Source organism: Schistocerca piceifrons, chromosome X, assembly GCF_021461385.2.
Source record: "Schistocerca piceifrons isolate TAMUIC-IGC-003096 chromosome X, iqSchPice1.1, whole genome shotgun sequence".
Lineage (NCBI taxonomy): Eukaryota > Metazoa > Arthropoda > Insecta > Orthoptera > Acrididae > Schistocerca > Schistocerca piceifrons.
Window position 1 is genome coordinate 819103702 of NC_060149.1, and position 72089 is coordinate 819175790.

Here is a 72089-nt window from a genome sequence, read left to right on the forward strand (position 1 = left end):
CAAACTGTAGCGCCTAGAACCGCTCGGCCGGCCGGCAAACCCAGTGGTAATTTTACAATTAATATAACGCCCTTGTAACTCACAGCGTCATAGGAAATATTCGTGTTGTAACTTTCTATGGACATGTGTTGATAAATGAAACATAAAATAAAATAAAAACATTATTCGGGTTTCGAACACGGGGCACAAGACCGATAGGCTGCGGCGCTAGCCACTCTGCTACTATCGTCGCCAGCTAAAAGGCATCCAAATAACATCGAAAACTTTGACCGCCGTTTTCTCAGAAACGATCGAATATCTAAAGTTAAGCCGAGACACATGTTCGCTTGTTTTGACTCCTCTTCCCCTGAGCAAAGTTTCTGGGAGATCGGGTTATGGCAGCTGCTGTATACTCCTCGTAAGTTGGCCGACCTTACTTCCACATTAAACATCTGCGACTTTGTGAAATGGCGGGTAAAAGATAGCAGTCAATACCTCCGCAATCTAGTAGCTTAACGGCATCTAATCTTCAAAGAGTGGGTTCAACTGGGTATGGCATACCGGAAGAAACTCGTGAAATCTCTTCCTTGCCGAAATGAGGCCGTTATTAAGGTTATACTCTATTAGCGTCATGTATTCTTAGAGTGCTTGTGTACTCAATCACGTAACATCATAAAATAGGTTGCACTACTCTGTTACCGATTTCTATGTAGCTGATACTCATGTTCAGACAATATTGTTCGTATTATAGAAGTACGGTCTGTAGTTGGCGTTAAGATACTCTATTATTGACGACGTTATACAGGGAGTCTTTCCTAAAAGTCGTCAGGCGCATTTCCCCTGGTGTTCCGAAAGATATTTGCAATTTCGGTTTTGCAGCGTATAGCTACATTCAGTCCAAACAAATACTGCTCGTCACCTCTTTCATGTATGTTAATGCGGACGAGTGGCAGGTAAAACAAAACCGTAATGTTCGGGTACAGTATTAGCAGTTTCCTGTTTGACACAGCCGCATCATTTAAGTATCTAGGCGTAAGGCTGCAAAGCGATATAAAATGGAACGAGCATTTGAAGATTGTGGTAGGGAAGGCGAACAGTCGACTTCGGTTTATTGGGAGAATTTTAGGACGTTAGTGCGATCTATTTTTGAGTAATACTCGTGTGTTTGAGATCCGCACCAAATCGTATTAAACGAAGATATCGAAGCAATTTAGAGGTGGGTTGCTAGATTTGTTACCGGTAGGTTGGAACGACACGCAAATACAACGGAGATGCTTCGCGAATTCAAATCGGAATCCCTGGAGAGAAGGCGACGTTCTTTTCTAGGAAAACTACTCAAAAAATTTAGAGAACCGGCATTTGATGCTGACTGCACAACGATCCTACTGCCGCCTATTATGTCTCCACCCTTGTCGTCAAGGAAACCTGCTTACTCGGATCTCTAGACAACATTCAAACAAACAAGTCGTATTAATGAGTTTTATTACAAAATGAAAAGAGAGAATACCTTGCAATTACACAGAAGTGTCGCAAGCAAAGGGCGATATACAAAATAAGTAATCGTCTTCAGTATAAACAATTACAGGTCGGTGCTACATACACAGTACAAGCGAAGTAACTATCGTTGACGCTTCCATCCAAATCGCTCATCTTGAAGCTATAACTGAACTGTCCTCTTCACATTGGGGCCACTGCTGTCGCGTTGTCGTCCTGGAGAGGGGTCGGTTAGCGTGATATTGGCTGACTTCTCACCTCTGCTCTATCGTTCCCGACTGTCATGCCGGCGCTTGAATTTACGCCGTAACACCGCCAACATACATTTCGCGTAAGGACCACGAAGAAAAGATACGAGAAATTAGGGGTAACACGGAGTAGAGTGTCTTTGCTCCCTCGCTATATCTGGGAGTGGAACAGGTAAAGAAACGACTAGTTGTGGAGCAGGGTACCCTCCGCCACGCACCGTACGGTGGCTTGCGGAGTATGTATGTGGATGCACATGTACATGTAGTGCGACGCCCAGTGTCGGTGGAAAGCATCGGTTTGTTTCTCACAACAAGCAAAATTACGAGGGTCACTCCAAAAGAAATGCACACTATTTTTGTAAAAATACAGTTTTCATTCTGCATGTGTGAAAGTTTTACGGTGTGTAGATACATCCTTCCCGCTTGTTTTCAAACTTAGTTCAACCGGTTCCCGTGAGTGGCGCCGTCACAGCATGTCTTCAAGATGGCTGCTACAATTGACATTCGTCAGAATCAACGTGCCGTCATAGAATTCCTGTGCTGTGAAAACATCCACAAGAGGTTGAAGAAGGTGTATGGAGATGCTGCTGTCGATCGCAGTACAGTTAGTCGGTGGGCAAGCAGGTTACGTGATGAAAGTGGGCACGGCAATATTGTCCTCGCAACGGCAGGCCTCGTACTGCACACACTCCAGACAGTGTGCAGAGAGTTAACGAATTGGTGACTGCTGACAGACGCATCATTTTTCACCAGAGACGAAGAGGCAATCAACGGAGTGGCATCATGCAAATTCACCCAAGAAAAAAATTCAAAACCACACCTTCTGCCGGAAAAGTTATGGCTACGGTGTTTTTCGATTCCGAAACACTCTTGCTTGTGGACATCATGCCAAGTGGAACCACCATAAATTCTGATGCATATGTGACGACACTGAAGACACTTCAAGCTCGACTGAGTAGTGTTCGACCACATAGGCAAAAGCAGAATGTTTTGCTGTTGCACGACAATGCACTGCCACATGTCAGTCAAAAAATCATGGAAGCGATCACAAAACTCGGATGGACAACACTGAAACACCCGCCTTACAGTCCTGACCTGACTCCATGTGAATATCATCTCTTTGGGAAACAGAAAAACTCTCTTCGTGGAACAAGGTTTGAAGATGATGACTCCTTTGTGTACGCTGCCAAACAGTGGCTCCTACAGGTTGGTCCAGAATTTTACCGTGCGGGTATACAGGCGCTGGTTCCAAAATGGCGTAAGGCAGTTGAGAGGGATGGAAATTATGTGGAGAAATGAAAATGTTCTTTCTACAGAATGCATCTACACACTGTTAAACTTTCAAACATGTAGAATAAAAGATGGATTAAAAAAAATAGTGTGCATTTCTTTTGGAGTGAGCCTCGTACTTTTAAAGTGGAATCTTACGAGCCCAATCGACGGAAACGTCCCGAACAAGTCTTGTGCGGTATTCATTTTATCGATGACTATTAACAGAGGCAGTAAAACATGAATAACCAGTACTCCCTCAGCGCCGCCCTGGCTCACGCTGACTGCTACAGCCGTGCAGAAGCGCTGCTAATTCGCTGCTGGTGTACTGATTATTCTTCGTGTTTTACTGTTCCTGACATATCGGCGAACTACGCTAATCTAGTACCCCTCAATCGAATGGACACACAAAATTCCGATTTAAAACAAACCGGCGCTCTCCATTGACGCCGCGCCTCACACGAATGAGATGTTGTTGTTGTTGTGGTCTTCAGTCCTGAGACTGGTTTGATGCAGCCCTCCATGCTACCCTATCCTGTGCAAGCTTCTTCATCTCCCAGTACTTACTGCAACCTACATCCTTCTGAATCTGCTTAGTGTATTCATCTCTCGGTCTCCCTCTACGGTTTTTACACTCCACGCTGCCCTCCAATGCTAAATTTGTGATCCCCTGATGCCTCAAAACATGTCCTACCAACCGATCCCTTCTTCTAGTCAAGTTGTGCCACAAACTTCTCTTCTCCTCAATCCTATTCAATACCTCCTCATTAGTTACGTGATCTACCCACCTTATCTTCAGCATTCTTCTGTAGCACCACATTTCGAAAGCTTCTATTCTCTTCTTGTCCAAACTAGTTATCGTCCACGTTTCACTTCCATACATGGCCACACTCCATACAAAGACTTTCAGAAAGGACTTCCTGACACTTAAATCTATACTCGATGTTAACAAATTTCTCTTCTCCATGAATTTTAATACCTACTCCGAATTTTTCTTTTGTTTCCTTTACTGCTTGCTCAATATACAGATTGAATAACATCGGGGAGAGGCTACAACCCTGTCTCACTCCTTTCCCAACCACTGCTTCCCTTTCATGCCCCTCGACTCCTATAACTGCCATCTGGTTTTTGTACAAATTGTAAATAGCCTTTCGCTCCCTGTATTTTACCCCTGCCACCTTCAGAATTTGAAAGAGAGTATTCCAGTTAACATTGTCAAAAGCTTTCTCTAAGTCTACAAATCTTTCTCTAAGATAAGTCGTAAGGTTAGTATTGCCTCACGTGTTCCAACATTTCTACGGAATCCAAACTGATCTTCCCCGAGGTCCGCTTCTACCAGTTTTTCCATTCGTCTGTAAAGAATTCGCGTTAGTATTTTGCAGCTGTGACTTATTAAACTGATAGTTCGGTAATTTTCACATCTGTCAACACCTGCTTTCTTTGGGATTGGAATTATTATATTCTTCTTGAAGTCTGAGGGTATTTCGCCTGTCTCAAAATCTTGCTCACCAGATGGTAGAGTTTTGTCATGACTGGCTCTCCCAAGGCCATCAGTAGTTCTAATGGAATGTTTTCTACTCCCGGGGCCTTGTTTCGACTCAGGTCTTTCAGTGCTCTGTCAAACTCTTCACGCAGTATCTTATCTCCCATTTCGTCTTCATCTACATCCTCTTCCATTTCCATAATATTGTCCTCAAGTACATCGCCCTTGTATAAACCCTCTATATACTCCTTCCACCTTTCTGCCTTCCCTTCTTTGCTTAGAACTGGGTTGCCATCTGAGCTCTTGATATTCATACAAGTGGTTCTCTTTTCTCCAAAGGTCTCTTTAATTTTCCTGAAGGCAGTATCTATCTTACCCCTAGTGAGACAAGCCTCTACATCCTTACATTTGTCCTCTAGCCATCCCTGCTTAGCCATTTTGCACTTCCTGTCGATCTCATTTTTGAGACGTTTGTATTCCTTTTTGCGTGCTTCATTTACTGCATTTTTATATTTTCTCCTTTCATCAATTAAATTCAATATTTCTTCTGTTACCCAAGGATTTCTATTAGCCCTCGTCTTTTTACCTACTTGATCCTCTGCTGCCTTCACTACTTCATCCCTCAGAGCTACCCACTCTTCTTCTACTGTATTTCCTTCCCCCATTCCTGTCAATTGTTCCCTTATGCTCTCCCTGAAACTCTCTACAACCTCTGGTTCTTTCAGCTTATCCAGGTCCCATCTCCTTAAATTCCCACCTTTTTGCAGTTTCTTCAGTTTCAATCTGCAGTTCATAACCAATATATTGTGGTCAGAATCCACATCTGCCCCTGGAAATGTCTTACAATTTAAAACCTGGTTCCTAAATCTCTGTCTTACCATTATATAATCTATCTGATATCTTTTAGTATCTCCAGGATTCTTCCAGGTATACAACCTTATGAGATAACGAGCAGTATTTGTTTGGACGGACTCCAGCTACATCTAGCAAAAACTAAATTGAAAATATCTCTCGGAACACCAGAGAAAATGTGCTGACGACCCGTAGGAGAGACACCCAGTATATGGGTCGCCACGACGAAGCACATTCAATGTTGCAGAATGAACAGGTCGAAATCATTGAGATCTGGAATTATTACAATACCTAAAAATCGATGAAATTTATTTTGGCTGAACGACGAGGAATTATAAACAATGTAATACGGAAAGGTATGTACGCAGGGAAGACAGCGACTTCTGGCGTTGAACTATGGGCCGTAGGACGGCGCGAGGGTAACGAACAGTTTGCGAAATATAATGCAGGCTGGCGATTTGATTAATAAGGACAGTCCACGGCAGTGGTTCCAACTGCAGCGGGGCCACGTAGTTCTGTGGCGTTCATTTGCAATGTAACGAAGCATTCAGCAGGTGAAGGCATAATTTCGGGGTAATACGATCTCCGTGCGCTAGCTGGCGTCTCGGCTTTCAGAGTCGTACACATGGCTACTACCGCCGCCAGCACCAGTAATGCGGGAGGTTATCCTTCCTGCACTAACTATTCGCTAAATGACGCGCGTAATCCAAGTAAGCCGGTATGGAATTTCATAGGACTGAAGTGTTAATTTCATTCTGGCGTCCCAGTACTCTGTAATTTTAATTGTCGTTAATGAGTGTTACCAAGCTTGTTTTCTTAGGTTACATCCCTTATCACTCGACATTAAGTTAGACGTATTTTTATTTAGCACGGTTGACTTAAAAGCATATTGCAACAAGTTGTTTATATTGTGGTTTGTGGGATTAAAGGCACCAGACTGCGACGGTCATAGGTCCCTTTTTCAAAAAAAAAAAAATAAAAAAAATAAAACCACCCAAAGAGAATAAAAACGAATAACAGGAAAGACGTCAGACGACACAGGACAAGAAATACTCCGACAGAGATCAGACAAAACAAATTAAAATCACACAGAATGTGTCGGTGGTTGGCCGACCATACAAACAAAAACGGAAAAGCCAACCACCGGGAAACACATTAAAAACGCAGACTAAAATCGTAGGCCAAAGGCCAGAATCAAGACAAAAGGACATAACAAACACTCAGATGAGACGATAAAAACCCCCTGCCCGAATAAAACGTAAAACTAAGCCAGCCATAGCAGGGTCATCAGATAAAAGGGCAGGGAGCGTATCAGGCAGCGCAAAAGTCTGCCTGAGCACAGCTAAAAGCGGACACTCCAATAAAATATGGACCACAGATAAAATGGAGCCGCAGCGACACAGAGGTGGGTCCTCACGGCTCAATAAGTGGCCGTGCGTCCGCCGAGTGTGCCCAATGCGCAGTCGGCAGAGGACGACAGACTCCTTGCGAGAGATGCGCAAGGAAGAGTGCCACACAGTCGTCGTCTCCTTGACGGCACGAAGTTTGTTATGGGTGGCAAGACCGCGCCATTCAGCGTCCCAAAGCGAGGAAATGTGTCGGCGGAGGACTGCCCTCAAATCAGTCTCCGGGAGGCCAATGTCAAGAGATGGTGTACTGGTGGCCTCTTTCGCCAGGCGGTCAACATTCTCATTGCCGGGTATCCCAACATGGCCTGGGGTCCACACAAAGACCACAGAGCGGCCGCAACAGGCAAGAGTACGCAGGGACTCCTGGATAGCCATCACCAGACGGGAACGAGGGAAACACTGGTCGAGAGCTCGTAAACCGCTCAGGGAATCGCTACAGATAACGAAGGACTCACCTGAGCAGGAGCGGATAAACTCTAGGGCACGAAAGATTGCGACCAGCTGAGCAGTGTAAACACTGCAGCCAGCCGGCAAGGAACGTTGTTCGGAATGGTCCCCTAGAGTTAGCGCATAACCGACACGACCAGCAACCATCGAACCGCCAGTGTAAACAATACCAGAGCCCTGATACGTTGCGAGGATGGAAAGAAAGCGGCGGCGGAAAGCCTCCGGAAGGACTAAGTCCTTCGGGACCTGTGCCAATTCCAGCTGAAGGCAAGGGCGAGGCACACACCACGGGGGTGTATGCAGAGGTGCCCTGAAAGAAGGCGGAAGAGGATAAGCCCCAAGCCCGGAGAGAAGCTCTCGGACGCGGACCGCGATCGTATAGCCAGCCCTGGGCCTGCGTTCTGGAAGATGGACGTGCGACTGTGAGAATAGTAGCCGATAGTTAGGATGCCGGGCAAGGTGAAAACCTGGGCAGCATAAGAAGCCAGCAAACGTTGGCGGCGTAATCGCAGTGGAGGGACACCCGCCTCCACAAGTATGCTGTCCACTGGGCTGGTCCGGAAAGCACCAGTGGCAAGGCGTATTCCGCTGTGGAGGATTGGGTCCAGCACCCGCAACGCAGATGGGGATGCTGAGCCATAAGCCAGGCTCCCATAATCCAGACGAGACTGGATTAACGCCTGGTAGAGCCGTAACAGGGTAGATCGGTCGGCGCCCCAGCGGGTGTGGCTCAAGCATCTCATAGCGTTGAGATGCCGCCAACACGCCTGTTTAAGCTGCCGAATATGAGGCAGCCAAGTCAACCGGGCATCAAAAACTACACCCAAAAACCTGTGGGTCTCCACCACGGCAAGATAAAGCCGCGGCTCAGGATGGACTGTTCGGCGCCGGCAGAAATGCATAACGCGGGTCTTGGCAGCCGAAAACTGAAAACCATGCGCTACAGCCCAAGACTGCGCCTTGCGGATAGCGCCCTGTAGCTGACGTTCAACAGCTGCAATGCCAGTAGAGCTGTAGTAAAGGCAGAAATAGTCAACATACAGGGAAGCGGAGACAGAATTTCCCACCGCTGCAGCGAGACCGTTTATGGCTATTAAAAACAGGCAGACACTGAGGACTGATCCCTGTGGTACCCCGTTCTCCTGGACTCGGGAGGAACTATGAGAGGCCGCGACTTGCACGCGGAAGGTACGATACGACAGAAAATTGCGGATAAAGATCGGCAGAGGGCCCCGAAGACCCCATCCATGAAGCGTAGAAAGGATGTGATGACGCCATGTCGTATCGTACGCCTTCCGCATGTCGAAAAAGACAGCGACCAGGTGCTGACGGCGGGCAAAGGCAGTACGGATGGCCGACTCCAGACTCACAAGATTGTCGGTGGCGGAGCGGCCTTTACGGAACCCACCCTGAGATGGAGCCAGAAGGCCCCGAGACTCCAGTACCCAATTCAAGCGCCGGCTCGCCATCCGTTCGAGAAGCTTGCAAAGAACGTTGGTGAGGCTAATGGGGCGGTAGCTGTCCACCTCCAAAGGGCTCTTGTCCGGTTTCAAAACGGGGATGACAATGCTTTCCCGCCATTGCGACGGAAACTCACCCTCGACCCAGAGACGGTTGTAAAGGTCGAGGAGGCGTCGCTTGCAGTCCACTGAAAGGTGTTTCAGCATCTGACAGTGAATGCGATCTGGCCCAGGAGCGGTATCAGGGCAAGCGACAAGGGCACTGTGAAATTCCCACTCAATGAATGGAGCGTTGTAGGATTCAGAATGGTGGGTGCGAAAAGAAAGGCTCCGACGTTCCATCCGCTCTTTAATGGAGCGGAAGGCCAGTGGGTAATTGGAAGAAGCGGAACTAAGAGCAAAATGCTCTGCCAAGCTGTTGGCTATTTCGTCGGAGTCTGTACAAACTGCTCCATTCAGTAAGAGCGCAGGGACGCTGACAGGGGTCCGATAGCCATAGAGGCGTCGGATCTTGGCCCAGACCTGCGATAGAGAGACATGGAGGCCAATGGTGGACACATACCGCTCCCAGCACTCCTGCTTGCTTTGGCGGATAAGGCGGCGGGCCCGCGCACGCAGCCGTTTGAAGGTGATGAGGTGTTCAATGCAGGGATGACGCTTGTGACGCTGGAGCGCCCGCCGGCGATCTTTTATCGCCTCAGCGATCTCGGGCGACCACGAAGGCACAGTTCGCCGCCGAGGGGACCCAGAAGAACGGGGAATGGCAGATTCGGCGGCAGTAACGATGCCCGTGGTGACCGATTGAACCACCGCATCAATGCCATCATTAGAGAGAGGCTCAATAGCGGCAGTGGAGGAAAACAAGTCCCAGTCAGCCTGATTCATTGCCCACCTGCAAGGGCGCCCAGAAGACTGACGCTGTGGCAGTGACAGAAAGATCAGAAAGTGGTCACTACCACACAGGTCGTCATGCACTCTCCATTGGACAGATGGTAAGAGGCTAGGGCTGTAGATCGAAAGGTCAATGGCGGAGTACGTGCCATGCGCCACACTGAAGTGTGTGAAGGAACCATCATTTAACAGCGAAAGATCGAGCTGTGCCAATAAATGCTCAATGGTGGCGCCTCGACCTGTCGCCACTGACCCACCCCACAGAGGGTTATGGGCGTTGAAGTCGCCCAGTAATAAGAAAGGTGGCGGTAATTGGGCTATCAGCGCAGCCAGGACATGCTGCGCGACATCACCCTCCGGTGGAAGGTAAAGACTGCAGACGGTAACAGCCTGTGGCGTCCACACCCGAACAGCGACAGCGTCTAAAGCTGTTTGTAGAGCGATAGACTCGCTGTGAAGAGAGTTAAGGACATATATGCAGACGCCACCAGACAGCCTTTCATAAGCTGCCCGGTTCTTATAATAACCCCGATAGCCACGGAGGGCGGGGGTTCGCATTGCTGGAAACCAAGTTTCCTGAATAGCAATGCAGAAGAAAGGGTGAAGGCTGATAAGCTGTCGGAGCTCAGCTAGATGGTGGAAGAAACCGCTGCAGTTCCACTGGAGGATGATATTGTCCATAGCTGAAAAAGGCGTGAAGGGACTGGGAAGGCAAATTACGCCGCTGGGTCACCTGCTGCCTCCGATGGGGCACCTCGGCAAGTGCTAACTATTGCGTCTGAGGGACTGGCGAGATCAAGGTCCTCAGCGGACGCAAGGATCTCCACCACATCCTCAGAAGCAGAGCTTGTAGGTAGCGGTGGAGTAGGTGCCACCGCAGGTGCCTTGGTCTTACGGGTCTTCAGTGTCGTTTTGTCTCGCTGTTCCTTTGGTTGCAGTTGCTGAGAGGGCTTATTGGAGTCAGTCTCCAGGACCGGAAACGATCGCGAAGCTCGACGACCAGCGACCTGTGGCTTCTTCAGCCACTGGTTGGTGTCTGCTGTGCCGCTGGTAGGAACCTGGGTAGGGAGTGACCCAAGGGATCCCTTCCGAGCGAGAGAAGCCGAAGAAGACTTACGCTTCTCCGGCTTCGAAGTGGGGACCTGTGTTCAAATGGCTCTGAGCACTATGGGACTTAACATCTATGGTCATCAGTCCCCTAGAACTTAGAACTACTTAAACCTAACTAACCTAAGGACATCACACAACACCCAGCCATCACGAGGCAGAGAAAATCCCTGACCCCGCCGGGAATCGAACCCGGGAACCCGGGCGTGGGAAGCGAGAACGCTACCGCACGACCACGAGATGCGGGCAGGGGGGGACCTGTGTCCCCGGTGGTTTAGTGGGTGCTGTTCCCGAGGTAGATGGTTTGGGAGCAACAGCGAGAGAAGGGACCCCCATCGTCAAGGGGGCAGGTGAGGTCCTCTGACTCTGAGAGCTGACTGTTTGTGGTGCAGCTAAAGGAGCTGGAGCAGGAGTGACAATTGAGGCATAAGATGCCATCATGCGCACGGGATGTAGCCGTTCAAATTTCCGCTTAGCCTCAGGGTAAGTCAGTCGGTCCAGGGTCTTAAATTCCATGATTTTGCGTTCTTTCTGTAAGATCCTGCAGTCTGGCGAGCAAGGTGAATGAGGCTCTCCACAGTTGACACAGATGGGAGGCGGAGCACATGGAGTATCGGGATGAGATGGGCGTCCGCAATCTCGACATGTGAGGCTGGAAGTGCAGCGGGAAGACATATGGCCGAACTTCCAGCACTTAAAGCACCGCATTGGGGAAGGGATATGGGGCTTGACGTCACAACGGTAGACCATCACCTTGACCTTCTCCGGTAATGTATCACCCTCGAAGGCCAAGATGAAGACACCGGTAGCAACCTGACTGTCCCTCGGACCCCGATGAACGCGCTGGACAAAATGAACACCTCTACGCTCTAAGTTGGCGCGCAGCTCGTCATCAGACTGCAAAAGTAGGTCCCTGTGGAAAATAACACCCTGGACCATATTTAAACTCTTATGTGGTGTGATGGTAACGTTAACATCCCCCAACTTGTCACAAGCAAGTAACCTGCGTGACTGGGCGGAGGATGCCGTTTTTATCAAAACTGACCCAGAGCGCATTTTGTACAAGCCCTCCACCTCCCCAAACTTGTCCTCTAAATGCTCTACAAAGAACAAAGGATTCCCCATCAGCTCTGGTACAGACGAGATACCTGGGCGAATACGTGTCACTGCCATTCATTGCCTTTCGTTCCTCCCACGGTGTGGCCAGGGAGGGGAATGATTTGGGGTCATAAACGTTACCTTTAAAATGAGCCCTCGAACGCTTAGAGACTGCTGGCGGCTGGCCACCAGCGAGAGACGATGTACCACGCTTCATTGCGGGTCATCCGCCCTGATGCCACCTACTCCGACCAAGGGCCCTCCCCACGGGCGCCACCCAGCCACATCAAAGGCCATCTGGCAGGATGGCCATTGCCGGGAATCCCGATGCCCCAGGGAGATGGGCATCTACTCCTTGGCTTCAAATGGTTCAAACGGCTCGGAGCACTATGGGACTTAACATCTGTGGTCATCAGTCCCCTAGAACTTAGAACTACTTAAACCTAACTAACCTAAGGACATCACACACATCCATGCCCGAGGCAGGATTCGAACCTGCGACCGTAGCAGATCTACTCCTTGGCATACGTGGGGAGTTAACGGCGCAGGCATCAGTAGAGCGATCCCTGTGTTGTCAGGGGGCTACAACCAACAGGGTACATGGCGGCCCCACCACAACGGACTGGCTACCGTGCTGGATGTTAGGTAACATGTGGTCCATGGTCGCCATCAGTGCAGAAAGAGGCACTGCACAGTGCAAGGTGTAATCTGCACGCAGGAACGTAGTCATGCCCAAGAGATGGAGAGCGGGCAGGACTGCAATTCAACAGCGAATAAGCTGGCGAAAGGTCTGATCGCAAGATGGACACAATGCACCAAGTAAGGTGCCCGTCTCCAATCGCCTTGCTCTTCGGAAAATTTTGAGAGATGGAGGTCAAGCCCAACAGGGGGCCATCACATAAGGCCGAAAAATTTGAGACTCCTTTTAGTCGCCTCTTACGACAGGCAGGAATACCGCGGGCCTATTCTAGCCCCCGAACCTGCAGGGGGTGTTTATATTAAAACTCTCTCTTTGCTCTTCTTTCATATCGATTATTTATATTTTCAAAGGCAACGAACACTAACTATGTAAAACTTGAGCCTATGCGACGCATAACAATAAGTAGTCGTTATTACACTTTCACCTCATTTACAGAAATTTCTCTCTTTAGTTGACTAGTTTTTGTAGGTTATTTATTTATAATGTAAACTAGTGCAACAACTAGACAGTGTTTTGATTGAGAAAGAAATGAATTTATCTCTAAGTGTAACTACCAGTTTAAGCAACCTCGATTGTCGCAGAAAACAGTATAGGGAAAAAATTACGTTCTAACAAAAGAATAATCACAAACATCGTTCTCAACTGATTCCAACAAATTGCTGGGATTAACCTCATGGCCACAATCACTGTCTCTATCTCTGCACTTTTTGGTAAGATATTTTTTCTCTTCTTCGCTATCCAATGTTCAATTATAAAAGGTTCAGTATCAGTGCTTCGATTCCTTGCAACGCTTTAAAAAATTTACCTCCTCAGACAGGCTTGACAGATTATGCAATGAAAACAATTACAGGCCACAGGAAAGAAGTCATTTATAGGGTGACAATTATTGAAGTATATGAAAAAATAACGTAAACCAGTTACAAGCTACGGCGTGCGCACACTTAATTCAACATGTAAACGTCACTACAGATATTCAGATTTAGGTTATGACATGTTTGATACGCCTGATATCATTGGCGATGATGTGGCGCAGACGAATAGCGAAATTCTGCATGACCCGCTGAAGTGTCTGATGATCGATGCTGTCGATGACTTCCTGAATGGTTGTTTTCAGCTCAGCAACGCTTTTGAGGTTATTGCTGTACACCTTGTCTTTAACATAGCCCCACAAAAAGGAGTCGCATGTGTTCTGATCCGGAAAATATTTCAACCAGTCGAGGGGGTAGAGCTCCGCCTTGCATGAACCACATCTTGTCGAAATCATCTTCCAAAACTTTCACGTGCCGCTCGGTAGTCAACGTGCCATCAAGGAATATCGCACCGATTGTTCCGTGACTAGACACTGCACACCACACAGTCACCCGTCGAGGGTGAAGAGGCTTCTCGATCGCGAAATGCGAATTCTCAGTCCCCCAAATGCGCCAATTTTGCTTACTGACGAACCCATCGAAATGAAAGTGGGCTTCGTCGCTAAACCAACATACTAATTCCCATCATGCCGCACGGCCAACCGTGCACTTTGAATGTCTTAACGCAAACCGATGACGATTTTATTTCATACAGTCCAAGAATTATCACCCTGTATGTTGTCCTATAGGGGCTGCCGAGAAGGTGTGGTACCAACTAATTGCTACAGACAAATGGACATAAAAGTTCTGTCGAAAATGCTATCGCAAAAAGGTACCAATACAATTGAACCTTTGATTTATAATTCAGCTCCAACCGTCACGAAGATTCTCACTCTTCTTTTCTTTAGAGAACATTCTACTCACGCAAGTAGAAATGTAACGCGCTTGCACGATTTGTTTCCAGTTGTCAGTCGTAGGTCTTGAAAGCTGTAGGAACAGATAATATATGAAAATAAAGGAAGACAAGTCTGGAAAGAATGTGAAGAGAAATATATAGAAGTAGTTGTGCATCTACAGATCCTTTAACTAGCCACTACGTTTATAGTGAACAGTAGTTCCTAAATATTTGTAAGACTGTCAGAGGATGCGCATTTACGGATAATTGGTTCAAGTGAAATCCACCCTTTCAGGGTTCAATGATATCTCCAGCGTTCGTTAGAGTACTTCTTTGGCGATTTTTGACACTGTACGGTAACAAATTTCTTGAGATACCTTTCACATCGGATTATAACGTGAATTACAAACCGGGAAACTGAATATTTTTGTTTTTCATAACTAAGCGTCATGCATTTGTCCTACGTAAAGTCCGATCTTCCAAAGAACGTGTCGCAATGAGAATTAAACGGAGGTTTATAATTTATTAAAATATGTTACGAGATAAATTTACGAGCAAAGATAGTCCTTTTTTGCGCAGGGTCCGGTTATTACGCCATTTATGCCAAATTAAACCACATTCCAAGAAGGACATTTCCATCTCGGGCAATATAAGTAGGAATATCGTTGAGACAAAAAGTCCATTTACTATTTCTGGAACCGATTGCTACATTCACGTTGGTACTACTTTTGTGACCTATCGTTGGATTATGGGCAAGAGAATAAGCTCATCAAGTGAAGATGAAAAACTAATCGTGTTTAAAAAATCGATCTACATTTGATTTCCGTACGTTTTGTAACTAGGCGAATATTAATCCACTCGGATACGCATCGGAATTCTGCTTTTACATTTCGACCTGAAATCAATCAGCGTTATGAAGGAATAGTCCTGCCGCCCACTGCAAGCGTCGAACAGATCGTCTTAGACGCTAAGTTTAACTTCAAACAAGCAAACAAACCACCTGGACCACGGTGACCACTCGAAAACCCTGTTTGCTAGTGGAACGTGCCGACGGAGCCCTCGCGTTCTTCGGCGGTCAGTAGCTCGGAGAATTTCGGAACGTTACTTTAAAGACCTTCTTTGTTGCGGTCGCTTTCGTTCTGGTACCTCGAACGAAGTAAGAATTGGCTCGGCCGGCGGGAGGCTTTGACGAAGCCAGCGACGTCTTGTGGCAGCTAGGAAGAGGCAGGGTGCGAGCCTGGACGTCCAACGCTTTAATTTGAGTCCGCGGATAATAATCAGGCGAGGCAAGCGTGCCGTGTATTGAGCAAGGGCCCGTGCCGCACCGGGGGAATTCCTGATGAACTGGACACGCCGACGTAATACCGCCAAGCTTTCATCACTATTTGTGGAATGTCTCAAGCAGACCACGTATAATTCGTCAATCTGCTGACACACAGATATTCTCAGAGTGGCAGTGCGCACGAACATGTGCTTCACAAGAAGTAGTACTCGAACAGAGCTATAGATTTAGAAATAGATATAATATAATTACTAAATAAACTATTAGCAAATGTTAGTTTTAGTATACAAGTGTTACAAGAGGAAGAAAGACATATCGTAACATGCCGTAATAGTAATCATTTTGATGGTAAACATTACTGTCACGCGCTCCATTCTCTACGGTTTCTGGCAGGCTTCTAATTTAAATACCGGACGCGTGCGAGCTCATGATTCGGGTAAGGAAGATGTGTGGAACAAATGTTAACCCACCTTTCGGAGTCCGTACTATTATCGACTACAAGACAGACTGTTTGAGAGCAAATCGCGTTGCCACAATACTAACATAGCTCCGTACAGTATTACGTTTACTGTTACACGTAGAAGTTCTGATACTTCAGTTTAAATATCCCTAGCATGAAAAAAAAATTGTTACATTTTGCTACGCTCTGGTATAGAAAAACAACCAATTCCTTCCGGCACTTGTTGCATCGGTAAACATTTGTTCATCATGTCTTCCTAGCACTACTTGCCCCGCTTCGAGTACCGACATTGTTGAAAATCTGCTATCACGTTAACGTATATATATATATACATACAGGGTGTTTCAAAAATGACCGGTATATTTGAAACGGCAATAAAAACTAAACGAGCAGCGATAGAAATACACCGTTTGTTGCAATATGCTTGGGACAACAGTACATTTTCAGGCGGACAAACTTTCGAAATTACAGTAGTTACAATTTTCAACAACAGATGGCGCTGCAAGTGATGTGAAAGATATAGAAGACAACGCAGTCTGTGGGTGCGCCATTCTGTACGTCGTCTTTCTGCTGTAAGTGTGCTGTTCACAACGTGCAAGTATGCTGTAGACAACATGGTTTATTCCTTAGAACAGAGGATTTTTCTGGTGTTGGAATTCCACCGCCTAGAACACAGTGTTGTTGCAACAAGACGAAGTTTTCAACGGAGGTTTAATGTAACCAAAGGACCGAAAAGCGATACAATAAAGGATCTGTTTGAAAAATTTCAACGGACTGGGAACGTGACGGATGAACGTGCTACCGCGTACGGCAACCACAGAGGGCAACGCGCAGCTAGTGCAGCAGGTGATCCAACAGCGGCCTCGGGTTTCCGTTCGCCGTGTTGCAGCTGCGGTCCAAATGACGCCAACGTCCACGTATCGTCTCATGCGCCAGAGTTTACACCTCTATCCATACAAAATTCAAACGCGGCAACCCCTCAGCGCCGCTACCATTGCTGCACGAGAGACATTCGCTAACGATATAGTGCACAGGATTGATGACGGCGATATGCATGTGGGCAGCATTAAGTTTACTGACGAAGCTTATTTTTACCTGGACGGCTTCGTCAATAAACAGAACTGGCGCATATGGGGAACCGAAAAGCCCCATGTTGCAGTCCCATCGTCCCTGCATCCTCAAAAAGTACTGGTCTGGGGCCCGCATCTCGTGGTCGTGCGGTAGCGTTCTTGCTTCCCACGCCCGGGTTCCCGGGTTCGATTCCCGGCGGGGTCAGGGATTTTCTCTGCCTCGTGATGGCTGGGTGTTGTGTGCTGTCCTTAGGTTAGTTAGGTTTAAGTAGTTCTAAGTTCTAGGGGACTTATGACCACGGCAGTTGAGTCCCATAGTGCTCAGAGCCATTTGAACCATTTTGAACTGGTCTGGGCCGCCATTTCTTCCAAAGGAATCATTGGCCCATTTTTCAGATCCGAAACGATTACTGCATCACGCTATCTGGACAAAACTTAGACGATACTGCGAACACCTCGTGGTTTATGCAAGACGGTGCCCGACCACATCGCACGGCCGACGTCTTTAATTTCCTGAATGAATATTTCGATGATCGTGTGATTGCTTTGGGCTATCCGAAACATACAGGAGGCGGCGTGGATTGGCCTCCCTATTCGCCAGACATGAACCCCTGTGACTTCTTTCTGTGGGGACACTTGAAAGACCAGGTGTACCGCCAGAATCCAGAAACAATTGAACAGCTGAAGCAGTACATCTCATCTGCATGTGAAGCCATTCCGCCAGACACGTTGTCAAAGGTTTCGGGTAATTTCATTCAGAGACTACGCCATATTATTGCTACGCATGGTGGATATGTGGAAAATATCGTACTATAGAGTTTCCCAGACCGCAGCGCCATCTGTTGTTGAAAATTGTAACTACTGTAATTTCGAAAGTTTGTCTGCCTGAAAATGTACTGTTGTCCCAAGCATATTGCAACAAACGGTGTATTTCTATCGCTGCTCGTTTAGTTTGTATTGCCGTTTCAAATATACCGGTCATTTTTGAAACACCCTGTATATATATATATATATATATATATATATATATATATATATATATATATATATATATATATGTGTGTGTGTGTGTGTGTGTGTGTGTGTGTGTGTGTGTGAGAGAGAGAGAGAGAGAGAGAGAGAGAGAGAGAGAGAGAGAGAGAGAGGGGGGGGGGGGGAGGCACAATGCCCAAGCAAGAGAGATAAATTGCAAACTGCGTACCTGAAAGCAAAATAAATAAATACACGTTTCCTTTCTGTATATCCCTGTTGTATCGAAACCATGCAATGAAAACACAGCTCAGTCAACGACTGAAGGAGAGTTTCTACGAAACAGGAGTGTGATGCGCTATTCACTTCCGGTGCTTTTACCTGAGGGATCCTGCCCACTCGTGTAATATAGGATGCCTAGGGAGCTGTTTTGTCGGATAGCTAAACAACATACAAGCAAATCATATTAAAGGAGTTTATTACAATAAAGTTAACTGACAATACTTAACTTTGAAGCTATTGGCGACATGCAAATAATCAATGTCCTTCGCTATATACAATTTCCATGCAAGCAATTAATATATGCACAAGTCTCAGGTAAACAGTTAGGATGACGGATCGTCTTCTAGTGCTGTTCTTCTAGTGCCGGTCTTCCAGTGTGGCCGAGGCTGGCTGAAGCGGCACTTATATTCTCTTTGGACAGAGGCCGCTCCTGTCGTAGTGCGGTCCTACTCAGGGTACTATTGGCTGACGTCGTCTCACAGCCTTCTCTGCGGTTACGTTCCATGCCAACGTGACGGCGCTTGATGTTACGCGGGCCAGTATCCATATACCGCCACCATACACAGCACTTCCAGATGCGAGCTGGAAGGCATTTTATGATTGACAAACTGCCACTGACGTATTGCTTTTACAGAATACGTTTGTTGATAAATCAGTGACGTAGCAAATATCTGTTGCAACTTTCAAACATGAGCAGATGAAAATCATAGCACTTTCGTGTAGACTGAATTTCAGTGTTGTTTTCCAGTTAAGTAACTTGTCTACATCTTGCAGACAAAAGTCTTAACGTGGCAGTTTCAAGAGAACACGCTGCTGGCTGATTACTTATAGGATGTTCTTTTGATAGCAATTGGGCTGTAATGAACTTCCCCACAACCAGTGACACAGTCGCTCAGTGTAACCTATCCACGTCGTTGGATCGGTAGTGTTGTTGCAGGACCAACAGTGGCAGTCTTGTCGTACATGTCACCACTGCAGACTCAAAATCTTCAATCGTCGTTGGATGACCCAAACTAGGGTCGAAACCGGCCGTATCAAACACATTGCAACTAGAACTTTGTGTATTATCTTTGTTATCATCCCCCACGGAGGATACTACACAGTATATACCCACATGACCCACAAAATCCAGTGAAGCTTCACAACATGACCTACAAACGTAAATTTATAATAAAATCGACAACGAACCATCTAATAAATTACTCACATCAGCAGCATCCCCATTATGACAATTATCAAACAGCTGTACCTCAAACACTGTTGAGAATAGATCAGTTTTGTCTGTGCGTAAACAATTACTTACGACCGAAGATGAAAAGCAGATACTCTAATTTCTTTCGTAAGTTCTTCGTTTATTTCTAGTATCAGCGCCTATGATTCAGAGACCATACGCCAATCTGCCCTTGCCTATTAGGGCGTGATTGGCATCTAAGCAAAGTACGCACCTTACAGAAATGTTGTCCACTCGAAGGTGTTTTCACTACAATCCATGAAAAAAAAAATCATTGTGCAGATAACATTAATTAAATTAAGGTATGAGTTAGTATGCGGCATTCACATTCACTGTCAACTTGAATGAAATCGTTTTGAGCGTACATAAAACTTTTTCATTTGATTCATTTATGAAAACAATTACATCATATATTAATCAAAGTGGCGATAACGAAATTTTATCTAAGACATAATCCATTTCATTACGATAGTCCTATGAACGTGGTTGTAAGACACTTACTTGAAGAATGCTGCAGGGAGCGCAGAAGAAATTCGCTGTCCTTTAATAAAATTTGAAATATCTCGTTTTATGCTCATTTCTTTGATGAATGAAAACTGTAATCTTTTAAACGATGCTGATGAGATATTTGGAACGTCTACGGGTTATACGCAAAGCTGTCATGTGTATAAGTAGTTCTCTTTACATTATATTAGTTACTAAGAATTTATTATGGAAATTGCTAGGTACTGAAGAAGGGGTGCCTTGTATCTGTAGCTTTTATAGCGGCAGATTCACACAAACGGGTAGTGATTAGTATAATGAAAAACGATGATTCAGTTTTATACAACGGCAAATTAATATTCTTCCTCCTGGACAAAAGTTTCTAAGACCTTATGCTCTCTGAATATGAAGAACAGCAAGCAAATACAACTGTCTATTCCCGATGACTGTCGTTGCTTTTTGTAAAATAGTACTCCATCTGACTGTTATGGACAATTCTGTCTTGCTTAAGAGGGTGCATATATTTCCGTTAGCGTCTAAAGAATACTATTAATGTTGGTACTTACGTGACTCAACTCTTTCCCGAGTTGGTTTAGTATCGACAATCATCGAATAAATTTTACCAGCAAATGCCCATACAAAAACATACATATGGTATAAATAACTGAGGTATAAGAAAATATGTAGACAGCAAACAAACAGTGAAAAAAGAAATGTCATTTAGTACTGTTTGATCATACAGGACACTGAAAGGAAGGATTTTTAAGGTCATAAGAGGAGAAACGTGTGCTTCAATTGAAAAAAAAAAGAGATGGAAAAGGAATTAGGTAGAAGTATAGACTAAGAAACCAGTCTGATATTCTCCTTGAGTGAATTAGGGAACTACGAAACACCTAAACCGAGGTTCCCTTACGAGAGTTTTTACCCTTCTATCTATAAAAGAAAATGAATTTCGTTTTTAGGAGCTTTCGCCTGCATTGTCCGATCTAAGTTTTTTTTGTAAATTCGTGTACGAGAGGTCGGCTAAAGATTCTTTTGGTGTAATGGTTTCACTTTTTTTTGTTTTTCCTATTATGATCTTAAAACAGTACGAAGCCATAGGAAACCCAATACGTTATTTTAAAAAAAATAATATCCCGAAATATTTATAGTGTTATTCCGACACTTTGTCGAATTAACACTCTGTTTTCTCGAACAAAAAAAAAAATTATCAAAATTCCTTCAGGAAATTATGTGCAATGTATGAACTGCAACCGAATACAAAAACATAATAAATATCTATTTCTATTTCGTCATGCCTTTATTAATCAACTGTTCAGGTATCTTTTTCGTAACTGAGTGGCTTTTAATTTTTTGCACGCTTACTGTCTCGAACCACTGTGTTAACATTAACTTTTGTTCATTATGCGTATGACTGCAGCACAGTACGTCACTAAAATTAGAATATAATATCTAATACGACAAGTTTAGTGAAGTTTCTGACTGTACTTTCCAACAAGAAATCATCCAGAATTCGCACGAACCTACTTAGTTAAATCGCAATAAGTTTGTGCTGTAACGGGATTCGGCACTGTCTAGTGGAACAGGGACACTCTTATCTACACTGGAGTTTCGTATCCTCTGAACACACACACACACACACACACACACACACACACACACACAAATTTCACTCCCATTTCTCTCTCCCCGCCTCCCTATGCTATTTGTGAAAACTGTGGCGAAAGAGGTAGTTCTACTTGTGAAAATGTAATTTATGACTTCATCAAATAAAAGCGAACAAACTGCTGATTCCGGAAAGCTGTGGGACGAAATACACGAGGCACAGAAAACTCAGCTAAAATTCTAATTAAATTAAAAAGCTCTCTGCGGTATTCCACGGACTGAGCGCATGGGGATACATCTACAAATTAAAGGAAGTATAAAGTCTTGCATCTCGCTGGCATCACACTTGTTCGAAGTGGCTAACGTTGAATCTTCGTTTCACCTATTGTTCCTAGATTCTGTCAATTATCAAACTGTAAATGACCCAGCGTGTCGACAGTTCTCTCTCGTTCGAATCGTTTGTAAAAATTATTACTACAAATGGTCGTGAATTCCCTGTAGGCTCAGAAACCTCCTCACGTGACGTAAGACCATCTCCATGAGCATCTTTCATAAATTTCAGGCTATGTATACCAGAACCTGCACTACAGATCAGTTTTGGCTCCCGGCAAACGTCACCTAAAGCACTATTCCGTTTTCGTAACGTAAGGTTGCAGTGTGTGACGTTTTATCTATAACAGTCAAAATATCCAAGGAATCATCGAAGAAAGGAACATAAAAAAGGGACACGTGTTACGACATCAGGGAATATCTTCCATGATACTGGAGGGAACTGTAGATCGTAAAAAAATTATAGGAGAATGCAGAGACTGGAATGCACCTAATAAATAATTAAGGATGGCGAGTGCAAGTACTTGCCACTCTCAGATAAAGCGGTTGGAGCGAGAGAGGAATTCGTGCCGGCCACATCGAACCACTCACAGGCTTGATGACTAATAATAATAATAATAATAATAAAAACGCGAGATTCTTGACGATTCCATTAAAGCTTAGGAAGCTGTTTAGTACCCTCTGCTATTGAATCTCCTCCACTGTACCAGATCTTCGTCCCTTCCCCTTGATTTTAATCGTGTGAGTGAGGAAGAAGCCACACGCAGCTAATTCTGCCGAATACGGCAGGTAGGGAACAACAGACGTCCTGTTTTTAGTAAAAAATTCTTGAATAATGTTTGCGTATGTGGTCGTACCAGTCAAGCATTTTTGGACGAAGCAAAAGGCGACACTTTCATTCCGCAGATTGTTGCTCAGTCTCTCTGTTATGCCCAGCAAGCAAACTTTTGTCACCAGTGACAGTCTTTGAAAGAAGGTTTCGAGCTTCTTGAAGCAGCTGTTTGACTTCCTTGTAGACTCCAGAGCGATGTTGCGTCAGATCAATCTTGAAGCAGTCGTGAAACAACTCTGCCACAACCTTCCTCATGTTCAACTCTTCTTACATAATACGTTCGTTTGTACCATAACTTGTGCCCAAGACGTTGCACGGATAGATGATCTTTCAATATCAGAGCACGAATTTTCTGAACATTTTCCAGTGTAATGTCAGTTGACGGCAGACCGGAAGGGTCGTCATCGGTCGATGTTCACTCGTTTGTGAAATTGTTATAAGAGTCGTACATTTGTGTTTGACCTAAAGCGGTGTTTACAAAAGATTGCTTGAAAATTTCATCCGTTTTTCAGCATTTTCCTCAGTTTAAAACATGCAGCTCTCTCAAATCAGCCACCGCAAAATCGCAAACTCACTGGTACACGACAATGGAAATATGCTCACCAACAGCCAACCAAACCACACTGATTCGAGAACACGGCGAGACACCTACTGGTATTTGTGGGTTCTCGTATCTATTGGGTTGGTGCGTAAGTTTGTAGCGTTTTTCCATACGTTTGATAAACATAAAAGATACACATAACAGAGAATTTAGTCATCAATAACATATTCTCCTTCACTATTTACAACAGTCCGCCAACGAAAAAAAAAAAAAGGTTCAAATGGCTCTGAGCACTATAGGGCTTAACATCTGTGGTCATCAGTCCCCTAGAACTTAGAACTACTTAAACCTACCTAACCTAAGGACATCACACACATCCATGCCCGAGGCATGATTCGAACCTGAGACCGTAGCGGTCGCGCGGTTCCAGACTGAACCGCCTTGAACCACTCGGCCGCTCCTGCCGGCAGTCCGCCAACGCTGCGATAAGGTTTCCATTCCGCGACTGTAGAAATCACTTAGCTTTGAGGTGAACATCTCGTCGAGCCATCATCGGAGCGTATTTTTATCTGGAAAGGAATTTCCTTGAAGATTGTTCGATAGAGAGCGGAAAATGTGAATATCTGAGGGCCTGAGATCACGTGAATAAGGTGGGTACGAAATGACTTCCCAAGACAACTCCTGTACAGTGTTTTTTTCTGTGTAGCAGAATGCAGGCGGACGTTATCATGCAGTAGCAGCACTTCACGACTTCCTGGTCGTTGTTCTTGGACTGACTCTGTAAGACGTCTCAGTTGCTGACAATAAATGTCAGCAGTGATGGTTATACCACGGGGAAGCAATTCGTAGTACTCCACACTGTCGCTGTTCCACCAGATACATAACACTGTCTTTTGTGGATGCGCGCAGGTCTTTGTACGAGAAGCTGGAGCTTCTTCCTTTTCCTTACGTTAGCATAAACACACCATTTATCGTCAATGGTAACGATACAAGATAGGTAGGAATGGTTGGTATTATTCACGATGAAGAGCAAGCAGAGCTGCACATATAACCACCCGCTGATTTTTGTGGTTTTGGCTTAAAAGCACCCGATTTTTGAACCTTCCCCATTGCATGCAAATGTCGCACGATGGTACAATGATCACAGTTCATTACGTCTGCCACTTCTCGACTAGACTGACACGAATAATTGACGATTAAAGCCTTTAAACGATCTTCAACAAACCCCGAAGGTCTTCCTGAACGTGTAGAGTCACTAATGTCAAAACGATCCTCCTTAAAACGAGGAAACCATTTTCTTGTCGTGCTCTGTCCAGCTGCATTATCCTCATACACGAAGCAAAAGTTTCTGGCTGCCTCCGCTGCTGTCACCCCTCTACTGAACTCCAACAGAAGAACATGTCAGAAATGTTCCGATTTCTCCACTTGGCACTCCACTTTCCAGCTTCCACAGCTCCACACACTACGTCAAAATGATATTATGTACACTCAAATAGTTAACAGTGAACTACAAATAAAAACAACACTCAATAAATAAACCCATCGGAACGGGAATACCAAATTAAATGCAAAAACGCTACGAACGTATGCACCAACCTAATATTTACCGCAAAATTTCTAATTTCTGTCAGTTTTGGATACCACCTCATACAAATGGAGAACCCACTCGATTCTGTCTCAAGCCTTCCGAATTTTTCGTATTTTTCCTTTCTGTTGCTTCATTCAGTTCTCGATTAAGCGAGATGTGAATTTTTTTATACAATAAACCACTTCATAAACGCTCAACAGTTACACATCTGATCAGTCACACGCAGGAAGGCAAACAACGTCCAATATTACTCTGACTTGAGTGGTCCTGCACGTCCTCAATAAACTGGATAATAACACGCTTCACTTGCTTGTCACAAAGAGCTGTAAAGGCCTCCTCCCAGGGCCTACGCAAATTTGGTGTTGCCCTGTGGAGTGACAGACGTTTGATGTGGGCAGTGGCGAGGTGCTGCTGGTCCGAGTTTACACTGGGCGCCTAGTCCCACGCGAGCGCTAACTGCCCTGGTCTGGTTATGCTGCACCGATGTCAAAGGCGCGGCGCCTCGCTTTGTCACACCTGACAACAAAGCCGGCGCAAAGCAGCTGAACGGTCTGTTAAGCACCACCACGCGAAAGCGCCAGCGCCGCAAACACACGCGCGCTCCGGAGGAACGCTGTTCCAGCGCAGCTTAAAAAGGCTAGCCGCGCTGCTTTTATACACTCCCGCTAAAAAGGAAGTCGCCAAAGAGAAAATACTCTACGCATCACTGCACAAATTACTATGGCAGATCACTGCTGGAACTTGGCGACGTAATGCACTGCTCAGCGTCTCCCTCATATTTTCACCGTGTGGATTCTTTTCACAAGAGGGAAGTCTCGTTTATATTTACGCGAATATTCCTTATTAATGTAGATCTCAAATTATTTTTATCGAAATTCTCCCAAAAAAACTGATATTTCATTTCAGTAAATTGAATTAAGTGGATGGAACGATGGGGATGAATTCGATGAAGAGTGACGTGTAATGGTATCAACGTAGACCGTCCAGAAATGCTGAACTTATAACATTCTGAATTTGTCGTGACAACCGAAAATTTATGGCAGACCGGGGCTCAAAACCGTGTTTCTTATTTTCTATCTCAGCACACCTCAAATTCTGACTCAAATTTTCATTGTCATTAATGTATCCACCCACAATCAATAAATTTCCCTGTATTTTAGACACAGTAACATTCTATGACACAATCGGTTTCGGCCTCCATTGGCTATCTGGAGATGCATTTCCGCTGAAGTGGTAAAATAAGAAAAGGTATCTGATTATTATGGTTTATTGCTGAGGTGTGAATAAGTGCGGATAACGAGGAGGATTTCACTTCAGCAGAAATGCACGTGAAGGTCGCCATTGGAAACCGATTTTGTCGTAAAATGTGACTGTGTCTCAAGGACACGTTCAAAATATACTCATGTTCAGCAAAAACAGAACACCCAGAATGACTATTGATAGGATGTTCATATTCACAGGACATGTACATTAGTACGTTCTGCAGAAATGGATACCATTTGAACCATGTCGGCCCGTGGATACAAGAAACTTCGATGTCGCGGCGCAACACCACCTACCGGTAAAACGTGCCTGTGACTCTCGATGTCGCTATAAACCGAATGTAATGGACGAGTGCAACTTCAGCAGACATGCACGATGCATCGCGGATGTATGTTTCAACCGTAGCACCAAATCAGCGAGTTAGAAAGAGGGCGCATTACTGGTATGAGCGAATGCGATGTATCCATCTGCGGCTGATCTCGGCGGAGTATCGAGTCCTCCCTTCGGGATGGGTGTGTGTGTTTGTCCTTAGGATAATTTAGGTTAAGTAGTGTGTAAGCTTAAGGCCTGATGACCTTAGCAGTTAAGTCCCATAAGATTTCACACACCTTTGAATATTTGCATCAATCTGGGATATTGCTGCTCGCGTGTGACGAAGGATGTCGGCAGTGCAAAGGGTGTGTGCAGAATGGTTCACGGAAGGCCGTAGAACACGACGAGATGGGTCCGGTCGCACCAACCAGATCACTCCTCGAGGAGATCGACACCTCAGCCGAATGGCATCGCAGGACAGGTCTGCATCCTCCTCACCTCTGGCGCAATAGTCGAACAGTATAACGCATCGTACACTATCAGAGGTGACAGTCTGTCACCGTTTATTATTGCACAAGTTACGCGCGCAACGCCCACTTTTTACCGCATACCTTTGACGAATCTGCAGAAACATGCTAGATGGTAATAAATGGCTCAAATAGCTCTGAGCACTATGGGACTTAACTGCTGAGGTCATCAGTCCCCTAGAACTTAGAACTACTTAAACCGAGAACGTCACACACAACCATGCCCGAGGCAGGATTCGAACCTGCGACCGTAGCGGGTGCGCGGTTCCAGACTGTAGCGCCTAGAACCGCTCGGCCACTCCAGCCGGCTAGATGGTAATAGTGAATGGAAAGTCGTCACTGGGGACCGGAATACCATCAGATAGTGTTTTCGTACTAATCCAGATTCCGCTTGTTTGAAAATGATTGCCGCATTTTCGGTTGCCAAAGACAGTGGAAGCGGCATCACCGTGACTGCATTTGCACAGGAGATAAAGTACCAATTAAAGGCTTTATAATGTGGGGTGCTATTGAGTACAACCACAAACCACAGGGCACTGTGACCAGTGTGATATCCTGGGACCTGAAACCATACCCTTTCCGCACATCATCCCAGACGCCATTTTTCAGCAAGACAATGCACGACCACATGTTGCAGCACGAACACATGTCTTCTTGATATCACAGCATGTCAGCCTTTTTCCATGGCCCACCAGATCAACAGACTTGTGATCTGTAGGATATGGAGAAACGATGAGTGCAGCGCTACGACCCAATGCCAACCACCACATGAGCTTTGGAATCAGGTGAATGCAGCATAGATGGCTATACCATAGGACGCAATTCAAGCCTTATACGCGTCGATGCCATCGCACATGCAACATGTTCTCACGGTTCATGACGCCCCTGTGCCTACTAGGGAACACGACACATGCTGAACCGAGGTGACTGAAATGCTAATCATTTCTGCAGAACACACTAATATACTCGTACATATCCTGTGAATATGAACGCCCGGTCTCTAGTCATTCAAACTGTTCTGTTTTTTCCTGAACGTGAGTGTACATAATATCCCCCATGGCAAGGTAAGTCACAGCCGCAGGCCTGCAGTCGTCCTCTGACAACCTGATGGTTAACTTCCGAGAAGTTTTTCTTTGCGTATCCCGTGCTGGATAACACTTTTTAAGTAATTGAATACAATGGTATCGGGTTTCCAACCGCGTCAATTGCTTAAACCTACACGTGCTTTCTGCCAAGCACTCCTTGGCCATTGCCAAGTGGTATGACTGCCAGTGGGCTGTTGGTGCGACCTTATATACGCTAGCTGCCGGCTGTGACGTCACTGGTGCCCGTGACATTGCCATATATGGGCATGTTTTGAGTCTGCGTTCGATGTGCCCTCTTTAACCACGCGATCGCTGGCTTCCACGCAGCGCTGAGCTGTAAGCCACCGTCTCTATTCAGGGTGTTCGCGGTACTTTTTATTTCAATAGCTTCCTTTATTAAACTGTCCCAGAAGCCGTTAGTGCGAGCTCCGACAGAGGTATCGTCAAATTTTATATGGTGACCGTTTTCTAACGCATGCTCAGCTAACGCAGATTTCTCTGGATAGCGTAGGCGATAATACCTTTCATGTTCTTTCCTGCGTTGTTCCACAGTGCGCACTGTTTGTCGGGCAAGATAAGCCGCCTGTTGAAAAGACACAAGATCAAATCAATCTTCGCCGGCCGGTGTGGCCGTGCGGTTAAAGGCGCTTCAGTCTGGAACCGCGTGACCGCCACGGTCGCAGGTTCGAATCCTGCCTCGGGCATGGATGTATGTAATGTCCTTAGGTTCGTTAGGTTTAATTAGTTCTGAGTTCTAGGCGACTGATGACCTCAGAAGTTAAGTCGCATAGTGCTCAGAGCCATTTGAACCAACCAAACCAATCTTCAGTCCTCCAACGAAAATCCGTCTATTACTGAGACCAGTTAAGGACGCAGTAGGTCTCAGAACACATGGAGTCTACGAAATACCTTGCGGGTGTGGCCAGAAGTACAGCGGACAAACAGTGCGCGGTTGAGTGCCGAGCGAAGTGGTCTGGGTTCGATTCCCGGCCGGGCCGGAGATTTTTCCTCTCGGGGACTGGCTGCTGCGTTGTCCTTACGTTCGTATCGTCGTAACCGACATTTCACTGTTGAACTAACTGAATGGGCACCTCCCGGAAGCTAATAATAACAATAATAATGAACACAGAATGTGCAACATAACAAAACAGTTAACAAACTTCGGTCAAATACCACATTGTTCAAGCAATGATTTAATGCTAACATCAGCCACTGACGATGTAGGGAGCAGTGCAAATAAAAGCTGTAGCCTGTATTCACGTTTACATGTGGAATGTTAAATAGCTGCGAACTATGGTAAATGCAAACAACAAATATTAGATGATACGCCAGTGTCGAGATCCGCAGAGCCGGTGAGTATTTTGCCTGCCCCGTGCAAGAGAGGGAGCTAGGAAGGGCGGCGAGGCAGAGCGACGTATCGGCGGTGCACACACGCGATTAGCGCAAATCCCCGTCCGGCGGTGCGACCGCAAACTGACGCGTGCTGGCGGGCCAGCCAACAGGTGGATGGCGGTGCGGCTGCTCTTCACAGCACTTGTCCCGCGCCAGCCTGTACTCTAATTACCGCGCCGCGGCCGGAGAGCGCCCCGAGCTTTGTTTCGCTTATAACTTAACCTCTGTCCGGACGCCATCATTTACGTTCATTGCTGCTGAACCAGGCCAGCGATAAATGTTCTTTACCTGTTACAGAGATGACTGAAATTTAGTTTTTGTTCGTCGGTACGTGTTGCGTAATAACCTGATAAATGTCAGCTTCATACGCGTGACAGTTTTATCTGTACGGATATTGTGTCACGTAGTTTCAATTTTGTCGCCCACTTTCCTTCAATATGGCTGTACTGTTAACAGCCGAAATACCCGAGGAGGAAATAATAATGTCCCGGAATCAGGCACAAAAAATGATGGAATTTTCTAGACACCCGGAGAACTTCGAGTGACAAATTCCTGTCGTATGTTTTCATTCCAGTGGACACGCTGGAATAAGGTACGTCATAAAATTATTTATTTACTTGTCTGGCCATAGTGCCCGCAGTTGCTTTAAAATTCTTAAAGGTCTTTGAATTCTGTCTTTGCAATTACTAGAACTGGGTATTTGTTTGACAATATGCGTTTTGTTTCTTGAATTAAAACATCGTCAATGGTCTAAAAAGAAACATATTTACAGCTTTTGTTTACTTATAGATCTAAAAAGAGTTCGCTACAGACACAGTGATGTTTTCTGCATAATTTTGCGCAGTGCTCCAAGTCAGTACGAAATTAGGCATTGTGCATCAGAGCCTAAACCAGGCAAGTATACAAACAGACAACACTTCCAAATGTAAGCGGAAATCGGACAAAAATGCTGGAAGCAAAAATCATACACTTACATATTTTTATAGCCAATTGTTCTCGGATCTAGAAGCAAATCAAAACGGTAAGTATGTTTCATTCTAGATCACTCGCAATGTTTAAAAAAGAAAAAAAAACTTCAAGAAATACGGATTTTTAGTAGTTTCAAAGATAGATTTCAAATATTTTTAATAAATGTAATTCTTCGTTTCTGGTGAATTACTGCCAACAGTAATCCATCCAAAGTTGCTGAAGCACGATAAAGAATCTGCTTCTTAATATTAACAGTTAATAAGCGGCTGTAACTTTTTAAAATGTCGTACTTCTGCTAATATTGAACGACGTGAAGGTCGCACAAAATCTCCTCCAACAAACGAAAAGTTCGATTCGTACACAATATGGTACAAATAAGACAGTTTCTGCGTCAGTCACTTGTTTATTTTGTCACTACGCGTTTCGATGGTTCACACCATTACCTTCAGGTGGCTAATTGTTTATTTACATGGCTGGTGGTGGTGGAAAGTACAAACGTCTTTTCAAAGGGTAGTGTAGATTATTTTGCGCCTTTTGAGGGACGGTAGAGTTGTATAAGATCTGCATACTGTTGCTTGATGTGTGTTCTCTTCACTGCACGTTATCTTGACACTGTAGTTTCAAAGAAGTTGTACATGTTACCATCTTTGAAACGACAGTGTAAATTATGGTGCAGCGGAGAGGACATACATCAGGCGACAATATGCAGATCTTTTGCAACCCTCAAAAACCGCAAAATAACCTACACTGCCCTTGGTCTGCGACTGTGAAAAGACGTCTGTACTCTTCACCAACACCAGCCATGTAAATAAACAATTCTCCACCTCAAGATAATGGTGTGAACGATCTAAACGCGTAGTGGCAAAATAAACACGTGACTGTCGCCGAAACTGTTTCATTTGTATTGATCAACGGTCGCAGCCCTCATAATGCCGTCCTTTATGGACGAAATATTCACACAGTATGGTATTAGAAAATACGACAATGACGATGTCTGAAATTGTTGTTGCCACAGGAATATCAGAAGGAAGAGACTGATACATTTTTCATAGCGAATTACTTCAGAGAAACGTTTTCGTAACATGAGTACGGCATTTGTTGAGTGCGTTGGAAAACGCAAATGCGATACCGTAAGGATGAACTGTTTTAAATATAATCCACCTGATTTGTGCCACGATTTACTTCTCTGGAGACACGTCAGTCCATCACTTCACAACAGAAACGAAGTATCAGTCAAAGGAGTGGGTGGAATTCAGGGTCCCTGCACCAAAAAATGCTGAAGGTTATGGCCAGGGGTTTGTTTGGATGCAACAGGGAGTTTTCATATACCTCCCAAAGGGTAAAAAAATCGTAATTTCTGAATTTAACGGAAGTCTTTTAAAAAACTGTACAAAAAAAAATAATGAGAAGCTGCTCGGACTACAAAATAAAACTGAAACCACTTTTCGTAAGATACCCGTCTCTAATGATCTCGTTGTCCACAGGACGTTAAACACACATCTTCTCAGCCGGCCGTTGTGGCCGAGCCGTTCTAAGCGCTTCAGTGTGGAACCGCGCGACCGCTATGGTCGCAGGTTTGAATCCTGCCTCGTGCATGGATGTGTGTGATGTCCTTAGGTTAGTTAGGTTTAAGTAGTTCTAAGTTCTAGGGGACTGATGACCTCAGATGTTAAGTCCCATAGTGCTCACAGCCATTTGAACCATTTTTTGAACACATCTTCTTCTCCTCCTCCTTGTCAGACACGGTATCGGCTCACTAAGGAATGTTTTCAATGAGAAAACCGAGGGATAAAAAATACGTATTGTTTGAATATCCATCAGGTTCGACAGATTTATCAACTATTCCCACACACAAGAAAACTGCTGGTGAGAAAAGGCTTGAATCCAATGCAGAGTTTGTGGCAACCGTAGACTGGATGGAATCTACTGCGAACGGTGCTCTTAGACGTACTCGCCGTCTGGAAATCAATCTGCCCGATCAAAGACCATCCGAACATGCAGACAATGTCAGTCGCCGATATGTCGTGGAGGAGAAATTATCACGACGTCGCTATATATCCAGAAATATTTCTTCCATAGTCAAGCCAAGAAAATCACACAAACAACTTAAATTTAAATATTTATCTGTTTTAATTTTTACCATTTACTTTAAGCCACAAATAATGTGCGATAATACAGTACAATCGTACTGTAACGAATGCCTCCTTAAGATACAGGAGGTGCTTTCCTTCTTATTAGACAAACGATCATGGACAAACTTCTGTAAACAGTGATAATATAAAAAGTGCTTTAATGGAGAGAGAGAGAGAGAGAGAGAGAGAGAGAGAGAGAGAGAGAGAGAGAGAGAGAGGGGGGGGGGGGGGGAGAAAAAATTTCATATTTGGAGAACCTCATAATAAACTGAAATTACGCTTGCAGCGTATTTACTTCCGAATTATTTTTACCAGGAATAATTAGCAGCTCTTTTCCCACTTCTAACCGCGCACAATTGGCAGTTCTTTTAAAACAAAACAAGACAAATTATTGGTGTGCATAAATAATCAAACTTTAAATTAGTCTAAATACTGTCGAAAAACCATTACTAAACCCATATGAAATAAGACTAATAGGGCATACTGAACTTGTTCAAAGAAGAGCAGTACGATGGTCGTAGGTTTGTTTGACTGAAGAAAGAGCGCGAAGGAAATGCCGAAAATCCCGAATTGGCAGACGCTGGAAGAGAGACGCAAATTATCCCGCGAAAGCCTACTTACAAAACCTCAGGAACCAGTATAAAATGAAAAATCAAGCAGTATGCTTCAGCTCCTTACACATCTCTCCCGGAGAAACCGCCAAGACGAGGTTAGACTAATTACACTGCGCACAGATGATCTTAAGCAGTCTTCTTCCCGCGCTACATACGCGGCTGACAACTGGAAAATACCTTTATCATACTAAGTACTAACTGCCATGCACTTCACAGCCTTTTGTAAACTTTCTATGTAGATGTAGCTTAACGTTTAAAAAAGTTAAACACAGTACTTTTATGCACATACCATACAAAACTGATGCCACATTCCTCCCGCGAAGTTCGAGACTCAGATTAATCCGACAGGTGCAACAAGTAGCTACTGATAATCGCCTAAAGACCAAGCTAACTTTGCAGTGGAACGGCAGAATCAAAATGCCATGGCGACATGAGGAAAATGAACCGAAGAACTGAAATGATTTTGTTTGTTTGAAAATTACGTCAGAGTAAATAACTATTGTTACCCAAAAGCTCCTACTGACGCTTTAGTTTCTCAGGTTTTACTGTATTAAGGGTTAGCAGGCCCTTCACTGTCTCCTGATGTTTTTACTTCTATCTCTCAAGAAAATTAACTACACAAAAAAAAAAATCAGAAGAGGACTGAAACTGTTTTAAGATCTTTCTCTTTTCTGTGAACAATCATTGACTAGACCTTGCCTCAAAAGACGAGGTGAAATCCGCTGTCTTGACATCCCTCATTCTATATATAATCTTTGTGAAAGTGATGAACGATTAATTACGAATGAATCCTTAAATTAATCGACAAGAGTCACTGAAACAAGATAAATATCTGTACCTTGGTGTTAATGTCATGTGGTAACTAGTAAAATAATTCTTTGCTGTATAAAAATTTTTCTCAGCAGTTCTTAAAACTGTTCGGACGCACGTGCACGAAGAAATTTCACTGTTTGTGATAAATTTGGTAGTAGTTTTGTTTTTACCGGCAGTGTCCAGACCATAGGGCAGTAGATATATGAATACGTCAGTTTTTTGTTGTTGTACAAAAAGATATATGATTACAAAGAACCCAATGTGTTCTATTAATGTTAAAAAGGTATACTGGTTCCACATTTGGCAGCTCATTTCACTTTCAGGAATAACACTAACGACCATCAAACCCCAGCTAATTATTGGAGCCACAGATTCCATTCAAATAACTTCGCCTTCCTTAAATTATATTCCAAGACTGCTACAGAAAGATATGGCATTCTGGACGGGATGTTCATCCCAGACTGAGAGCGGCTATAGTATTTCGACATACTAAATTCCAAAACGCGCGCGTAAGGAGCGGAGCGAAAATCTTAGGTTGCTAGAAAAACCTGATAATAAGTTTGAAGTACATTCAACTAGGAACCTGTAGTTTGAAATCTTGCGTAATGTGTGCAGAATGTTCAAAAATGTTTCTGGATGAAATCATAGACAACACAATTTCAAATATTTCATCATTAAGCCCCGAACACCTCAACAGCTTCGAACCACATTTAATATTATGAAGCTGATGGCTATACGCGGGTGTTCACTGAAATTAAAGTGATAAAAAATACACGTGGAGAGGTTTGATCAAATTAGCGCTGTTAATAACGACTTAAACCTAACTAACCTAAGGACAGCACACAACACCCAGTCATCACGAGGCAGAGAAAATCCCTGACCCCGCCGGGAATCGAACCCGGGAACCCGGGCGTGGGAAGCGAGAACGCTACCGCACGACCACGAGCTGCGGACAGTAATAATACTAATAATAATAATAATAATAATAGTTATTACACACCGCCTAATTTTTTCTTCATTTTACAAATTTTAATAACTGCCAAGGAAATGGGAAGGTATTAGTCATGGCCAATTAGTAGAAATTTTAGCTACATTCTCCAGGAATTCTCTGTGGAAAATCCAGATCGGGATGGCTGGGTCGGGTAAACAAGATGATATTCCCTCAATAACTTTCATATTTCGATATACACTTTCGTGATTATTCTGATAACACATTCAACTAAGCTTAAAATCTTAAAATCTTCCGGAGTGCATCCGGATGTACCCCCAAAAGGCAATGAAATATTCTATTCGCCAGAAAAGACTTCAGCTGGAGTTGCAATAATCATGGTTTGTGAGTGTCAGCGTTCGACTCTAGTGGAAGTCTGCTGAAAGTACACGTTGTAGAGTACTGCAAACATGTTTTTTAAGGGAGTTCTCTCAAACATAAACCGTATGTATGTCTCGGGTTCACTTATGGATGCTGCTGTCATTTTTAAACAAGTTCATTTCGACAACGACAAACCTCAGAAGCGAATGCAATGAGAATACAAGAATACTCCTACTCGTTAAACAGAAATGTACATGAGTTTCGTGACACCACGAATGGCCCTGACTGCCTGCTTTTGGGCAAAATATTAGTTCTCTTTTTAAAGCAGTTATAGTTTTCTTGATTCCATAACGCAAGTCTCAACGGAACTGGTTCGGTTCAATTTTTTCCTCGTTCCGTGGGTCATACTCTTGATATCTCTCCTTGACGTGGAACGTGCTAGGTAGTTTACAAATGAGATATACTTTCTCTGTGCAGTCATGTCTACATGTTGACTATTTACATTAATGGATTTTTTGTCTCAACTTCAGTGTACAATAACAGTTGATAAACGTAACCAAACAACGTACGTACATAATATCAAGTCAGAAATATATCTATGGAGTAGTAGTTGTGAAGCAGAAATGATTTCAATTTATGTTTAAAACTTCCATTATCTCTCAACAATTTTTAATTACAAGATAGGTGGTCGACTATTTGTAACGTTACTGACTTCGCTCCTTTCTGTGCAAGAGTCAGGTGAAGCTGTCGATGGAGGAGACTATTTCTGTTCCTTGTGTTTTATTTATGAATGCTACTATTATTTTCGAATTGTGCCCGACATTTCACAACGTACTTGATAAGAGAGCAATCTATTGCCAGACTGTTGTTAATATGTTGTTTTTTGGAGGACGGAACCAGACATTATCCTCACAGCACATTTCTGAGCAATGATTAGTTCATGTCTTTGTGTGGAAAAACACCAGAAAATTATATCATATGTCATGAATGAATAGACGTATCCAAAGCAAGCTAATTTTCTAACATTTTCACCGCCAATATCAGCTCTTACGTGTAGATCAAATGCTGCTGAACTCCGTCATTTGACAGGATCTGTATTATGTGAATTGTAACTCAAGTTCTGATCAGTATCCACATCCAGCAATTTTACACAATAAGATTCGTTTATTGATTATACCTCTTGTCTTGTACAGAATGTACAAGCAGTGTCTGAGCAAGATAATGGTATGACGCTTGTTATGATCTCTGGCGAATCTGCCCCAAAAAGACGCTGTAAAGGTACTAAAAATGAACCTCAAGATCGGCGTCGGTGTAGATTCACGAACTTTGACATGTAAACAGCATACACCGCACGAAATTTTCGTTGTACCAGTACTCTCCGCCTTCAAATTTACAAGTAGAATACGGTAGCGAATACTGGAGCAAATTTAGTGTAAGGTGCTGACATCCTAGCCGAGAAAGCACCCAGTGTTGTAAATGGATGAATACCTGATACTGATGCATAGCTTTAGCAGTACTATTTCTCTCCTACTAACTATTACGTATTTTGTAATGACTGGCGGTCAACAACTCTAAAAAACGATTCCGCTATTCACCGCCAGTCACACTTGGTTACGCCACTGGCAAATCTCTACTCTATTCTTCGTATTTTCACAATCTTCTCAAAAAAAAAATTATATTTCAACCTCAAATTATTGTTATTTTAAAAAAGTATTAATCGTTGTCAAATGTTGCAAATAAAAATGAAACAAAAAGACTGAAATACAGACAACAAACGAAAACCGTAATGTTTACGACCTTTTTTAAAATATCAGGTAACAGATCTTTAAATTTGCAATAAATAAATTAAAGATAAATAAAAATTTACGAGTATAACTTTGCACGCTTCTCTTAATCTATTAAAAGTCTCCTAGTAATGTTCTCCCCCTTCGGAAAGTACTCAAAAGCCGTTAAAAAAGACTACAAAAAGTATAAAGTAACATGGCAGTAGTTTTATTTTTTCGTGGATCACTTTATGACAAATACATTATTATTGTCACGGTATTACAGTCTAATACAAAACATCTTATGTACAGGTAGTTATACACTTAGAGGTTTAGTTTGAAAATGATGGGGCAGGAATAAGTAGTCTGCCCCGGTTTATTGCAGAAACCATTCCGGCGTTTGCCTGACGTAATTTAGAAAATGACGGAATACCTAAATCAGGATCGATGAATCGAGACTGGAACCTGGAGCCCCCATCCTGCTAAATACAAGGCCAGTCTGTTTATAACGGCACAACCTCAATCGGTTTATTCCTGGTGTACATCGTTCTTGTGAAACACAACTAGCTCTTTACTCTCACTATCAACAAGTGCTGAGTGCTATCGACTACGGATTTCATATTGATTGCGTATTTCTAGATTTCCAGGAGGCATTCCACACCGTATCCCACAAGCGGCTTGTAATCAAATTGCGTGCTAATGGAATATCGTCTCAGTTATGCGACTGGATTCGTAATTTCCTGTCAGAGAGATCACGGTTCGTGGTAATTGACGGAAAGTCATAGAGTAAAACAGAACTAATATCTAGGCGTTTCCCAAGGTATTGTTACAGGCCATCTGCTGTTCCTTATCTATATCAACGATTTAGGACACAATTTGAGCAGCCGTCTTAGGCTGTTTGTAGATGATGCTGTCAAAAAAATTGTTCAAATGCCTCTGAGCACTATGGGACTTAACATCTGAGGTCATCAGTCCCCTATAGCTTAGAACCACTTAAACCTAACTAAACTAAGGACATCACACACATCCATGCCCGAGGCAGGAATCGAACCTGCGACTGTAGCGGTAACGCGGTTCCAGACTGAAGCGCCTAGAACCGCTCGGCCTCTTCGGCCGGCGATGATGCTGTCGTTATCGTCTAGTAAAGTCATAGGAGATCAAGAGAAATTGCAAAACGATTTAGAAAACATTTCTGTATGGTGCGAAAATTGGCAGTTGGTCATAAATAATGAAAAGTGTGAGATCGTCCACGTGACTGCTAAAAGGAATCAAACTTCGGTTACACGATGAATCAGTCAAATCTAAAGGCCGTAAATTCAACTAGATACCTAGGAATTACAATTGCGAGCAACTTAAATTGGAAAGGACACATAGAAAATGATGTGGTGAAGGCGAATCAAGGACTAACTTTTACTAGCAGAACACTTGTAGGGAGCAACATATTTACTACAGAGACTGCCTACACAGCGCTTGTCCCCCTCTTTTGGAGTACTGCTGCGCGGTGTGGGATTCTTATCATAGAGGGTTAACAGAGTACATCGAGCAAGTTCAAAGATGGGCAGCACATGCTGTACTGGCGCAAAATACAGGAGAGAGTGTGACGGACATCGTTCCGGAATTTGGGGTGGGCATTATTAAAACACAGGCGTTTCTCGATGCGGCGGGATCTTCTCACGAAGTTACAGTCACCCACTTTCTCCTCCGAATGCGAAAATATTTTGTTGACACCGACCTACATAAGTAGACATTGTCATAATAATAACATAAGGGAAATTAGAGCTCGCAGAGAAAGTTGTAGCTGTTCGTTTTTTTCTGCGCGCTGTTCGAGAGAGAGAGAATTAAGAGGGCTGTCCAGAAAGTAAGTTACGATTGATCGCGAAATGAAAATCACAGTGAAAATCAGAAATGTTTCGTTTGTAACAGTTAGCTACACCTTTCAGCTACTTCTCTACGTAGTCGCCGTTCTGACTCAGACATTCGTCGTAGCGTTGTACCAACTTTCCAATACCCTCATCATAGAAGGCAGCCGCCAGTGCTTTCCGCCAATTCTCTACGCTGGCCTAAAGCTCTTTGTCAGAGCGAAAATGTTGTCTTCATAGCCAGTGGTTCGTTTGAGCAGAGATGAAACTCAGTGGGAGACAATTACGTGCTGTATTGTGGGTAACCAAACATTTCCAACTGAAACGATGCAGGAACATCTTCATTGCCCCTGCAGAATGAGGCTGAGAATTGTCTTGAAGAAGAAACCGCACGACAGTTATGTAATGTTGGTTGCATAGCTTCAGGGGAAAATTCTCACCAGGCCCTCGGACTTGGCGGGAGACACTATTTGTTATAACATCTTTACGCGCTCACTAAGAGCTCAGGAATGAAAAGAGCGACATAATTCTAACTAGAGTCATACTAGAGACACTGCCCAACACATTTTTGCAAAGCTTTATCGGGTTTTCATAGTCGTTTCCATTTCGCGACCGATCGTAACTTACTTTCTGGACAGCCCTCGTATTATGAAGGTGGTTCGATGACCCCTCTACCAGGCACTTATGTGTGACCTGCAGAGTATTCATGCAGATGTAGATGTAAATGTAAAACACTATTATGCAAGTAAGTTATTTAATAGTATAAATGCTACTGCTACAGTGTCGATTTATTTGTCAAAACGTATCGCCAAACACACTACATATAGTTGCGTCAGTACAGCAACTTGTTTGACAGCTGGGAGGAGTAGAACGTTTGCGTGCCTTACCGGGCAGCGGGGAGGCGTGCAGCGGCGGCGGCAGCAGGCGGGAGCGGGGGCGCGCGCCCGCGGCCTCGTACTGGCGCTGCTGCTGCATGGCGGGCGGTCGCCTGCTTACTGGCCCGCCGCGGCCGCCGCCGCCGCCCGCACGCCCCTCCACCTCGCGACGCCGACGCCACGCAGCCCTGCCGTCGCGACGCACACGCGCACGCCGTTCTCTGCCGCCCGATTACGCACCCAGTACGACGGACATTTCGGAAATAACGCACACTAATTTTTTTTTTCTTACACCTTTTTCCCCGACTGTTACACAAACGTCAACTGATGATCGAAGTGATCGCTGCGTCAAAAATCTACTGGTACCAGTCACTGAGTGCTGGTCCCTATTTTGACTGGACCAGAGGTGAGAATCTTCCTACACGTCAGTAAGGAGGCCTGAAGATGGCGTAATACACTGAAGAGCCAAAGAAGACGAATGGAATATTCAAGAATTTGAAACACGAACAGCTGCTAGCATGACTTTCTTAGAAGTAAATACCTTAGGGGTTGCGAAGCAACTCAAATCGCTTGATGCGGGCAAGTCTTCAGGTCCAGATTGTATACCGATTAGGTTCCTTTCAGATTACGATGATACAATAGCTCCCTACTTACAAGGGAACCTCCCCATCGCACCCCCCTCAGTTTTAGTTATAAGTTGGCACAGTGGATAGGCCTTGAAAAACTGAACACAGATCAATCGAGAAAACCGGAAGAAGTTGTGTGGAACTATGAAAAAAATAAGCAATATATACAAACTGAGTAGTCCATGCGTAAGATACGCAACATCAACGACGCGCTGAGCTCAGCAGCGCCGTGGTCCCGTGGTTAGCGTGAGCAGCTGCGGAGCTAGAGGTCCTTGGTTCAAGTCTTCCCTCGAGTGAAAAGTTTAATTTTTTATTTTCAGACAATTATTATCTGTCCGTCCGTCCGTCCGATGCGATCACTTTTTTGGGAGTGATTATCACATCCAGAAGAAAAGCTAATTCGGGTAAGGTAGAAGAATCTTTTTACCCATTCGCCAAGTATACAAGTGAGGTGGGTCGACAACACATTCCTGCCATGTGACGCACATGCCGTCACCAGTGTCGTATAGAATATATCAGACGTGTTTTCCTGTGGAGGAATCGGTTGACCTATGACCTTGCGATCAAATGTTTTCGGTTGCCATTGGAGAGGCACGTCCTTGCGTCTACTAATCGCACGGTTTTGCGGTGCGGTCGCAAAACACAGACACTAAACTTATTACAGTGAACCTAACGGACAGATCATAACTTTGCGAAAATAAAGAAAGAAAACTTTTCACTTGAGGGAAGACTTGAACCAAGGACCTCTCATTCCGCAGCTGCTCACGCTAACCACGGGACCACGGCGCTCCTGAGCTCACACCATCCTTGATGTTGCTTATCTTGCACATGGACTGCTCAGTTTGTGTATTTTTTCATAGTTCCACACAACTTCTTCCTGATTTCTCGATTGATCTGTGTTCAGTTTTTCAAGGTCTATCCACTATGCCAACTTATAACTAAATCTGAGGGGGTTGCGATGGGGAGGTTCCCTTGTTAGCAATCATATACAACCGCTCGCTCACCGATAGATCTGTACTACAGATTGGAAAATTGCGCAGGTCGCACCAGTGTTTAAGAAGGGTAGTAGGAGTAATCCATCGAACTACAGACCTATATCATTCACGTCGGTTTGCAGTAGGGTTTTGGAGCGTATACTGTATTCAAACGTTATGAATCACCTCGAAGGGAACGATCTATTGATACGTAATCAGCATGGGTTCAGAAAACATCGTTCTTGTGCAACGCAGCTAGCTCTTTATTCGCACGAAGTAATGGCCGCTATCGACAGGGGATCTCAAGTTGATTCCGTATTTCTAGATTTCCGGAAAGCTTTTGACACCGTTCCTCACAAGCGACTTCTAATCAAGCTGCGGGCCTATGGGGTATCGTCTCAGTTGTGCGACTAGATTCGTGATTTTCTGTCAGGAAGGTCGCAGTTCGTAGTAATAGACGGCAAATCGTCGAGTAAAACTGAAGTGATATCAGGTGTTCCCCAGGGAAGCGTCCTGGGACCTCTGCTGTTCCTGATCTATATAAATGACCTGGGTGACAATCTGAGCAGTTCTCTTAGGTTGTTCGCAGATGATGCTGTAATTTACCGTCTAGTAAGGTCATCCGAAGACCAGTATCAGTTGCAAAGCGATTTAGAAAAGATTTCTGTATGGTATGGCAGGTGGCAGTTGACGCTAAATAACGAAAAGTGTGAAGTGATCCACATGAGTTCCAAAAGAAATCCGTTGGAATTCGATTACTCGATAAATAGTACAATTCTCATGGCTGTCAATTCAACTAAGTACCTGGGTGTTAAAATTACGAACAACTTCAGTTGGAAAGACCACATAGATAATATTGTGGGGAAGGCGAGCCAAAGGCTGCGTTTCATTGGCAGGACACTTAGAAGATGCAACAAGTCCACTAAAGAGACAGCTTACACTACACTCGTTCGTCCTCTGTTAGAATATTGCTGCGCGGTGTGGGATCCTTACCAGGTGGGACTGACGGAGGACATCGAAAGGGTACAAAAAAGGGCAGCTCGTTTTGTATTATCACGTAATAGGGGAGAGAGTGTGGCGGATATGGTACGCGAGTTGGGATGGAAGTCATTAAAGCAAAGACGTTTTTCGTCGCGGCGAGATCTATTTACGAAATTTCAGTCATCAACTTTCTCTTCCGAATGCGAAAATATTTTGTTGAGCCCAACCTACATAGGTAGGAATGATCATCAAAATAAAATAAGAGAAATCAGAGCTCGAACAGGAAGGTTTAGGTGTTCGTTTTTTCCGCGCGCTGTTGGGGAGTGGAATGGTTGAGAGATAGTATAATTGTGGTTCGATGAACCCTCTGCCAAGCACTTAAATGTGAATTACAGAGTAGTCATGTAGATGTAGATGTAGAAACTGCCACACCTACCTAATATCGTGTAGGGCCCCCGCGAGCACGCAGAAGTGCCGCAACACGACATTGCATTGACTCGACTAATGTCTGAAGCAATGCTGGAGGCAAATGACATCGTGAATCCCGCAGGGCTGTCCATAAATCCGTAAGAGTACGAAGGGATGGAGATTTTGTAAGTAGGCTGTTTAAGTTTTTATGTTGGTAACGTCACGTAGCGCTCTGTACGAAAATCACTGACTGTGCTGTGTGCAGTCTGTGGCTGGTTTGCATTGCTGAAACATTTGCCATTGTAGTGTTGGGCAGTTGGATGTGAACAGCGCGTAGCGCTGCGCAGTTGGAGGTGAGCCGCCAGCAGTGTTGGATGTGGGGAGAGAGATGGCGGAGTTTTGAAAGCGGATGATCTGGACGTGTGTCCATCAGAAATAGTAAATTTGTAAGACTGGATGTCATGAACTGATATTATATTATTATATATTAAGACTTCTGAACACTATTAAGGTAAATACATAGTTTGTTCTCTATCAAAGTCTTTCATTTGCTAAGTGTGCCTATCAGTAGTTAGTGCCTTCAGTAGTTAGAATCTTTTATTTAGCTCGCAGTATTGGCGCTCGCTGTATTGCAGTAGTTCGAGTAACGAAGATTTTTTGAGGTAAGTGATTCACGAAAGGTATAGGTTACTGTTAGTCAGGGCCATTCTTTTGTAGGCATTATTGAAAGTCAGATTACGTTGCGCTAAAAATATTGTGTGTCAGTTTAGTGAATGTCTGAGTACGTTCAGTTTTGCTCAGCTGTTTGAAAATCAAATAACTTAGAGGTTTTCCAGCACTGTCATTTATAAAATTTTTCTAAGGGCGATGTTTCATAATTTCTTATGCACAGCACGTTGCAAGGCATCCCAGATATGCTCAATACTGCTCATGTCTGGGGAGTTTGGTGGCCATCGGAAGTGTTCAAATTCAGAAGAGTGATCCTCAAGCCACACTGTAGCATTCTCGACGTGTGGGGTGTCGCATTGTCCTGCTGGAACTGCCCAAGACCGTCAGCATGAACGGATGCAGGTGATCAGACAGGATGCTTACGTATTTGTCACCTGTCAGAGTCGTATCTAGACGTACCAGGGGTTCCATATCACTCCATCTGCACACGCCCAACAACTTTACAGAGCCTCCACCACTTTGAACAGCCCTCTGCTTATATGCAGGGTCTATGGATTCATGAGGTTGTCTTCATACCCGTAACACGTCCATCCTCTCGACACAATTTGAAACGAGGCATGTCCGATTAGGCAACTTGTTTCCGGTCATCAAAGTCCATTGTCTGTGTTGACGGGCCTAGGCGAGGCGTAAAGCTTTGTGTCGTGCTGTCATCAAATGATTCAAATGGCTCTGAGCACTATGGGACTTAACTGCTGCGGTCATCAGTCCCCTAGAACTTAGAACTACTTAAACCTAACTAACCTAAGGACATCACAAACATCCATGCCCGAGGCAGGATTCGAACCTGCGACCGTAGCGGTCGCGCGGTTCCAGACTGTAGCGCCTAGAACCGCTCGGCCACTTCGGCCGGCTTGCTGTCATCAAGGGTACACTAGTGGACCTTCGGCTCTGAAAGCCCATATCCATGATGTTTCGTTCAATGGTTCGCACGCTAACGTTTGTCGATGGCCCAGCACTGAAATTTGCAGCAATTTGCGGAAAGGTTAGATTTCTGTCACGTTGAACAATTCTCTTCAGTCGTCGTTGGCCCCGTTCTTGCAGAATCTTTTTCCGACCACGGCAAGGTCGGAGATTTGATGTTTTACCGTATTGCTGATATTCACGGCACATTCGTGAAAAGGTCGTACAGGAAAACCCCCACTTCATCGCTACCTTGGATCTGCTGTGTCCCATCGCTCGTGCACCGACTTTAACACCACGTTCAAACTCACTTAAATATTGATAACGTGCCTTTGAAGCAGCAGTAACCGATATATCAACTGCGCCAGACACTTGTTGTGTTATATAGGCGCTGGCGACCACAGTGCCGTATTCTGCCTGTTTACTTATCTCTGTATCTGAATACTCATGTCTGTATCAGTTTCTTTGGTGCTTCAGTGTAGCATTTGTTTCGGTCCATCCAGCATGGTCTTTCTGAACACCACCGAGCGAGGTGGCGCAGTGGTTAGCACACTGGACTCGCATTCGGGAGGCCGACGGTTCAATCCCGTCTCCAGCCATCCTGATTTAGGTTTTCCGTGATTTCCCTAAATCGTTTCAGGCAAATGCCGGGATGGTTCCTTTGAAAGGGCACGGCCGATTTCCTTCCCAATCCTTCCCCAACCCGAGCTTCCGCTCCTTCTCTAATGACCTCGTTGTCGACGGGACGTTAAACACTAACCACCACCACATTTCTGAACACCACTGCAACCGATCTAACAACTCCACCAGACGCCTTTTGTCTTATATAGGCGTTGCCCCCCGCAGTGCCGTATTCTGCCAGTTTACATATTTCTATATTTGAACACGTATGCCTATACCAGTTTGTTTGGCACTACAGTGTATATCACCGAAACTGGAAATTTAGGTGGCTGAGAGGCGTTTTGATACGACATTCTATACTGAACAGCCGACGTCCTGCAACCATCGATATAAAGATGTACATACAGAGACTTCCCATCTGTATTTGCGCAGTTTTTGGGCTTCCACATTGCCGATATGCGGGCGAGAATTGTATTGAGGTCGGGCCGCGCTAAGTGACCGTGAGGTTTGAGGCGCCATGTCGCAGATTGCGCGGCCCCTCCCGCCGGAGGTTCGAGTCCTCCCTCGGGCATAGGTGTGTGTGTTGTTCTTCGTTTAAGTTAGTTTAAGTAGTGCGAAGTCTAGGGTCCGATGACCTCAGCAGTTTGCTCCCTTAGGAATTCACACATACACTGAGGTCGGGATTTGTGCATTCTTTCTGCGCAGGTTTTGCACGTAGTTATGATAATACACTGCTGTCTGTGACAGTTGTTTCACATGTCATAATTACTTGGTCATTATAACCGGAAATCATCATCTGCTTGATCTTTGAATGAGCGCGTCAAATTTTTTTTAGACGTGGAGAATCGGAAGCTCTCCACTCATTGGACTGTGAGTTCAACTCCAGTACAAAGTCTCTAATCCACGTTTCATCAATAGTGACAATTCGACATAAGAACCCTTGACCTTCACGGTCGAATTCCTGTTTGAGCAAGGTTGCAAGACCCAGGCGTTTCTGTTTCTTTTCGGTAGTCAAAGAATGTGGGACCCTTCTCGCAGAAATTTTTTTCTTATTCAAATCATTTATCAAAACACGGAATACTGATGTTGGGGATATTCCTGTGGCTTCAGAGATTTCCTCACAAGTCGAACTGCGATCTTCTTCTAGAGAATCTGCCAAAAGTTTCACACTCCGTTCATTTGCTGTCTTTTTGACCTTCCGGATCTTGGATTATCGTCGATGTTCATACCGTCACCACTAAAACGATTAACACAACGTGAAACTTCACTAAAGCCCACTGTAAACTCACCAAGTACTTCACTTTAAAAAAAAATTCTTTATTCATCAAAAACCCAATATGATACAATATAACCCACCACCTAAAATCAATAGTGGGTCGAAATTGCTTACAATGTTACATTTTAGCAGCACTTACCAAAAATTCTGTATTCTACTATTAGTATCAGCTGCAGATTGGGATGGTGCGTGATGTTACATATTGGTTTTCTAACTACTCAATCTCCCTTCGGTATTCCCTTAGGACCTTGGCGGATACCTCGCTAGCCAGTTTATCAATGATGGCAAAGGTGTTAGGGTCTCTCATAAGGTGAAAGGTGTCTGTGTATGGCACTTATCCCACTGGAGGTTTCTGTCTGGTCTTTGCCACGTTAGGTTTCGATCTCGATGTCTGACCTCTAGACTTCAATAGTCAAAGTACGCGAGATCCCTGCAGGGTCCATTTCAACCTCTCGCCAATTTTATATTAGACTACACAGCGAAAAACAAAAACAAAAACACGTCCTTCTTCCTGAAGCTCCCAACAAGATCTGACATAATTTTAATTGTTGTTGCATCAGATAATCCACTGTAATACCAACTTGTGCATTATTTATGATATGGCCCTGGTATTACCAGCCGATCGAACATACAGTTGACATCTCCGTCGCACCAGTTAGGAGCAATTTTTCTCGTGCCGATAGGTCTTCGTCTGTGCTCACAACCATGCTAACAGTCCTCCTCACAACGGTTGATGCGTGCGTGAAAGAAAGATACAAACAACAAGAACGACGATCGTGCTAGTACCACGGACTTCATTTGTGCTAGAATCTGAGGAGTTTTGGAGGCAGTGAAGTACTTTGACACCACGCTGGTGCTCTCCTAGCTGTTTACTGACACTTTAACTACGAAGCGGCGGCCGCGGTGGCCGAGCGGTTCCAGGCGCTTCAGTCCGGAATCGCATGACCGGTACAGTCGCCGAATCCTGCCTCGGGCACGGATGTGTGTGATGTCCTTAGGTTAGTTAGGTTCAAGTAGTTCTAAGTTTTAGGAGTCTGATGACCTCAGATGTTAAGTCCCATAGTGTTCAGAGCCATTTCAACCACGCTACGAAGCATTATGTTTCTCAGTGATTGCGTGGCCCCTATGGAGGATCATACTCATAAACGGGTCAGTGTGTCTCCAAGATACGATTTCAAACCAAACAAGTAATGAGGTAAAGATGTAAGTAAAGTTTTCTGGATGATTAGGCCCAACATTTTTTTTTTCTGATCAGCTGAGTTAGCCACAATGCTAGAGTTCAAATGGTTCAAATGGCTCTGAGCACTATGGGACTTAACTTCTGAGGTCATCAGTCCCCTAGAACTTAGAACTACTTAAACCTAACTAACCTAAGGACATCACACACATCCATGCGCGAGGCAAGATTCGAACCTGCGACCGAAGCGATCCCGCGGTTCCAGACTGTAGCGCCTAGATCCGCTCGACCACTCCTGCCGGCAGTGCCAGAGAGGAGTAATGGATAACACATCTGCCTAGTAAGCAGGAGATTCGGTATTGGCACAGATTTTAGTTCATTATTTCAGCTTCTATCCTTTTTTCTTCTGCTTCAACAAGTTTCGATCCCTACGGTGGATATTTTCCCGCATCTACTGTATACGGTACAGGTGGCTGAAAGCGGTCGAATATCAATATAGCTGTCACAAATAAGTGTTTGATATGAGGCGGAGCAATTATGGGTAAAAATTCCGCAGAGAGCCAGCGAATGGGGGTATTACCAAAACAAATCACAAATAAAACTATGAGGGGCGGTCAATAAGTAATACAACTTTTTTCTTTTTTTAAGCAGTTTGGTTTTATTCAGGTTTACAACACACCATATCAGTCCCCACTCTTTTGGCTACAAAACCCTAGTTCTCAACATAAACTGCGCCAATACTACGGCCTTACTGGAAGGGCCTTTACTTCCACGTGGTACCACTTTATTGGTCGACGTCGGAGCCAACGCCATGCTGCATCAATACGTTCCCAGTCATCCACGCAATGTTTCCCGCGGAAAGCATCCTTGATTAGGTCAAACAGATGGAAGTCGGAAGGTACGAGATCCTGGCTATAGGGAGGATGAGCAAGAACAGTCCAATGCAGTTCTGTGAGCTCCTCTCGATTCGCAGACTTGTGTGACGCCTCGTGTTGCCTTGGAGAAAATCGTTTGCACTTCTGTGGCGATGAACATGCTGCGGTCGTTTCTTCAACTTGATGATGGTAGCACAGTACACTTCAGAGTTGACCGCTGAACCATGAGAGACAAAATGAAACAGAATAACACCTTCAGGTTCCCAGAAGACCGTCGTCATGAGTTTAGCGGCTGAGGTGCGGCTTTGAACTTTTCCTTCGGAGGAGACGAAGTGTGGCGCCACTCCATGGATTGCTGTTTTGTTTCAGGTTCTTAGTGATGAACCTATGTTTCATCGCCTGTGACGATGTTCGACAAAAAATTGTCACCATCAGCCCCACAATGCGCAAGCAGTTACGTACAGAGTTCTTCGTTGTTGTTAATGCGGGGTGGCCGTGCGGTTCTAGGCGCTACAGTCTGCAACCGCGCGACCGCTACGGTCACAGGTTCGAATCCTGTCTTGGATGTGTGTGATGTCCTTAGGTTGGTTAGGTTTAAGTAGTTCTAAGTTCTAGGGGACTGATGACCTTAGAAGTTAAGTCCCATAGCGCTCAGAGCCATTTGGACCATTTTGTTGTTTATGGGATTCTGTTTCAGCGGCGATGAACTCAGCGGGCCCACACTTTTGAGTAAGCCAACTGGCGGACGAGAGTGTCAGCACAACCAACAGAGACGTCCAGATGAGGAGTGACGTGTTTGATTGTGATCTGTCGATCACCTCGAATGACAGTGTCCGCGTGTTCCAACATTGCAGGAGTCACAGGTGTGTGCAACCGGACGGTACGTGGGAAATCGGGCGGGTCTGCGCGACCTTGTTGCGATGATGAAAGACGCCTCACCCAACGACTCATCCCGCTGTTGTATACTGCCAGGTCTCTGTCGACTTTCTGCATGCGCCTATAAACATGTCACGCTCTGGTTTTCCGCCATAGGAAACTCAATGACAACACTCTGCTTGGAACGCACCTCTGTTACAAACGCCATTTTCAAAGCTACGTACAAGGCCACCACCCATCGAAATTTATGAAACTGTAGGGGCTGAAATTGTCATATTCCACGATTTCCCACAAGAAATTCAGCATTTTTCCAAGCGAAATTGGCCGAGAAGAAACATGTGTTGCGTTACTTACTGAACGCCCCTCGTATGAATTCTTCTCATGATTCAGCCGCGTCAGCAGAAGAAATATCTGAGGAACTGATGGTCCGTCTTGATACAATCGTTTTGTTTATTCAACTCAGAATTTTTTCAATGGTAATCAGCGAGTTTTTTATTCCAAAACACATGAAATATACATTATTATCCAATGAAACATTTTATTTTTTGTATGTAAGGAAGGAAAGAAGAAACAAAATTTGAAAATTAATAAAGTTCCATAACAACGTATATTTCATCCGTTTTATGCAACAAGTTTGGGGAGAATAAACATAGTGTTTCTACAAAAACGCCCGGCTTTACCCATACCGTAAAAAAACTGAACTCTATCCACACTGTAATTGTATCTTATAGTGCTGGCGAGGTGGATTCTTGGTACTTTTTACATTTTCCGTACGGTGCTGCCTGCTAGTTACTTCCTCGGTGGTTAAGAGCCACGAAATCGGAAACCTCGAGCACTTATCTCGTGAGTCTTTCTACGTGAATTAATGGTACTCGAGAACGCCGAGAGAACACTCCACCTATCACGAAACTGAACTCTTTCGCCAGTGAGTGGTAACCCAGTTTTCACAACGTCAGGCACATTTTAGCTTTCTTCGTTGCTGCATCGTCGCTACCAATGAATGCAAAGACCATCTGTCGATACCTATATCTGTACTATGTAAATCAGTGCGTGGCACACGTCAAGCGGGCGTGCGCACACACACACAGTAGGTTCGCAGACTTCTACCGAGAATTTTCGCTTAGGAGTCGTTTTGAAGACAAACAAGTGAACACTTCGGCAATTAATCCACCGCAACGACAGGCGAACGCCACATCGTAGTAAAATGCCCACGCGTAACTGAAAGCAGCTGAAACCAGAGAGAGTTCAGAACTGGGACAATGAAGGATCAGCCATTTATGGAACAAATCAAATAAGATTAATGTCCGGATTGTACAGTGTGGATAGCGCATTACGATACGCGCTTGCTTCTAAGAAAGGAGTGCCGAATTAACCAGTAATGAGATTAGTGGACTGATAATTAATTATTTGAACCCACGAACAATTTGAATGACACATTTAAATAGCTTTCCACATTTATTCGATGAATGTTAGACTGTGTTCCCAACCTGTGCAAACATGGAAATGTAATAACGAGGAAAGTGCTCGATCCCTCTGTCAGAGAGAAAATCTGAAGCATGCAAGTCCTGTTGGAGTTGGCTGCTATTTTCGCTTTCAGAACGTTATACTTTTGAGTAATGTATATCTTGCTACGAGGCGCGCGGGGTAGCCATGCGGTCTGGGGCGCCTTGCCACGATTCGCGCGGCTCCCCCCCATCGGAGGTTCGAGTCCTCCCTCGGGCATGGTGTGTGTGTGTGTGTGTGTGTGTGTGTGTGTGTGTGTGTGTGTGTGTGTGTGTGTGTGTTGTCCTTAGCGTAAGTTAGTTTAAGTTAGATTAAATAGTAATTAAGCCCAGGGACCGACGACCTCAACAGTTTGGTCCCATAGGAACTTACCACAAATTTCCAAAAAATTTTTCTTCCTACGACTTTTAAGTGTGTGCGTAATCTGTTACGATTTAGTGCGCATATAGGACAAGCGAGTAGCCTACTTCTGAAAAAGTGCAGCAAGGAATCCACAACGGTTAACGTTCGTTTGGAGATGAAAATCACAGTCTCATTACCCAGTGCTCTCAGTCCAAAAGGCACAATCGAGAAGTCTCCTATTTAATGTATGAATAGGTACCATGCCCCTTTTCCTTGTTTAGTACTTCTGCAGGGCTCTTCAGTATTTATGATCCACAGTTCATAGTATTTTGTATTAATTCGTATGTTTTATACTGAGCAGGCTACGTCATAATGACATGATTGCTGGAGGGACCGCTGGGAGTAGTTTGGTCACGGAACAATAACTGCCATCCTGCTACACCGAATGCGAGATGAGCGTACAGTGTAATTCTGACGGTAAGAAACGACGACGACCGCATGTGAGGTGAAGTTTGTTTTCACGCTGTCGCTGATAGGCAGGGGCGGGAGAAGGCATGAGTGTAACTATGAACAGGGAAACAGTTTGCACATCTAGCAGACGCCAATCTTAATCTCGACACGTTATGGCGTTTATGCCACGTTGCGTGATTTAATTTCAATAGACAGTCACATTCGCTGCTACGACCCGTCTGGATATTTATCTTTATTTATTTAATCTTCATAATTACAGCCTATGATCTGAAAAGCTAAAACAGGCCATACAAATTACATTTCCTTGGATAAAAATAAATTATGTATTAATTATTTATTTCTGATACTACCTTACGTCCATTACCTGCTGCATTTTCATACAGCGTGCAGTCCGACAATGTGTGTTCTGGTGTGCCCAAAGTGCCGCAGGCGCAGCTATTACTTACCTGCCTTCTGATTCTGTATAGATACGCGGCATAAGGGCCATGGCCAGTCAGGTAATGTATCAGTCCACTCGACGGGTTAAGGAATCTCATTTTTAGTCTTTCCCTGACCCTGACGTTTGGGAGATATTCATACGTTCTCCTGCCTGTGCCTGAAATGTCCTACTCACTCTGCCATAGCTGTAATATGCGATCTTTTATTGCCTTTTTCGGCTTGGCTTCAGTTCCAAGCACCCTTCGTACTTCCATTTGATTGCCTCTCTTTAACCAGTAAAAGGCTCCCCTTCTCCTAATTTCCAAGTCCAGTGGGATTATTCCTAGAATTACTAGCAAAGCGTCATTCGAGGTAGTGCAGTAGGCGCCCGTCAACCATAGTAGCACGCCTCGAAGATCTCTTCCCATTACTGAGGCTGGTTTCAGGAACTGCACTCTATGAGCCCAAACGCTCGCACCGTATCCTGCAACTGACGCTAATATAGATTGGTGGTATACTCTGCCTTCAAGGGAAGCCGAAATTGCCTCTTTGCAATGATTATAATTTTATTGTATCTTTTCTGCCTGCTTCCGCTACATGATACGCGAAGTTACGACGTTCGTCCAGAAATACCCATAGATACCTCGTTACTACGCTTCTCGTAATCGTTACGTAATTTAATTTTGTTTTTGAGTTTATTACTGGGTTCCCTAAACAGCAGGACGGTTCAAATGGCTCTGAGCACTATGGGACTTAACATCTACGGTCATCAGTCCCCTAGAACTTAGAACTACTTAAACCTAACTAACCTAAAGACATCACACAACACCCAGCCATCACGAGGCAGAGAAAATCCCTGACCCCGCCGGGAATCGAACCCGGGAACCCGGGCGTGGGAAGCGAGAACGCTACCGCACGACCACGAGATGCGGGCTAAACAGCAGGAGGTCCGTTGTTTTGTAAGGTCCTAGTGACAATTTAACACATCAACACCAGCCCTCAAGTTTGTGGAGGGCCACATTACATTTGTCTTCTATAATTCTTTTGGATTCACCGCGTACAACGAACAGCACGTCATCTGCAAATGCCACCAGTCCATTATGCTACCGCTGTCATGTAGCTCCTGTAGTATGGGCTCCAGTGTTACATCCCAAACCTCCGGACCAACACCGACCCCTGCGGACAGCCTTTTGTCAGTCTTCATTACTTTCTTTCCAGGGCATGTTAAAGAAGTACGTTGCCCCTGACAATAATCTCTCAGGCAAGTAGAGCTTCTAGACACTCCAAATCCCTAAGGCGATCAAAGAAAGACGACTACCATAAGTTATCGAAAGAGCCAGCAGTATCAGTTATCATCACAGGAGTGTACGTAGTGTACCTATAGCTAGCGAGATCGCCTTATTAATTGCATCTTCAGCTGAGTTGCCTCCTCTAGGCCCGTACTGGTAAGTGCTCATCCCATGTAGCAGTTTGTCATCTTGTAATGTTTTGCATAATAGTTTTTCAATAGCTTGCCGAGAACGTTCGAAAGACAAACTGGTCTATAGGTTTTGGGTATCACTGGATCCTTATCTCGCCCTTTGCTCGTTATTACCACTTCAGCGTTCTTCCACGCTGCAGGGCCCCTTTCTTGCAAGAGACCTTCATTTTACAGATCGCACAAGTATCTGTTTGGTAACACAGGACTTGTATTACTTTGGCAGGGATCCCCCCCGGTCCTGGAGATTTTTTCTTTTTCAGTCTTAAAATTATTTGCCTAATTTCTTCTCGTTTCTATTTTTTCCCATGACATTTCCCGTAATCCGCATGGATAGCCGCGCTTGTTAGCACCCTGATTCTGGGATTCGGGGAAGTGCGCTGTGCCCGGGTGTTTATGCAGTTTCCCACATCAGATTAGGTGAATACCGGGCTGGTATACACGCTCCGCCTCCGTTCGCGAACATTCCGAAAACGTCTCAAACTTTCACACTGGATAATAGTAGACGGAGACAGATGGCAAACACAAATCCCATCCCGAGTAAAGGGGAGGGGACGAGAGGTGGCGACAATAAGGGTATTCGGCCCCTTTTTGTCACTAACACTGCCAAATACAGATTAACATGCTGGGCCCGTGCGGACACAGACAAGAATGAGTTGCATTCACGGCTACGGTTGTAGATGTCAGAATAGACAGGTGGGCTACCAACTCCATTATGGCACTTGGACCCGCAGGGTGGTTAATTTTCAGTCGGCAACAAACTTTCTCGTTGAGCTAAGGCAGACAGTAGAAAATCTCGTGCTAAATTGGTGGCATAAGCATAAATTCGAGTAATAATAAGAAACTTGCTAAAAAACCGAGGTGACCTTATTAGATTCCTTACTCACACTGACGTTTCATATTTGCAACATTATTTATTAAGAATAAACGAAACAAAATGATATGACGAATGACGGCGAAGATGTCGGATCTTTGACGAAAATGCGCCCTGTGCGGGCGAGTAAATGAATGACGGTAGCGGTCATTAACCAGTCTAGATCGGTTCTCGAAAATGTTAACAACTAACTCGTTATCAAAAGAAGTAGTTTTGTATTTAAGAGTGAAATGTACGTTAAAAGTGCCTCGTGCAATGTCTGATGCTATATTAAAGAAATCTCAAGAAAAGACAGCGATATCAGAAATAATAAATCTGATGATCGATATTATGGTTAGAAATCGCGGTGGCAAGGCGGTAAAAATTCATACTTACACTTGGGCCTAGTCAGTTTCACCCCCTAACCACCATCCTTTTCTTAAATACAGCGAAGTTTCCATTACTGTAATGTTAACAACGGGATGATGCCTGCAACTGCTAATACTGGGATGGTTCCTGCAACTATTCATAACAAATTTATAGTCCTTTCCAATGACTCTGCCGTTGCAGGAACTTAGAGCCTAACAAGCAAACAGGAAAGGAACATAACTTAATATTGCAGTAGTATCAACATTTAAGAAATTGCTATTCCTTGCCTTAGATGCAGAACCAGTAGAACATTAGCATTTTAGACTAGTGACAGCATTACATTTTAAGATTAATGACGCATTGTTTTTTTGCTCTATGCGTTATTTTTGATTGTATAGAAAAAGTGTTTAAAAAATCGTATGTTACAGATGGGCTCTGGAAACGATGCAAGAGATATAAGACAACCAGGTTAAGCAATGATTGAAACGAACCCATTTTGTCGTTGCTTTTCTGGAAAACGTTAACCTGCTGTCGTAGGTATTATTAGGATCCAACACACGTATATGCAATTCATCGTTCCCTACTGGTGGAGTTCATGACGAATGAGAACATAATCATCATCATTTTAAAATCTAAATATTCAATTTCTGGTGCAAGAAATTATGAGCCGGTGTTCATGTCTCATTCACTAAACGTTGTGATCTCCCGTCTGGTCACTTCTTCTTGCACTACGTTTAATTGTTTGCTGCACTGATTAATAATTAACACTCTTAATGGTGTACACAGTAAAGTCACAGAACGTGCGTGCAAAAGTGAGGACAGTCTCGCTGGCAGACTCGCGACGTAAAGGTAGGAACAATGGAAGGACCAGACTTGGAGCCTCAGTTCGCCGTAATATGAGAGCAGCGTTTAACAGGCCCGCAACTTCACTCTACTACATACAATCGCCCTCACAACGGTTCTCTGTTAAACTTAACAGCGTCGTATAAACGGCTTAGCAGCTGGCGGAATCTGCAGTGAAACTGCTCCACGACGATGGTGAAATCGTTAGCCGCCAGAGAGCAGCAATTTGCTACTGCAGCAGAGGTGTTTTATAAGGGCACAGTAATATGTTTCTGGCGCAGCGCGCTTATATATTTCTGGACGAAAGTGTGAAAATACTGTTACATAACAGTCCTCTTCCTTGAGCATCCACTCGTCTCGACGATTGTAAGAAACCATCTAGCCTCGAATGAGTTGTCTTGCTGACGGTTTGGTACTTCTAGTGAATAACAGCACTAGCGTATTACCTCAAACTGAGAAGTGGAATACACACAAATAGTCACCAGACACTAGTTAATTTTTTCTTCTTGTCTTCAGTTCATAAAACTGTTAGCACTAAACAACATAAACAGAAAAAGTAAACCCTACTCTTAACTGGTCGGAAATGTAGATAAAAATAATACCCGGACTCGAGTTAAATAGATACCAACCCTGAGAATGTAGCCGTAACAACGATATACAACAGAGCTAAATTACTTTAAATGAGTGGCACTAACACATAACTATAACGTATTTCTAACCATTGAAAAAAACAGTGTAACATATTTACATAAAAGTATCGCTGGTATAAATGAAACGAAAATAATTTTGATGAAATCCTGAGAACATTCGAAACTATGGTATATTTCAAGAAAGAAATTCTGTATATTTCAAAATGCGTTTACACGTTATTACACGCATCAGAAACTACTATTCGCGTAGGAACTAATTCTTCATAATCTAATTAAATACAGAATGTTGAAAGAAAAGCTGATAATAATATAATTTCGTGTGGCTCAATGGCCTAGTGGAAGTCTTTCAACTGGACGCAGCTTCGGCGAATTGCGTGTCCCTATCCTAACAGTTGTCAAACTAGTGAAAAGGGACCTAAAGTATAACGTTAAATCCGAACTACGTGTCGTTCTTGGCTGCTCTTCACGTCATTGAGAGGTAAAGGTTAGACCAAAGGCAGGCAGAAAGCTTCCCTGGTCTGATCGGGATTCCATCTTGCGACCAATAGGTTTCCAGGCATGTGCTTTACCACTTGGCCTCGAGGCGCGATAACAAAGCTGCTGATTGCCAATCATTAGTGCAAACCGGCCATGTAAGTAGAGAATTTTGCAACGAGAAATGTTCTATAATTGTCATACATCAACAGGCTGGTAATACGAAAATAACCTTCAGTTACCTTCTCCGCGTCTCCGGTGAACCAACAACTTCATTGATAGGATAGCGCCTTACAAGTTGTTCGCAGAAATCAATGCATCTCACACTACCAGGCAGCTTGACACTCCGGTGTCAGCACTCCATATACGCACACATAGTCAACAGGATTCACTACGGATTCAGTACTTTGTATTTTAGCTGAAACAGTTCTATCCAATACGGAGGAACTTTCATATTATCTCAAAACATGCTTCCTATTTGATGTAACAATGGCATGTGGGTGTCACGTATTTCGAACAATTTGTGTGTATTTCCAGCCTTCTGTCAGATGCTTACTCTAAGAACGAGTTAAGGTGTAGTCTTCAGGAAAAATTATCTGCCGAGTTTATAAAGTGAATACCTGGCTAGTTATTAAATTTCGTATTTTTATTTCGTCACTTATTTATTCTTTTCAGAACCATCGTTCGACCGTTACTCGAGTATTTCTGGGCAGTATCAGATGGGATTGGCAGAGGAAACACAGGACATCCAAAGAGCACCGTGTTCTCGTACTAAGAGCGAAAACGTCATGGAGATGTTCACGCAATTCCGTTGTCAGATGGTACAAGAGAGGCGTTGTGCATCACGTTGTCGTTTACAACTAAAATTCGGTGAGCGTACATTCCTAGCAGAGTCAACCAATATAGTGTTTCCTACTACGTGTGTTTCGTGAAAAGACTAAGTACGTAAATTTAGAGATTCGAGCTTACACGGAGGACAACGGACAACATTTCCTCCCGCGCACCATTAACGACTGGGACAGGAAAGGCAGGAAGCTATGGCTTTTATGCATTCCGCAATGCCCTGAAAAACCACACGCTAGATTTTCATGTTCTCTCGCTCGCTACGTGCAGAAAGAAAAAATGAATATTATTTTTTCTCGGAAATTTAATATAGTTAAATTTTATACTCAGATTCGTTACCGCTGGAAGCCGTGGTTTGCGAGTCATTCGAGAAGAACACGTCTAAAGCTCGTTTTTGTACGACTTTCTCGAATAGTTTCTCTAGCGAAAACGTTTCCCAGTACAAAGTTAAACTATAATAAATTTCCTACAAAAGAATCCCGTCGATTTTTTTTTCTGTAGGACTAACAGTTTGCGCGTAGCGAGCGAGAGAATACGGAAAATCTTGCGCGTAGTATTTGAAGGCATTGCAGGTTGCATAAAACATTTAGGTAGGAGCAGTTGAATCATAGTGTATACATGTGCGTTATCAGCATCTGACCGAGTTTGACAGGGACCCCATTGTAGGTCTCCATTTCGCCAGCTAGTCGAAACGCGTAGTATCCACATTTGTGGGGCATTTGAATGTGACAGTGACCCAACGTTAGACAGCGTGGGGGCAGACATACTCTTCGTCAAGGTTCCGGGTGATCATATCTATCACTAGGGCGAATCGCTGCACTGTGTATTAAGCACATCGTAACCCTTCCATATATGCTCCTGACATTGGAAAACCCCCTACAATGTTCTGTCATTTTGCACCACGGGTGGGAGACTAGTAGCCACCTGACCTTTCTTTGAGTAGGCTGCTTTTAACATCACAACAATAACGGTTTGAGGTTGAAGTGGTGCCGTGACTTGGAAACATGGACTGTTGCTGAATGGCGTCGCATTGTGTTCAGCAGTAAATCACGGCTCTGTATTACCCCAGATGACCGACGTTGGTATGTATGGGAACGACCTGGGAAGGGTTCCCATGCTTCCAATGTTTTGGAGAGGCACAGCGCTGTTCCTCCTGGCGTCATTATGTAGGGAGCCATCGTGGTGGTAGTGACTGAGGTATCTATAAGGGAAAAACGAGGTGTCACGGACATCGTGCGTCCTCGTCTGTAATATCTCATGCGACAGCACCATAGCGCCATTTTTAACAGGACAATGCTCGTGTACACACGTCACCTGTCTTTACGAAATGTCAACGTGATGTTGCGGTACTCCCGTGACCAGTAAGATCCCCCCAGATATGCCCCCGATGGAACATTTGTAGGAGCGGATCAGACGTCAACTCCTCCCCAGCGCCAGTATACAGGATATCGAGGATCAGTTGCAACAGTTGAAGGTCAACTTCGTCAAGAGGGGATACAATATTTTCATGACACCCTTCCGAAACGGACCTGTGCATGCATCAAGGCCAGGGAGGGGTGCACCGTCATTCTGATAAGTGAGCTCATAGTACCAAGTTCTCTGTAAATGTGACTTAATTTTGTAATCACTGCTTCCTCGCATAACCTCTCAACCCGTGAAATTTTATTTCTTTTCCTCCTCCCCTTTTCGGTGCTTCACTTTTTTTTGCCAGGATGTGTATATAGGGTGAACCAGAACCCTACTGAATAAATTTCCGAGGTCGTTCACGGATATTTTCTAAGTATTTTAGTATAACCGACCTGATGAAGAGTTGGCCGATATGGATCTCTTGCATGGGTTCACTGAGTGCAGTGGAAAAGCGGCACAATGACGCTTTGCTTAGCTGTTCTCATAACGACCCTATCTGAGGGTGTTCAACTACTCTGTTTTGAGTTGTACGTTCCAGTGATTGTATACACAGGCTATGTTAGTGCTGTGAAGGTATTTTCACAGAAACGAAGGTAACTGTCGTATGAATCCGAATAAGTCATAACTAAATTATTGCTCAGTAACGAGCCACCGGAGACGACGGGTAACTTATACCAAAATACTCAGAAAATATCCCTAACAACCTCCAAATATATATATATTTGGTGTATATATATATATATATATATATATATATATATATATGTGTGTGTGTGTGTGTGTGTGTGTGTGTGTGTGTGTGTGTGTGTGTGTTTGTGTGTGTGTGTGTGTGTGTGTGTGTGTGTGTGACACTAGTAACGCTGGTGTTGGACGCTGTAATGCAAAGAATGGCAACATCAACGGAAAAGAGTCACGCTTCACTTGGGATACATTTGCCGATGGGAATAAAGATACACACACACGCTAATACTTCAGATATACAAACACTGAGATATGCCCTGCCGTTGAGCCTATGAACAGGCACCCACGAACTTTCATCTATCCACTCGGAGCTGCTAATGTAACACGCGGTGAAGACAAGTGAGCGGAATTTCATCGAATACCTGTTCTCCAATCTACAGCACGTCGTTACCGCTTAATCTGAGACTAACCGCAGGGAATAATCGATCGTGCATCTAGCTCCAGAGTGATGCGGTGAGCAGTTCAAACTCGCTGACATAGCAGCTGCTTCACAGTTACTAACAGCTACTTACACAACCATCTAACTCGTACTATACAAGAAATAACCTGAAAAAGGTAAAAGTGTTGTGGCTACTATGCAGTTATAGAATTTAATTTTCAAAGCTGCCAAAAGAGGAAAAACGTTTATTTTAATAGTCAACAACCCTACACACAAGTCAATACTTTAAGTTCGCTCGAACAACTGCAAGCCTGTAGCACATCCTGGTATTCGTATACCGACGCTCTCTCACTGTTTGTTTCAGAACATAACTACAACTGTGTGGATTACCCGTCCCAATCCTAGATGAGACATATCTCACCAACAGTTGCCTGAATGTCTCCTCGTCAATCTTAATAAGAAAACAGAAGTATGGTCCGAAATATCTCAGGCTATTTCAAAGTGACAACGTCACTACGTATAATATCGAATCAAAATAACAGAGGCAGCAGAACCAGCTCTCATACAATGGCAGCCTGTGAGACATTGTGCTTCGTCACGTTAGCGAAGGAGAAAAATTTTTGTTTTCAGTGAAATTCCTGTTTTGTGTTGTTTACTTGTTCCCGAGAAGTGGGTTTCGTCGGCCAGCAGCAATACCATATATTCGTGCAGCTCGCAATGAGTGTCTTGTATTCAGTCGATTTTGATCTGTCCAACTGGTTTTGCCCTCTTGAGAGAATCAGTAATGGAAATACATCATTCCCGAATTATTTCTCAAAGTGAGCAGACAACAATCGACAATAACTAACCTAAGGACATCACAAACATCCATGCCCGAGGCAGGATGCGAACCTGCGACCGTAGCGGCCTTGCGGTTCCAGACTGCAGCGCCTTTAACCGCACGGCCACTTCGGCCGGCAATCGACAATACACTCAGACATACATTATATAATAAATTAACGACATTTATTAATTTTACAATTAATATAACGCCCTCGCATCTCCATACTTGACCAGAAACATTCGTGTAGTAACGTTCTTCGGGCAATAATCAGGATTCAAACACGCGGCGCAAAAACGTGAAGTCGCGACGCTAGCCACTGCGCCAACGCCTCATTTGAACGTATCGCCCGATAAAAGGCATCTAATTTGATTCGAAAATTTTGCCTGTCATTTTCTCACAGTAGTCGAGTGTATACGGATAAGGCGAAACAAGTGTTCACTCTTTTAACCACTCTTCCACAGAGCGAAGTTTCTGGGAAATCGGGTTATGGCACTTGCCGTGTCCTCCTCGTAGTAGGGCACTTGCTTTCCTCAGGTATGATGGGGAGGATACTGGAACTGCATTTCCCATTCTAAAGCAGATCAGAGAAAGCCGATATGTTCAGGACGGGTGAAGAGGAGGGCTACGCTTAGTCTGAATTGCATCCATAGGTTCTCCAATGTCGGCGTGAACACGATGCACTGTCGGACTAGACGGTGAGACCCTTGTAATGGGACAATATCAGTTGCATAAGATACACGAAGTACAAGGTGTTTCACGCAAGACACCAGCGCTCTGGACGGCACGTTGTCTGGGAACCAGTGCAGGATCTGATAGTTGCATACTAGACGGCTCAGGAGCAATCTTAGAAAGAGGTCTTACCTGTCAGAAGTCATCATTTGGTGGAAAAAGATAGGCCCAATGATTCGTGTCACACTTACTGCACACCAATCTCCTGTTTTCACAACCTGCAGAGGCTCTTGATGCAACTGATAAGAATTTTAAAACTTCATAATCGATGCCTCTACATGTGCACGTACCCAGCCATGCTTCATCAAAAGGTTCAAGTGGCTCTGAGCACCATAGAACTTAACTTCTGAGGTCATCAGTCCTCTAGAACTTAGAACTACTTAAACCTAACTAACCTAAGGACATCACACACATCCATGCCCGAGGCAGGATTCGAACCTGCGATCGTATTCATCAAAAGGAAAGAGCATTTGAGAATGAAAACCATCTTCCATCACGCACAGACTTCAGTAGCCAGTTGGAATACAGACGTCGACCATTTGTATCTGAATTTCTCTGTCACTGCACTTTCATTATTTTGTGCGATTTAAGTTTGAGGTTCTGCAGACGCTAATGAAACAATTGTCTGCAGTGGTAAACAGCAACACGATTTTCTAGGACTTCTTTCTGAACAACGAGCTGGTGCGTCATGCGTCGATCGGGCCCTCCATACGCGGTAATTGGTCCACACGCAAAGCTGGACACAGCGCTTGTGTCGTACGTGAAACACCCTGTATTGCACATTAGCCTATGCTTTTTTTGTGATAAGCGAACTACAACAGTGCCAAACAAATGACATATAACTTCTGCTGTTACAAACACGGCGACGATTCCTCATGTCTCATAAACGCTGGTCCTTCTGCAACTAACCTTTCGCCTAAGCATCAAAACGCAACGAGAAGTGAACGTTGCGTACAGCGGAATTCCAACAATCGTTTGTATCTCGAACGACACACCAAAGCTACAAGACGAGGGGCAAGAGTCGTGTTAACACCAAGTATTCTCTGTTATACACTCCTGGAAATTGAAATAAGAACACCGTGAATTCATTGTCCCAGGAAGGGGAAACTTTATTGACACATTCCTGGGGTCAGATACATCACATGATCACACTGACAGAACCACAGGCACATAGACACAGGCAACAGAGCATGCACAATGTCGGCACTAGTACAGTGTATATCCACCTTTCGCAGCAATGCAGGCTGCTATTCTCCCATGGAGACGATCGTAGAGATGCTGGATGTAGTCCTGTGGAACGGCTTGCCATGCCATTTCCACCTGGCGCCTCAGTTGGACCAGCGTTCGTGCTGGACGTGCAGACCGCGTGAGACGACGCTACATCCAGTCCCAAACATGCTCAATGGGGGACAGATCCGGAGATCTTGCTGGCCAGGGTAGTTGACTTACACCTTCTAGAGCACGTTGGGTGGCACGGGATACATGCGGACGTGCATTGTCCTGTTGGAACAGCAAGTTCCCTTGCCGGTCTAGGAATGGTAGAACGATGGGTTCGATGACGGTTTGGATGTACCGCGCACTATTCAGTGTCCCCTCGACGATCACCAGTGGTGTACGGCCAGTGTAGGAGATCGCTCCCCACACCATGATGCCGGGTGTTGGCCCTGTGTGCCTCGGTCGTATGCAGTCCTGATTGTGGCGCTCACCTGCACGGCGCCAAACACGCATACGACCATCATTGGCACCAAGGCAGAAGCGACTCTCATCGCTGAAGACGACACGTCTCCATTCGTCCCTCCATTCACGCCTGTCGCGACACCACTGGAGGCGGGCTGCACGATGTTGGGGCGTGAGCGGAAGACGGCCTAACGGTGTGCGGGACCGTAGCCCAGCTTCATGGAGACGGTTGCGAATGGTCCTGGCCGATACCCCAGGAGCAACAGTGTCCCTAATTTGCTGGGAAGTGGCGGTGCGGTCCCCTACGGCACTGCGTAGGATCCTACGGTCTTGGCGTGCATGCGTACGTCGCTGCGGTCCGGTCCCAGGTCGACGGGCACGTGCACCTTCCGCCGACCACTGGCGACAACATCGATGTACTGTGGAGACCTCACGCCCCACGTGTTGAGCAATTCGGCGGTACGTCCACCCGGCCTCCCGCATGCCCACTATACGCCCTCGCTCAAAGTCCGTCAACTGCACATACGGTTCACGTCCACGCTGTCGCGACATGCTACCAGTGTTAAAGACTGCAATGGAGCTCCGTATGTCACGTCAAACTGGCTGACACTGACGGCGGCGGTGCACAAATGCTGTGCAGCTAGCGCCATTCGACGGCCAACACCGCGGTTCCTGGTGTGTCCGCTGTGCCGTGCGTGTGATCACTGCTTGTACAGCCCTCTCGCAGTGTCCGGAGCAAGTATGGTGGGTCTGACACACCGGTGTCAATGTGTTCTTTTTTCCATTTCCAGGAGTGTACATGGAACATATGTTTTGCATGTTGGCATTCCGGTTGCTATGGATTTATTTATCGACTGTCATTTTTATTTGTAGTTCATTGTTGCTATTTGAGTTTACATATTATCACTTTCTCATTTGGGGACAGTGAGTGGAGCTGTGGACGCTAGAAGATAGAGTGCCAAGTGGAGAACTCGGAACATTTCCGACATATTCATCTGTTTGAGTTCAACGGAGGGGTGACAGTAGCGGACATTTGACCCGTTGTGGGGATAATGCCAATGAACAGAGCACCGCAAGTAAATAGTTTTCTCGTTTTGAGAAGGATCGTTTTGACGTTAGTTACTCTCCACGGTCAGGAATACCATCGGGGTTTAATGAAGATTGCTTAAACGCATTAATCCACAATGATTCACGTCACTGTACTCGAGAACTGGGAATGATCACGGTTCATCACATTTACATCATCGTATGACATTTGCATGTAATGAGAAAGGTTCAAAGATCGGGCGTATGGGTATCGCACGTTCTACGACAAAACCACAAAAATCAGCGGGTACCTAGACGTGAATCTCTGCTTGCTCGTCATCAATTGCCTCGTGAACAACACCGACCATTCCTATCCTGTATGTTTACTGGTGGCGAAAAATGGTGTCTTCATGCCAAAATAATGAAAAGAAAGGAATCATTGAGCCCAAACAAAGCAGCCACTTCCTGCAGAAAGACCTAATCGCATCCACAAAAGATAATGTCATGCATCTGCTGGAACAGCGGCTATGTGGTGTACAACTAATTGCTTCCCCGACTTGTAACCACAACTGTTGTAATTTACTGTCAAGAACTGAGATGTCTTCAGACGCAATCCAATAACAACGACCAGGAAGACTGCGTGAAGTGATGCTACTTCAAGATAACGCCCGCCTGCATTCTGCTAGACTGACAAGAAACACTTGGGATGTCAGTCCGCATCCACCTTATTCATCTGATCTTGCGCACTCAGATTTTTCACATTTCCTGCTTTCTACTGAACAACGTTCAAGGAACTTCGTTTCCGGAGGAAAACGCGTTCCGTACATACCTTTACGAGTTCAAAAAACCACGTGATTTCTGCAGTCGTGGAATCGAAATGTTACCCAAGAGTTGGCAGAATGTTGTAAATAGTGAAGGATAATATATTATTTATGACAAGTCTCTGTTATTTGTTTCTGTTGTGTTAATTAAACTTATGGGAAAAAGGTACGAACTCGTGCATCAACACAATATTCATATTCACGAATAGAATAGTACCGTACGGAACGTGAATGTAAATGAAGAGGTTGTCGAATCTATGAGAATTCGGATTTATTCAAGTACGGAGGCGCCACCTACGCATTTGGCAACTCTGACGGACGTGACACATTTTCTTCCAGTCAGAAAGAAGTCTTCAGTTCATTATCGATTTTTGCAGAAACTGTGGTGCGGGCGGAGCACAGAACGGGCCCTTCAGTAATGGCACCATTCTCGTGGCACGTTAGAAGCCAACCTCGCTGCGACCATTTGCTATCTGGAATGGCCATTCCCCACAGGCTCATTCCAGAACTTCGTGAGAGTATCACCGAATATAATCCAAAACTTCGTGCAAGCATTTCACTGCCACCAGCCAGACTAAACCAAAATGATTCACGGTAGACGTGGTATAAAATACAAAGTTACGAACAAGAATGCTGCTGAATCTTGCTAACATCGCCATACTGAATCATTACACAGAAAATCGTACTTATAATGCTTCTAAACGAAGGGTATCTAATGTATTTTACTTTATGGCTCATCATAATTCAGAAAAATTACTGATTTTCACAAAACGACCCAGGTATTTTTTTCATATTCCCAATTCTTACGGAATAACAGAGGCCCAGAAAACGTAAATGAAACACGTCTGATCCGGTTAGCACCATAAAACAACACACTCCAAATACTTATGCCAGAATCGTCACTGCTGACATGTTACGGAAGGAATGATTAATCTCATCTGAGGCATCATACGTACACAGGTACTAAGGCACATCTGGCCAAAATATCAGTCCATTTTACAATCCAAAAGAATAATGCGGAAACTAACTCTGACCTGAAAGTACGAAGATAGAATTAATTATTAATTTGCTAGGGTTTATCTTATGTACACGTTTTGCACAGTTGTTACTTTAAACACTGACGTCGTAATGAAGGGGGGAAAACAGAAAATTTAACTAAACACTTCAGAGACCAAGGTTGAAGTCACTTCGGTACTGAGGCAATTAGAAAAAGAGCACAACCTCTCTTAGAGGCGGACAGAAGGAGAAACCGGCCATGTCCTTTTAACCAATCGTACCAGCATAGCCGCACAAGATTTTGAGAAAACAGAAACCGTAATGACAGAAACTTGACAGAGGTTTCAAACCTGTCCAGTATCTTTTAACCAATGAGCCGTCTCGCACGCTATGTATGTTTTGGAAGATGTAACATGCGGTCACCGATAAAAATATAGGCTTAGACATGTCTGCTACAAAACAGCCTATTCGACGTGTTTGGCAGTTCACTCTTTGCCTTGACCTGCACTTTGCAAGGTAACTCCAATGATAACATTACGTAACATACAAGTGAAGCGCATGAGATCCATTTCATATTTTATCTCCACATTTACCAGATACCATCTCTGTCGAATGTATGTGGGATTTCATAAAAGAACAGAGCATACCTCTTGGTATTTTATCGAATGTGAGTAGCAAGTGCGGCAGGCATCCAGTATCATCTGCATTCAACGATATAACAAGTACTTTTAGAATTGACTCCCAGACGATTTCAGGTTTTCTGTGTGCTAAATGCGCAATATCATGCTGCTAAGTAGATTGTTGTAAAATGGAAATGAAGTTTCTCGCAACGCTATTTTCTCTCGGGGCGCGTAACTTCGGCTTTCGACGACAATCTATCATCTCGGTCAGGAGTAAATGGCACTTTGATGGCCTTACGACAGTCACTTGGTCCTGACGACGACAATGGAGTTTGTCGTCGGCCGGGATTTTACTGTAATTTGACGCTAGTCGAGCAGTGTATGTGAATTAAGTTAAGATGAAAGGAGAAAGTAAGGCTACACTCAACACAAAGTTCGCACCAGCCTCATAGTAAGCACGAATGACTGTCAGTATGACGCAAATCACAAGCTGTACGTTATTTTGTGTTTCATTTTTTCAGACACTGTGCTCACGTGATGTGCTAACAGCGTGCCTTCATATGCCTCCATATAAAAAACCGGACAACTGAGTGTAGGACTCGCACTCTCAGGGGTTCCGTAGAAACACAAATGGTTCAAATGGCTCTGAGCACTATGGGACTTAACATCTGAGACCATCAGTCCCCTAGAACTTAGAACTACTTAAACCTAACTCACCTAAGGACATCACACACATCTATGCCCGAGGCAGGATTCGAAGTTACGACCGTAGCAGTCGCGCGGTTCCGGGCTGAAGCGCATAGAACCGCTTGGCCACCGCGGCCGCCGTAGAAACACCATCACAAATATAGGTAATGGTAATAATAATAATAATAATAATAATAATAATAATAATAATAATAATAATAATAATAATTTCGTGTAGATCATTAGCCTGTTGTACGTATTTTTACCGGACGCCACATCGACGACTACGTGTCCCAAGAGTACTCCAGTTATCAAACTATGGAAAGAGGACCAATAGTTTAACGTGGAATCCGACCACGTGTTGTTTCTGGCGACTCCTAACATTGTTGAGAGGTAAAAAGCAGGTTAAAACCAAGACTGAAAAATCCGTTATCCGACCGAGATTCGATCCCGTGACCTCTCTCTTACAAAGCACGCGCTTTACTGCTTTTTTTATCTCAATTTGTTCGTTTTCGTTCATTTTATTTGTTCGGGGCAGACGACCGATGACGCTTGTTCAAGTTCATCGTTGAGCGAATAATTCAGTTTTTTTTTTTATTGCAAAGGCCATCTACCCCTCTGACCGAACACGCTGAGCTACCGTGTCGGCGTAATTTTACAGTTCAGGTGAGTTCTGAACTCGCGACTCTCCATGCAACGCTCTAGTATGATAACCACAACACCACGGTGACTGTGCTGCTAGACCACCAAGACAGCTACAGGTTGTGATGAGTGAGTTTGTTAGTATCAAAATATGTGTCTTGAATGGCTGTATCTCTGTTTACATTAATTTAGAAGCTTAAATTGTTTACGACGTCAAGGGACCGTAGGTCTCGGTACCTGACATAAATTCCAAGTTGATATCTCTACATGTCAATGAATTAAAAAAGAAAGAAAGAAGAGGAGGGTGTGAGGGTATTGACAGACAGACATGACAGCCAACAAAAGGCAAATCTACGGATTTTTTTTTCTTTACTTGTACTGTGAAAACTCCGCTTCTTGTCAAATTTCACGATTCTTGGTCAACGGGAAGTACCCTATAGGTTTTGACAAGTGAGTTTGCGAGTGTTGAAATGTGTGACATAAATAGCTCAATCTTCTGATTGCACTGCCTCAGAACGTTACATTTTTCACATCGCCCTAGACCTTAGTATGTCACATAAATTTTAACTTAAATGCCCCTACCAGTTCCCGAGAAAAATGGGTCTTAGTAGTGGGACGGACGGACGGACGGACAGACAGACAGAGGGCAACAAGTACTCTTATAAGTGTTCCGTTTTTACCGACTGAGGTACAGAACCCTAAAAAACGAAATTTGTTTCATAACGTAAAAAAGGTGAATCCTCACATTCAGCGTCGCCTAACGTTCTAACAGTTTCGAGAGACGGACGGTCAAATGCTATGCCCAAAAATTTTGAACAAAGTATTTAGCAAGTTTCTGACGTGGTATTGTGACCGTTAAAGCTTCGCAAGTGCGGCGAAAGCTAGCAGAACTTCTAAGCGTTGAGAGTAATGGGGTACTTCGTCTCTTGTAGGCCAACTGGCTGCCTGGCTATTGTTGCAGCGTGTACAATGCAATGTATCGACTGAATATTCAATATCTTCTCTTTCTCCCTTTCCTTGTAACTCAGAATTCGAATAAATGTGTCAGTGCAAGTAGTAAATGGAAATGCACTAGACTGCTAACTGCATGCTTATGTGCTACGAAGCCGAAGAAAAAGTTGACACCTACCTAGATGACTCCCAACGCTCATGAAATAAATGAATTTGAAGTTAAAGCGATGGTTTATGCCGGTTGCGGTATGAGGTAAGATTTCTCGTTGAACGTGGAACGGTTTGCAGTGCAGTCGCTTAGTGTTTCTATGGTAAGGCGGAAAGTGCTCTCCCGCTCACCTGAATACCTGCTATAAACTCGTGACTGAAAGGATAAGTGCTCAAATACGGGTAATCCACAGGTGGTCGCTCCTACGTGATACGAGAGTAATGCGAACGGTTCTTGGTCTGGAGGAATGGTGTGGCTACTGAACTTTTTTATGATGGTACATGTTGCGATACAGTATGACTCTTGATCAAAGGAAGAGATTTGTTCGTACGGAATTTATACATAGTTGGGCTGCATGTGTTTGGGCAAATATGAAAATCAGAATACAACGTTGACATTGAATTCTATTTTGAACGGTTTACCGTCAAAATACATTCAATCAAATTTGGGGAAAGTTTGTAAGGAGTCTGCTCCTTAATTTCCGACAGTTAAGAAATGGGTAGCAGCCGTAAATGCCGTCCCCAAACTGCACAGACGATCAGTGCTGAAAAATGTGAGAAATTGTGACGGCATATGTATATCAGAAGAAAGAGTACGGTATATTTCACGACAAAAACTAACTATCCAAAAGCTTTGTGCAAGATGGCTCCATTATAGATGCACATACACAAAAGCGAAAACGTATTTCTCTGCATACTTTGGACTGTTTGAAAAAGAAAAAAACATTTTATGCTCCGCATGTTAATGGGAATGAGCCATCGGTCTACTACTTTACTCTAAAACGTGACCAGCTAGGACAGCAATGCCTGGAAGCTGGTGGCCTTTTGTGATGAGAAAACTGGGAGATTTGAATAACGAATTATTCGAAATTTATTTACCCGATTTAACACCGTCTGTATTCAGTGTACGTTCTCATTCAAAGTTCTGAACCCCGTGAAATGATTTTAGCAACCCTGGATAGGTATTTTTACGATCTTGGGGGATAGTACTTTCGTTAATTTATTCGCCAAGTTACGTTTAATAAGCGCATTCACCTAAAAGGCGAGTGTATTGAAAGGAAGTGCATTTTTATCCAATTATTACAGCCTTTCTGTACCGAGCGGAGAACGTTCCATCTTTCACTCGTAGTATAGTTGGTACAAATTCTCACTATAATGCTTTACCGAAATATGCAGGAGACAATGAATCCCATTTGTTCTCAAGTGTAATGCCACTACTCGTTTTCAATCAACGGGGGAGCTTCAAACAGAGTGAGACACAGTTCACAACACTTCCCGCAAACGTTACGTCTTTTGACGTCACGCGCAATATCCACGACCGCAGGAACTGCTGTCGACTTTGTGACGAGGAATAATATGAATGTTATTGCTCCTCGTTTCACTCGCAGCAATTTAAGCTGTCCTCTTAGGTTCCTGTCTAACCACACACTCGGAAATCGCCGAATATTTATTTCATTCTTCGTTCTCTGATCAGACAGAAATGTAAATAACATCGTTCGTGATGAATTTTCATAATGTGTTGGCAACGCTAAAATGAAAAATAAAAATACATGTAGGGGGATGTGAATCTACATCTTTTGACTCCAGAAACCACAGCGTTGTTCATTAATCTGGAATTAGTCTCCTGTCTCGCTTATCATAGTACCTCTTAAAGGGTTATATGGTTGATGCGTTATTAACTGACACTTAATTACAATGGTGGCGTGTTTTTGATAAATTTTTAACGCTCCTTTACCTTGAAACGACATATTGCAAATTATAATACAAGCGTGTTTCATGCTTGCTTTGTAAATTGCTGACGATAACAAGTTACTCCTGAGTGAGCAGTCTTATATGAAGCCATTAACCGTAGATATATAATTATGTGGCGTTTAGTTATAACAATAATTACAATAAATAATTTCAGGAATGGCGTGTTTCATAAATATCTGATATATTACATGAATTCTTGTGAGAGGTCCGTATCGAACGTTAACGAAAGTCAGTAGGAGTTAGCACAGTCGTCGATATTGCGCATAGCGTCAAAATGACGTCACGTATGCGGGAAGTGTTGTAAAATAAATGTTACCCATTCAAACAGCAACAGGACATTACGAGTAACTAGCAGCAGTAGTCAGAGACGAGGGAGGTGGTGCACCGGACATTAATTCGGGAGGACGCAATTCAAATACACTTTCGGCGATCCAAATTTCGATTATGCTTAATTTAAATAAATCGCTTAAAGCAAATTCAGGGATGTTTCCTCTCTCTAACAGCAACAGCTTTTTTGAAGATGGCTTTTACGCCGATAAATCTATGGTACGTGTTCTATTAGCAATGACACACAGAAGGCATTGGGCGGGAAATACAGTGGTTCCGATAATACTCCGTGGTACCCTGTTTTGTTTAGTAACTAATATCGACTTATTCTCGGACCAGACAAACGACATCTTTACATTAGGTAAGATCGAGGTAAACAGAAGTCGTAACATAGCAGTGGCCGACTCAAAAAAAATGGCTCTGAGCACTATGGGACTTAACTACTGTGGTCATCAGTCCCCTAGAACTTAGAACTACTTAAACCGAACTAACCTAAGGACATCACACACACCCATGCCCAAGGCAGGATTCGAACCTGCGACCGTAGCAGTCGCGTGGTTCCAGACTGCGCGCCTAGAACCGCTAGACCACCGCGGCCGGCTGGCCGACTAATGCCGTGTGCAGACATAAATAACATTCTAAGCCTGGTCTTTGGCGGCTCAAAGGTTTCAGAAAGATGAGTCTGAACACTTTCGGTCCACGGTATGTTGGTGCTAGATACGTTTCTGTTTTAGGAAAAACCATGCTAATTTCCATAAAACATAGATGCTGAATGACATCCTACACTGAGACAATACCACTTCACTGTTTGGGCTAACATTATCCATGAACTTCAATCTGTTGACGACAACAG